This window comes from Peromyscus leucopus, chromosome 3 (genome assembly GCF_004664715.2).
Source record: "Peromyscus leucopus breed LL Stock chromosome 3, UCI_PerLeu_2.1, whole genome shotgun sequence".
In the NCBI taxonomy this organism is placed as follows: Eukaryota; Metazoa; Chordata; class Mammalia; order Rodentia; family Cricetidae; genus Peromyscus; species Peromyscus leucopus.
In genome coordinates this window covers 110,962,624-111,034,712 of record NC_051065.1, presented here as the reverse complement: position 1 = coordinate 111,034,712, position 72,089 = coordinate 110,962,624, and positions in this window count along the sequence as shown.

Sequence of the window (72,089 nt, the reverse complement as noted above, 5' to 3'; positions counted from 1 at the left end):
AGCCCTGCATTTGATCCCCAATACCACACAAAGCCAGATGTGGTGAAACATCCTTATAATCCTAGTTCTGTGGGTAGAGGGACAGGAGGACCAGATGTTCAAAGTCATCCTCAGCTACACAGGAAGGCAGTAGAAGCCATCCTATAGGGTCATTTTGAAAAGCAGATAAGATAAATCATGTGAAGCAACTTTGAGTGCTGAAAGCCCAAGGCAACTTGGGAAGTGTTCATGGGTATTATTACTATTAACCCAGCCAGTGTTTGTTCTGCTCCTACTGTGGCAGACACCAAATTTAGCCCTCAGAACACAGGGGTGACTCAGCTAGACAAGAGACTCACATTCTAGTGAGGGATGATCCATAATAAAATCATCTCAGGAAGTGCTAAGTGAAGTTGGGAGAAGCAGGAAAGAGCTTACCTACACGGGGTGAAAATGACTGGAAGTATTGACAGCGTGTGTATCTGCTGACAGACTTGTACCCAAAGGGTACACAGAACTCTCGAAAGTCAGTTTGAGGGTGTGTGTCGGGGGGGTGTCAAATGAAAAAAAGTGGTCAAGAGATTATAACACCAAGGGGATACGCAGTCAGTTGGGACACCAACTCTGATGGTCAGCTTGACAGGATTTTGAGAGTCTAGGTTACCTGACTGAGCTGGGAAGATCCACTCTAATTGTGGGCAGCACATTCCATGGCCGGGGGGCCTGAGCAGAATAAAAAGACAGTGAGCTGAGCACCAGCCTTCGTCTCTCTCTGCTTCCTGCCTGGAGATGCAGTGGGAGCGGCTGCCTCAGGCTCCTGTTTCCATGCTGTCCCTGGTTCAATTTACCGTACCCTCAAATGGGAACCCAAATAAACCTTGCCTTCCCCAAGGTCCTTTGGTCAGGGTGTCTTACCATAGCAGCAAGAAAAGTAACTAAGACAGTTGAAAAAAGGGGTCCAACCCCACCAGTCATTAGGGAAATGAAAACTAAGACCCTGCTGAGAAGGGCTGGAAAGATGGCGCAGTGGTTAGAAAGCGCTCGCTGCTCTTGTAGAGGACCCGGTTCAATTCCAGACACCTGCATGGTGGTTCACAGCTGTCTGTACCTCCACTTCCAGGGGATCTGATGCCTTCTTCTGACTCCTGAGGAATCCTTCATGTACAAGTGTACTTGCATACATTTGGTCACACACATACACACAGAATGTATGAGTAAAAAAATAATTTTTAACGGAATGAGATGCTACCATACAAGTAGTAAAATATCTTTTTTTAAAAAAACAGCAGTGGGGCTGACATAGTCCTGCAGGCCAAGGCGGTGCTGCCAAGCTTGATGTCCTGAGTTCACGCCCCAGGACCCACAAGGTAGGAGGAGAGAACTGACTCCACATAGGTACCATGGCGCACATGCATGCACATGTACATACACAATAAATAAATGTTTGTTTAAAACAACAGGAATAACAACGAGCCATCTTACTGCTGAGGATAGGGAGTGCCTGGAGTTCCTGTATATTGCTCACAGAAATGCAAAATAGCCCAGCCACACTGACAAATAATTGGGTCATTTCTTACATGGTTAAAATTAGCTACTGAGAAATGCAACAGCATGAACGAATCTTAATTACATATGTGAAGCTGGAATCAAAAGTCTGCCCCCTCAATGACTCTGTCATGGGTACATTCTGGAAAGTACAAAAGCAGAGGGACATGCTTGGGCTCCCTATAGCCCAGGGTTGAAACTGCTGGGGAATGGTTGACTGTGAAGAACCCCAGGGGAAGTTTGTGTGGAGATGAGTAAGTATCCAAGGCCTTGAATGATTTGATGCTTATAAGACGCTGTGCATTTGTAGAAATCCATGCAACTGTCCACTTAAAAAGATGGGTTTTAACTGCACAATACAGACTGAGTTATCAGCTAAGACCTTTCTGAAGAGGTGACATTTGAGGTAAGATATAAAGTGACAGGATACAGCCAGCCAAAGGGCATTCAACAGCAGAGTATTCGGAACAGAAAGAAAAATGACCTGTGCATGAAACTAGAGGGCAGGAGTCGGCAGAGACACAGTGGGCTGGTGCTCCGAGCAGAACTGTCATGGCGGCCACCCTAGACTCCACCCTGCGGCTTCCACCTGACTTTCTCAGGCTGTGGGATCAAGGCTGTTGTCTCCTTTCAGAGGAGACACATACCCAAGGTCTATCAGCTGACCACTGACCCCATCATCAAGCAGGAACACATGTGGGTGATAAAATCAACCATGAATATAATCTCCTTGGGAGATATGTCCCAGAACATAAAGTCCTTCCCCACCCCCACCCCACCCCAGGGATATTATTGATAAGAATGTGCTCAAACTGCATGTTATATCCCATGAAAATATATTTAGGAAACATGGCTGAACCCACTTTAAGAAAACCTTTTAGATACAAACCCATGTTCATAAAAGAGGCATAATTGGGAGATATTTATTTATTGGGGAAGAGGATTTTTTAAAGATTTGTTTGTTTTTACTTACTCTATGTGGATGGGTTTTGCCTGCCTGCATGTCTATGCACCACATGTGTATACTGCCAGCAGAGGCTACAAGGGGGCATCAGATCCTCTGAAACTGAGTTACAGATGGTTGTGAGCCTCTAGGTGGGTGCTGGGTACTGAACTGAAGAGCAGCCAGTGCTCTTAACCATCTCTCCATCCCCTGGCAAAGAATTTTTATGTTTAAATTCAAAGCAAAATTTACTCAGGGATTTAAGATATAACTACTGAAATACAATGAAGGCTCATTTGGTTGGTTGGCTGGTTTTGAGACCCGTCTCATGTAACCCAAGCTGGCTTCAAACTCTATGTAGCTTTGGCTGACCTTGAAGCTTGGATGCTCCATCTTGAGTGCTGAAATGGAGTATGATATTCATACTCAGTTGTATGCAGTGCTAGAGACTGAAACTGGGCTTTGTTCATGCTAGACAAGCACTGTCCCCACTGAGAGCATGCCAGAAGCATGCCAGGAAAGCACTGTCCCCACTGGGTCCATGTCAGACAAGCACTGTCCCCACTGGGTCCATGCTAGACAAGCACTGTCCCCACTGAGAGCATGCCAGGAAAGCACTGTCCCCACTGGGTCCCATGTCAGACAAGCACTGTCCCCACTGGGTCCATGCTAAGCAAGGCACTGTACTGGTCATGCTAGCCAAGATCTAGCAAGCATGTCATTCATTGCAAGACCCTGAAGCACAGTTAAAATGTCATCTGATTCTCCCCCAAACTTCCCCCTTTTACATTTGTCTTTACACTAACTGGGTGAAGCACGTTGTTACCTGGGACCCTGGTCCTGCTTTTACATAGTGAGGCTGTGGAAGGGAAAAACTTCAGGTTGTCCGAGAGCAAAATCCAGTGTGGACAGGACCAGGAGTGGGTTTGTATCTTTTGCTGACCCCATCTATGCCTTCTTCCTTTACAGTCTTCACTTCAGCAGGTAGCAGATTCTTGGCTTCTGAACTCCAGTTTGGCTTTGCAGCAGGGCAGAGAGCAGGGGTAAGCCTGTGCTTTTGAGGGCAGAGCACAAGGGTCAGGGTGGAGACTGGGCTTCGAGCAGCTGGGCAAACAGCTTCAGGAGAGGTCTAGGAGACCAAGGACCAGGGACCGTCATCCTGGTACCCTAATGAGATGGCAGAATCCCAGAGAGGAGCAACAGTGTCCCGGACCATCCCTGGCAGTCCCACAAAGGAGTCCTCTGCATGTGGTGACAGTAGTGAAGTCGTGTGACTGTGACACCTCGAATGAAGCCACTTTCTTTCTCTGAGCCTCCGCTTTTTAGAACAAGTAAAGGAGAAGCAGGAACACATGGCCACAGATACAGTGCATTGTTGGGCAGGTATTTCCTAGAGCATGCCAACCCAGGAGGACAAGGAGGCAGCTAAGTTTACCCTACCCATCTCAACACTCTTGCAACACGAGACACAGTTGAGTCTCCCTTTTCCTCATTCACACAGAGAAGTTATGTGGGCTACTCTGACCCTCACTGCACACAATTGTCCATTTAGCAGTCTCTCTAAAAAAAAAAAAATCTGTCATTCCTTTTAATCCCAAAGTCCTTTGTACACACACACACACACACACACACACACACACACACACACACACACACCACACACACACCCTGACTTCATTACAGTAATGTTAGCCCATACCGTGTACAACTTTCAAGTACCACCTAAAATATCTGCAAAATAAGGTTGTTTCATTTGCCTAACCTAATTAATTGACAGGACGAAGGAGGAAGGAGGTTTATGAAAATGTTAAGAATTTTGACTAACCCTTCCAGGAGCCATTAGCAGGCTTTCGGGGGAAGCTGAGCCTGTGGAGGACTTTCAGGTCTAGACGGTTTCTAGAGGAAAAGGCCTTTTCTGGTTTTTTGAGGAAGCCATGCTGCCTCAAGCTGACTGGGCTAAGGGTGCTGCTGGGTCCTTCAGGAAGCACGTCCCTCAGGGCAGCAATGTGGCTGCAGACCCATCCAGCTGAGCTTTCTCAGGAGTCCTGCAGGACTGAATCCTTGGAGCCCCGTGGGGAAGCTAGGCAACAGATGGATATCCTGGATCATTGTCTTGTCCAGCTTGCAGGGGAGGCGGACAAGAGTTTCAATGACGTCTTTGTCACCCCATCAAGTAGGTACTTCGACCTGCCATTTTAATGAAAATGAGCCACCTGCACAGCATTAGGTAGAAGGAGCTCAGAGACCCCAAGCCCCCAGATCCCTTTACAAAAGGCCGCGGGGTGGTCCACTAGGATCTGCAAAAAAGGACCTTTATGTGCAATGGACCAGGCCCTTCCCCAGGCCACCCTACCTCCAGCTAGTCCTGAGTAAAGGGACGGGCCAAGCCAGCTGGCCTGTTGCCTGAACCTGGCTGCGGCTGCCCAGGTCACCTGCATGTCCACCTGCGTCCCTGTCCTCACCCACCCTTGTGGGGGAAGCTGTCGGAGCACCCTGGGTTATGTTCCCTGTTTTTCTGGCAGAAGCTGCAAGAGGCAGCTGAATTAGAGTCGTTATTGTAATTGAATTTCTTCAAACTCAGAGCTATTTTCTTTCCAAATATATCAGGGGCCAGGAAACATTCAGAGAACTGGAGACACCATTCCAAACTTAGAAAGGTTAGAGAAAGAGAGGACTCACACTAAAACTGCCCGTGAAAGTGCAGTCCGTGACTGCATGGTTTTAATATCCTCTACATGATAAAAAGCATATAGTGTGTGTTATCAGATGGCTGGACAGCAGTCCATGAATCTGTGTTATAGTTACAAAGTTCATGATGTGTGCTGTATGTGTACATATTTAAAATATTCAAAGATGGCATTAATAAAATTAAAAAATTAGAAGGCCATTCTGGAATCAGGAAAATGTTTAAGAGAAAACAGTGTTTAAAAATAATTATTATCGCCAGGTGGTGGCGGCGGCGGCGGCGGCGGCGGCGGCGGTACACGCCTTTAATCCCAGCACTCGGGAGGCAGAGCCAGGAGGATCTCTGTGAGTTCGAGGCCAGCCTGGGCTACCAAGTGAGTCCCAGGAAAGGCACAAAGCTACACAAAGAAACCCTGTCTCAAAAAACCAAAAAAAAAAAAAAAAAATTATTATCATTTTTAAATGACTGCTTTGTCGTAGAACATATTTAACATATAGTTACCTGTTATGTCATATAATTTCTGTTTTATAAACTTAACTGTATATTATTATCACTATTGTTGTTGTTGAAGGTAATTTTTATTAGTTACTTACCAGGCACCATACTAAATACCTCAAAGAATTAAATTAGCTAATTTTAACAATACTCCTATGATGTAGATTCTATAAGGCTATTATTTATTTACTTATTTATAGACAGTGTTCTTGTAGTACAAGCTGTCTCAAATTTACCAAGTAGTCAGAGCTGACCTTCAGCTGACCCTGCCACCCCCACCTCCAGAGTGCTGGAATTGCAGCTCTGTGGCCTCTGAATCCCTTCTTTAAAGAATGACAATCTTATTGAACTGTACTTCACAGGCCATATAGTCCACTCCCCCGCCGGACACAGCCCACCGCCAGTCGTGTATTCACAACATCACAACCACCACCAAATCAATCTGAGAATGTTTTCATCACCATAGAAGGCAGCGCGGTGTCCATCGGTTCTAGACAGTTCTAGAACTCTGTCCATCACTTCTCAACAGTTCTACCCAGTCCGGTCTGTTATCTGTATCTACTGATGCACCTGTTTTGGACATTTCACATTAATATACTTGTATAATATGTGGATCTTGATAGCTGCTGCTGCTTTTGCCAAGCACAACCTTTTCAAATCTATACATGTCAGCACATGTATCCACAGTCACACTTTCATAGTCCATCTTTGGCTCTGTTAACTTTACTTTACCTGTTAATGACTTGATAGACATTTGAGTTTCCCTCGGGAACTGTTGTGAGTGATGTTGCTGTGACTCTTCACGTGTGGTTTTATGTGGATGTATACTTTCTCTTGAAGTACTGTTTTGCCCATTTTGCAAATGAAGAAATGAGATATGGCGAGAGTAAGCAACTCGTCCAAGATCACATGGCCAGTTAATGCTCTGGGACTCAACTCTGTTCTGCCTTGTGCTGGTCGCTCTTACTCACTGCCCTCAAGTTTACCACAGGGAGGGCAACAGCTCCCAGCTTCCCAGGTCTCTCAAGAGCCACTGAGAAGAACCCCAATAGGGAAGGTTTCTGTGGAGCTGAGGATGAACTTTCTCCTATTGTGGGTGGTGACTGGAGCCTGGACACAATTGCTAAGGAGGGGTGGAGTCCTCTTAGGGGATGAAGAACCTCTGTGGGGCCTTTAAGACACGCAGGGCTCTGCCCTCCTGGGAATGGGGTTTGGCTCAAGCCTGTCAAATAGCAGGCCTCCTTCTGCATCTGGTGTCCAAATGGTATGAGAGGGGCCAAGCTGAGATGTGGACCGCCCTCTTCCCATCTCATCCCCGGCCCCACCCCGGCCACTCCATTCTGTTTCTAGGGCCCTGCCTCACCCAGAAGGACCTCCTAGATCCCCCTCCCAGTTCATCCCAGGCTCTGCCCTGCCCTACCTGCCCCGTAGCTCCCGCGGGGGCAGCGGAAGAGGCAGTTTAGCTGGCTAAGGTTGCGTTGAACCAGTGTTGAGTGGAGAGAAAGGGGGTAGAGGTTAGAGAGGCAGGGAGAAGGATCACCAAAGGAGCCTGTTCAGAACACCCAGGGCAGGGCCAAGCTGGGGTCGAGGAGCCCAAATCCTGAGAAGAGATGTTAATTAGAGCATGTGGCGAAAAAGGAGTCCCCTAAGCCAGCCCGGCAAGGCTCACCAGTGAGTGTCATTGGTGTGGCTCTCTTGCAAATCCTAGCAGAGAGTAAACTGAGAGAGCTATGATTAGTATTGTTCCAGAGGCAAATAAGACCGACTGGCTTTGGGAGAAGCAAAACGAGGAAAAAAAATCAACTTGATGTTCACTACTCAGTTTGTCTTTTTAAAAACCTAAAGACTAAGCCAAACCGTGTGTTTCATCTCCACATGGTGACAAGTGGCCAGAGTGGGTGGTCCCTCCAGACATCCAGTTTACAACCTTTGAGGGCCTAATGCTGAGTTAGAGAATTGAGTACTTTGAGTTTTGCCCATAAGCCTCTTCATTTTAAAATTGTTAAGCCATATGTTTACAAATCATGATTGTACATTTCTGAATGGCCTAATAGGTACAATATAAAGCATGTACTAGAAATAGTTTAGCAAAACAGGATTGAAAATCAACACCAGAGCAGGGCGGTGGTGGCACACGCCTTTAATCCTAGCACTTGGGAGGCAGAGGCAGGCGGATCTCTGTGAGTTCGAGGCCAGCCTGGTCTACAGAGTGAGTTCCAGGACAGGCTCCAAAGCTACACAGAGAAACCCTGTCTCGAAAAAACTAAAGAGAGGACAGAGAGAGAGAGAGAGAGAGAGAGAGAGAGAGAGAGAGAGAGAGAGAGAGAGAGAGAGAAGAAAAGAAAATCAGCACCAACCAGTCTGGAAAATGGCTCAGACAGCGAGGCTGTTGCCATGTGAGCCTGAAGGCTGGAGTTCGGTTCCTGATCCGAACCTACATAACACTGGGCAGGCTCCGCTGTGCCCCTGTTATCCCAGCACCTGTGAGGCAGAGACAGGGGATCCCTGGGGCAAGCTGGCTAGCCAGGCTTGCTGGAATGTGAACCCCAAGTTCAGTGAAGGGCCTTGCTTCCTGCTAAAGAGCAACTGAAGAAAGGAAAGGCATCAACTTCAGGCCTCCACATACGTGTGTGAATACACACTGGACACACATAGACACATGCATGCTCAACACACACACACACACACACACACACACACACACACACACACGCAAACAATAGAAACTGAAAATCACTTTCCCTGTACTCCTTGGACCCACTGACAGCCCTCCCCACAGAGCTGACCATTACCTGGGGCCATTAAATGCTCTTTCTCACTGTGTAGCCCAGACTGGTTGTGAACCTGTGATCCTCCTGCCTCTGCCTGCCTAAGAGCTCTGTCTCCATGAAGTCACTGGTGGCCGATTCCAGAAGTCCAGAATTCTTACTAAAGAAAGGCAGCTTGTGTAGCACAGTCCCTGGACCCAGGCTACATGCCTGACTTCTCGGAGTTCATCCATCTTTATGGCAAGGTTAAGGGCTGGTTTCCTTTTAGATTGTCTGTTTCCCCGCCCCCCAACTGTACACAGCAGTGTAAACGCAGTCATCTGAGCCCAGACTCTGCCTGAAATAATAATTGAGGTACATGTATAAAATGAGAGAGAAACTAGTTCACAACTTTTCTCCCCAAGAATAGTAAAATCCTCACCAGAGCCAGAAAGGACAGGGAGAAAATTGTACCATTTGGATGATGGGAGTCTTCAAACCTTGAAGCAGCCGCAGCCACACTCCATTATAGTCCCCCAGGGAACAATGTCATAGCAAATAGTAACTGGTGGTGAAGTGGCCTGAGATTGCTGGCTGAAGGGACACAGGGAGCCTAGAGTGGTAGCTATTTATGCCAGCTTCGGTGTTGAAGTTTGGATGTTTCAACCTCATCAGCTACCAAATTTAGAAGCTGCCAAAAAAAAAGCATCATGACTGACAATACTGGGGTTTCCTCCTCTTAAAATCCAGTAATAAAGCTGAGGGAAGCAATGACTGGGCAGTGGAATCCTCCACACTCACACACATGCACACACACACACACACACACACACACACACACACACACACACACACACTATTACACTCACATATGCATGTACACCTTCACAAGTGCATAAACCATTAGTACACAGTCATACACATGTCCATACACTCCTACACACATTCACACTAGTATGCACACACGTATGCACACTCGCACAAATACAGCCATACATACATACATACACTCATATACACACTCAAATATGCAATTCACATATATACATGCATTCATGCATATACACTAATACAGACACAGATAGTAGCGTATACTCATATACACATACACACATACTCATACATACACACTTACACATGTACACAAACTAACGCACACACATTTAGACATGGGCACATACACAGTAGTATACATATACACACACTTACACTCCTACAACACACATACATTGTAACTAGAGCTTTTCAAATTCAGCCTTATGAGCCCACGGATGGCCAGAAGAGTCATTTCCATTCCCCCATATTCCTGCTGCCGCCTGCCAGCACTAGGACTTCATACACTGTTGATTCTTCCTGCTGTGACAGTTGGTTGGAGGGAGAGCTTATTTTGACTTACAGTCCATCGTGATGGGAACATTACAGTTGTAGGAGCAGGTGGCGGATGGTTCCATGGAAGCCACAGTCAGGGAACAGAGAGAGACGAATGCCACGCTCAACACCTTCATTCAGCCCATGGAACAGTGCCATCCATGTTGTCATGGAGAACGCGCTCACAGATACTCCCTGAGGTACTCTTTCATGGTGATCTGACAGCCAGTCCATTTGACAATGACGCTGGAATGTCACAGGCCCGTTTCTCAGCCCACCACTGTATGAACAGGGCAGGTAGCTCAGGATCGCTGAACCTCAAGTTTTCAGCCTTGCACTGGGGTCGCAACAGTGCTTCTCTCCCAGTTGCTGAGAGAATGCTTGACTCGGTGGTTTTCCCACAGGGAAAATGGGCTGTGACAATCCTACCTAGGATTTACAACTTCACGCTGATGTGAAAACAGCAGACACTCGGTAGAAAAAAAAAAAAGAGCACTTGGGATTTTGACTTTGGGCCTTTTCCTGAGCTAGCTCTGCATGAAATGATGCCCCTCTAACAGTAGACAGCAGCCATGGCCAGTCCTCGACACTGGTCGGCTGTGCTGGGTGACTTTGTCCAATAGGATAGGTGCCGTAAGTGTGGGTTTACCTCCACTTTCGAGTTATCACGACTGTATCAGGACGCGGCCCTATCACACACTCAGGAGCAGGTGGACATGCTCCGGATTTGTGTTACATGTGGATTGCTTCCCCATCTTTCTGTTCTACATCAGACCCACACCTCAGAAACTTTGGATCTGCTCTTCTTTTCAGAGCTTCTCTGACCCATATTTCCTTCATGCAAGCTGGGGTTTGGAAAGCTTTTCTCCAGAAGAAACAGACAAAAAATAGCTTTGGCTTTGCAGGCCGGCCGATCTCTTTTGCAATGATTTACCTCTGCCTCCGTTGCTCAGCGGCAGCCATGGGCAGTAAGCACATGGTGGCTGCGTTCCAAGGAAATTTGTTTTTACAAAAATAGGCAGTGGTGGGATTTGGCCCTCAGGCCAAAGCTTACTGCCCCCCACCTTAGACTCTGTCCCTGCTCCTCCCAAAGTTACAGAAAGGAGGCATGAGGCCATGTGAGGGGACCAAGTGTTTAGCACATGTTCTTCAGAAGGGAAATGAGCCTGGCTCATGTGGGCTTAAAGGAAATGAAAGAAATTGGGCCCTCTCTCCCCACAAAGAGTTGCTCAGACTCTCTCAGCAGAGCAGAACTGTCTCAAAGTGCAAAGAATGGGCTGTCGGGTAGGGGAGAGGGGAAGCGACCTAGTGTTCCCTGTGCATCAGATGCCTGCAAGAAGGCTCTGCTCACGTGGCCCCTCGATCTCACCACATGGTGTTGTATCCCCCACTGTTCCTAATCCTGGGCAGCTGGAGAAGGCTGCACACGTCTGCACCACGAGAGCTTTGAAATCATTCCAGAACCATCCACTCAAAATACTCTTGGTTTTACCATATGGCGAAGGCGCCGAACATTCCCCAGAGGCTGCTGAAGCCTTCAAGAGAGGGACATCTGAGAAAACCATTTCTCGGTATTTTTGTGTCCCCTTCTAAACACTCTATGCATTTGACAACCCTCCAACAACTCCTACTCAGGGCAAATATCCTCTCAAATCCTCAGTTTCCCCTAGTGGTGACCATTTATGCCCGTTCAGTCTCCATTTTTCTCTAGGGGAAAGAAACTCCTTCCTTCCTCTCCTCCAGTAGGTTCTTGAGGAGAGAATGAAATGCAGCCACAGAATGGACGAGACAGCTCCTCTGTAGAGGCTGCACACCCTCGCTGCTCTATTGTGTTCTGTCTACCCTGCCTCTGACGCCAGAAAACTCCTGGAAGCTTATGTGATGATGGTGGCTAGAAGCTTCTCGAAAATGGGGCTTTTTGTGTTTGAGAAAGGGTTACTTACCAAGATGAAAGATGGATTATCACGATGCCATCTACATGCTGCCACATCTGGTCACCTTTGCTTTATCCACAGCCAGCCCCGAATAACTGACCTAAACTTGGGTTTGGTGTATCACCTTTCTCGTGTTCCAACTGTATCTCATGCTGGGAGGCTGGGCGTGGTCCTTCGTGCTCTGCTTACTCGTGTCTGGGAGCTTCTCCGTTCGATGCTTGGAAGGGCCCCTGTGATACCCTCGTGTCAAAGGAGCTGGCATTCTCCTTCCTTGGGTCCAGATGTCTATTTTCCAAATCCTGATGGGAATGGATGTTTCAAGGGAAGACTGCAGGGGCCTTAGCAGCATGGATGTTGGTTCAGATGTAGATTCAGAAAATAACCAAGTTGAGAAATCTCTAAGGCTGTCTGCCTTCTGGGATACCCTGATCTTCCAAATAATAGCAATAGTAATAATGTTTCCTTAATCAAGAACTGCTGGGATTCCAGGATGCACTAGAATTGTACAGAATACATCTGAAGAAAAACAGGAAGGCCCAAAGGCCTCCTCTGCTTCACTAGGGCCAAGGAAGCCCTGGGGACCTCTGCCCTGAGTACAGTGTCCACCCACTTTCTAGCTAGCTCATGCATACAGGGTGAGAATTCAGGTTTCCTATCATGGGTCCATCAGTTGACATAACACTGAGTCTCCCCTGTTTCAACCCTCACATCCTGTAATCCTTTACTCCGAGCAGAAAGCACCGGGAAGTAATATGATGTTAAACAATTCATTATTTTTCCATCATTCTGCATCCCTAGGCCCATTGCCACTTTGAAATGACCAGTCTGCTTTTTGTTTTTCATTCCTGCTTTGTATAGCTTTTCTTTGTCTATGAAACCTTCCTTCTGCTTCTGCCCATCGGAACGTTTCCATTTCATGGAAGAAATCTCGTTGTTCAATTCTAGAGTAAGAAGTAAAGCCAACGTGAGAGCTTCACACTGAACTGTTATCACGTGGTCTTTTGACATCATTAACCTCTTTCAAGGTTGTGGAGGTTTAGGGCACATCAGATGACAAGGCCATGGTGGCAAAGCTACAGAGTCACCGAGCTTAGAGTACAGTGATGCTCAGGGCTCCATACTGAGCATGGTCAGTGCTGTGTAAGTGAACGAAACCCCTCTCAGTAGCCAGTGCACGAATTGTACAGTGGGGAAGGTTAAAACACACACACACACACACACACACACACACACACACACACACACACAACTGATGGATTCTTGCATCTGGGGAACACTTTAGAGCAATCGCCGGAACAGCCAGAGGATGAACAGCAGCAGAGAGCTTGGCCTGTCAGGCGAGGGGAAGGTGATTAATTGGTGAGTGGAATAGAGCCAAGAGCAGAGAAGTCACACCAGGTCTCCATCCATTTGTCCATGCCCTGAGGTCAGAGATGGAACAAATGAATCTTTTCTGGCAGAGGAAAGGATGGAATGCAGCCATGGGGGGAGCTGTGTAAGGAATTCACAGGTGTTTTCTTATTGTGCTTCCTCCTCCCTGGGGACCTCTGGGTGTGCTGTGAGCAGTAGAGAGGGGGAGGGAGTGCGCAGCCGGGCTGGGCTCTGTCTGCAGTCTCTCACCCACCCTCCCCTCAGCCCTGTCTTCTCAAGAGCTACAGCAGGTTTCAACTGAAATGGCAGAAGCTGCGCTCAAGTCACCGAAAAAACCCTGGGTCCTTCACTTAATTTCAACAGGTGACTGTGAAAGCGACCTTAGATTTTGGAATCACTCCAATGTGGGCAGGAGCAGATATCTTAACCACTCTTCAAGGGACCCAATCTTTGTTACTCTGTAGTTTAGGTGAGAGGAAGTCAGTCAACTCTCCCCTCTTCTGAAGAAAAAAGAAGGGGCCGGGGGCAGAGATTGGCTCAGCTGATTCCGTCTCCCTGGTTCTGTAGTTGACACTCAAGGCATTGTGGGAGGAGAAAGACACTGCTGTGCAACAAATCATTTCTCTACTATTTATTCAAATGCTGAAAATGATAAGGTATTTTCTATAAAAATTGTTAGTATGTATGCGTGTGCATGATGGGAGTCGTGCAAGCATCACAGAGACTGTGGGAGAGATCAGAGGACAACTGTGAGGAGTCTGGTCTCTCTACTGATACATGGGTTCTGGGGACCAAACTCAGATCTAGGCTCACGTGGCAGATACATTTACCCACTGGGCCATCCTCTTTGCAGCCATGGAAAGGATTATTTTTAAGTCAGTTTTAAGGGCTGAAAAGACGACCCAGCAGTGGAGTGCACCCTGGGTGGTACTGCAGCACCTATACCAGGCAATTCGCAACAGCCTGTAACTTCAGTTTCAGGGGATCTGATGCCCTCTGGCTTCTTCAGGGACCTGCATGCATATGGTACACATAAACTCACACAAGCACACATATATACAAATAAAATATTAAATACATATTTTTTAAAAAATTTTTATATGCTTGCCACCCACGAAAGCAAGCTTGATTACTTTGGTATATATTTCTCTGAACAGACAATTCTAGCAGACAAGGAAAACTAATGGGATCATTAGGGAAATATATATATATATCCCTTAATAGATCATTACAAAGGCTGTGTACAGTTATGTTGACTACTGGGCCATTCAAAATCAAGTTTAGGAATGTTAGGAGCCAGACATAATGGCACAGACAGGCCTGTAATCATGGTGCATGTCAGCTAGAAGGAGGAGGGTCAGGAGATGAAAGTCATCCTTGGCCATATGGAGAGTTTGAGGCCAGCCTGGGCTATGTGAGACTCCGCTTCAAACAAAATGTCTAGGATCATGCTGACTCCCTCCCTTCCTCCCTTTTGTTTTCCATCTGCTTCATAGGATCCCCACTGCAGCTTCTCTCCTGTGAACTGCCCCTGTCATAGACTGAGTAGGGAGCATGAACGCTAACCTAGGCTCTCTCACCTGCCGCCAATTATACTTCCCCTGGATTCAGCAGTTTTCGCCAGCTTCTAAGGGACCAGGATGAGGCTGAAGGTTTCACGGTCTTAAGAAAAATGATGCCAACAAACAGCATCTTTCCGCTTTCCCAGATCTCAGTCACCACACATATAATCTACCTTGCCTTTAGGTCAGACCCTTCCTTCCCTGTAGAGAATAGACCAAATGGATGGGGTTGACTCAGGACAGAGCATGCCTTCTGCTGCATCAGGTAACGAGAATGAAATGCTCTGTGACCTACTAAGCACCAAGTACTAAACTAATCGTTTAGGAGGTAACTCGCTCACTCTTTGCATCAGTCTTGGAAAGAACCTGAAGTGCAGAGAGGTGACAGACCCTGCTAGCTCACAACTCGGGAGTGTGAGCAGAGTAGGATGAACCCCAGCCTGAGCCAACTAACTCTCAGAGGCCCCATTGTGGTCAATTATTTCTTCCAAAGATGTCTATACCGAAATATATAACTCATTATACACAATTTCTTATGACATAAAGTGACACTCCACCAATGAAGGGCAGGCTGGGGATGGAAATCTATTCCTTCTTCTTGAAATTGTTTGTTTTTGTCTTTTGTTTTTTCAGACAGGGTTTCACTGTATAGCCCTGGCTGGCCTGGAACTCACTCTGTAGACCAGGCTGGCCTCAAACTCACAGAGATCCGCCTACCTCTGCCTTCCAAGTGCTGGGATTAAAAGTGTGCGCCAACACTGCCCGACTCTTCTTGAAATTTAAAACCATCTTAAGCAAGAGAATGCAACAGAAGTGACCCTGTGACGTCCAAGGACAGGTGTGTGTGTGTGTGTGTGTGTGTGTGTGTGTGTGTGTGTGTGCTATCTAGCTTGATTTCTCATTTGGAGCACTCACCCTTAGAATCCAGCCTCCTAGTTGTAAAAAATCCCATGCCACATGGAGATGCCTTATATAGTGTTCATAGGAAAATGAGGAAAAGATGTTCAAGGTGATCCCAGCGCCTAACTTTTGAGCCTTCCCTGTGAGACTCCAGACACAATAACACAGAACAGAGCTGTTTGATTTCTGACCCACAAACATTGTGAGATAATGAATGACTATAACGTTTTGGCATGGCAGCATTTTGAGCTAATCTGTTGTATAGCCAGAGTACTGGGAAGTGCATGTGAGGGGCACAGTGAAGAAATGGCCAACATAACATCTCCCTTAGGGGAAGTTTTCTATTATTGGTAAAAGAAAGAAAATATCCATAGGCACCTGGGAGAGTCCTGAGCAGAAGGAAGAGAAAGACTGGGATATGGTTAGGGTGAGGGAAGTTGGGAGCAGGAGAGAATAGTGGAGATAACAGGAAATAGATAGTGAGGTGGAAAAATCATGTGGATTATAAGGAGGACAAGTAACTGGAGAGATGGACTCCTCTTGAGGACAGAAAACCCATTTCCCACATCCTGAGGAATGCTGACTTTTATCTATAATAAATCCTTCTAGAGTCCAGCTTGAGCCCATTTCTGGATATGTGGACTTCCTGAAACCCAGAGGAACATTGTTCTTACCTGTACAGTGGGCCTAGGAGATTCTCACCACAGCCATCCAGCTCCGCCTTGCTTCTGGATAGCTCTTAGACGTTGTCAAGCTTGAGTTAGCCATGCGGGAGTTTTTGCACAAATTTCTTTTTCCTGCCTAGTGACATTAGGGGAATTATCCCTAGGTTTTCAGTTGTTGAAGAGTTTGCGTTTTCCTCAGTGTTTGTCAGTCTTTTATTGGGGCAGTGAGTAGAGACTGCTTTGGAGCCTGCCAGCCAAACACATTTTAAGCCAGATGTTGAGTTGGCCTCTTCTGGGAAAAACTGCAGCCATTCCCTTAGTCGTTGTTGACTAAGGCGATGCTTGCACCAGTGCAGAGCTTTGTCCAACTGAGCTTATTCACTCAAAAGATCCTCGACAATAATTTTCTTTATAAAAACCATAAAGTAGAAAGTCCTAAAGAAGTGTAAAGGTCCTAACTGCTTGGAATCCTGATTGCTAGACCTTCTCTTTAATGCTTTTCTCTGGAAAAACCAAGAGAGACAGAGGTGATGGGGTGCAGGTCCACAGACAAGGAAACAAATACAAAAGTCCAAGAATCAGATGAAAAAAAAAATCACTGTGAAATTTGATTATAGGAGACAGGCCAGATATTGAAGATTTGCCAAGCTCTAGACTCTATGATTGGCCCCATATTCCAGAGCTTTTTGCTATAGGTTTTAGAGCTGTGTCCTCATACAGAACTGTGATTCAGTTCTTCTAGCTCTCTGCTGAATTTTCGTTGTAAAATTTCAATGGATGATAATAACTTTTAGTGACTTGAGGGGAAAGGATGGGAAATGGTGATGGGAACCAGTTAGGGGTCAATCTTGTCTATTAACGTAAGGGAAACTCATGTGCCAGGCTCACATGGGCTCTGATTTCCAAATGGAACCTGGAGGGAACAAACTGTTTATTTTACAAGTTCCTTGTAAGTTATTTCCTGGAATCATCTACACATCTCTCTGCATTTCCTGTACTTTTATAGGCTACAGTACTGAGGAGGAAGAAAAGAAGTAAATAGAAGATGAGAATAGACCAAAATTAAAAGCATAAATACCCCAGTTTGAATGTTAAAATACACACTGTTGCCATGCCGGCTCTAGACCCCAGTGAGGACAGATGGAGTGTGAATAGTAAACTTCCCTAAGGAACTTTTATCTGCAGTGGGTCTTTTTACAGTGGTATGGGTATAGAGACCCACAGGAGAGAGTTTATGAACTAATAACTAGTTATAGTAAAAATGTCCTTTCCCATAGACCAAACAGGGGGAAAAAGCCACTAGAGTTAAGAGTCATGAAGAACAGGATGCTTGAAACCAAGCTATGACCTCTGTTTTTAGACATAGTTTAAGTACTAGAGGGGTTCACACCAGGGACTGAAAACCTGGATCTCAGCCTTCTCTGTCTTATTTGCTGAAGCTTGCTGTTGGCTGTACCTTTATGGGAGTCAGTGGGGCAAGAGGCCAATAAACTTTCCATAGGAAGTTCCTGGAACAGAGAGCAAAGCAAGAAGAAGTAGAGGATGTGGAGGGTAAAAGACAAGATGCAGTGTAATCGCCACCACACATATTTAAAAGTTTTCCAAAAGCAGAAAATGGAATAGTGCCAAATATTAGTGATATGCATGTATGTGTCATATAAAATATATCGCTAATCTTAGATATTAGAAATACACAAAACTATAACTTCAAATAAATTATAGTTTAGAATAACATTCACAAGACCTCCAGGTTGATCACTCAGACCATTGGCTTAAATATAATTGAGTACCCTGGATGGACATGCCATTCCTATTTTACGTCCATGTGGCTAATCTTCAGGGTGATGATAACTACACCATAAACTCCTTAGGACCGTATCTTAGTGTGTGACCATCTCAAAACTCTTTAAAGTACTATTTTCTCATGGCTCCATGTGAGAACCAGAGCCCACCGTAACCTACAGGTGAAATTGGAGGCTTTTCTCTCTCCTCCCCATTCTATGGTTGCTTCCCAAATTATCACTCAGAGGCTTATATTAATTATAAATGCTTGGCCAATAGCTCAGGATTATTACTAGTTAGTTCTTACATTTAAATTAACCCGATTTCTTATCTATACTTTGCCTTGTGGTTCGTGGCTCATTACCTCATTTTCTACACATCTTGCTTCCGCAGCAGCTGGTGGGCTAGCATCTGCCCCGACTCTGCCCTTCTTCATCTCCCTCCTCAGTTTGATTGTACCTCCTAACCTTATTTTGCCTCACCATTGGCCAAAATTACTTTCTTATCAACCAATGAGAGCAATGCACATTCAGAGCATACAGAAGGACATCCCACAGCATACAGGTCCCTAGATAATACTTCTGGACTTCTCTCACCACCAACCAGCCACACTGCTGCAGATTCACCCATCCTAACCTGCCTCAGGGCCTTTGTTCTTGTTCTCTCTCTACTCTCTCAAATATGAGCATGATTCAGTCCCTCACTTTTATTGGGATATGTTCAGATGTCATCTTTGGAGAGGCTATCAGGTGATCCTATACGAAACATAAACCATACATATGAATTTTTCAAAGATGCTCATGAACCTTCAGAAACTTGCCATGAACAGCTAGATAGTTCTCCTCTCCTCAAGCTGGGATGTGTTACTATGGTAACATATGGGTAACTAGAAATAACACGGTGGTCTCCCAGTGCTGGGTCATAGAAGGTGATACAGCCCGTTTTTGATGTTCTCTCTTCCTTGGGACATTCGCCTTTAGAACTCAGCCAGGACCCTGTAAAGACACAAAGGTATTTAGGAGTTTCCTTCAGCAGCCCCCAGCTCAGCCAATACCCAGCCTTCAGGTGGAAATGAGTGAACCAGCAGACAGTCCTAGCCCACAGGCATCACTCATTCCATCCAAGGCTAAGTAAGTAGACAAAAGTTATTCCCTCCTAAGACCTGCCCGTTGCAGACCATTTATGCACACAAATACATGATTATTTATGTCACTGTTTTTGGAGTAATCTGTATATTTTGGTGTCAGAAGTGAGATCTGAAAAAAAATAAAAACCTAACAAGTGAAAATACCTTTAAAGTAATGGATAAAACCCAAGTAGACTTGGGAACAGTGTTAGGAATAGCCTAACTCGAAGGTGTATCCAGTAGTAGTGACCAAGGGTAGCTATCAATGTGGCCAGATGCAAAAATCATCAACTTACTTAAAACATTATGCAAGGGGGGTTGAGACTTTTTTTTAGCAGCTTGAATTCACCGTTCTCAAGTGTGAACTTCTAGATGACAGTGTCATGCTACGTGTCAAAAGATGGACAGACCTGTTAGAAAGACCTTGAAGAGGCTGTCAGTGGAAGCCTGAGAACCTTCTATAAAGCTGTCAGAGAGGGTGTACTGAGCGGGGGGACTGTTGTTGGAAACCAGGGTAAAAGACATCGTCTTGTGCAGCAGGAGAAACCTTACAATGTTGTCTTGCAATGACCAGGAAGCTGTAGGATGTCTTTACTCAGTCAGGTGGTCTGGCTAAAGAATTTTTGACAAAATACTAAAAATGCTTCCTGGCTTCATCTTACTGTCTGGGCTAAAGGAGAGGGCAGAGACATGGCCTTCTAAAAAAGGAAATATTTATAAATTTGCTTTAGAGGAAATTTAAGGATCTTGAGATTCCTGGGTTCAAAAATAAGACTGTTAACTAATCATAGCCTCACCAAAGCTCAGATGAAGAGAGTGCTTCAAAGCTAAAAGTAAACCCAGGATGAAGTAACGAATGTTTTCTTAAAGCCCCAGAAATGTCTAACGCAATGACTCGGGGATTGTTTCGTTGAGACCAAATCCTTCTGGAGATGGCTCAGAGAGTAAAGTACTTGCCATACAAAGTGAGGACCTGAGTTTGGATCCTTAGAACCCACAGAAAACAGGACCTGGTAGCATGCATCTGTAATCCCAGCACTCACATGGAAAGATGGGAGGCTGAGACTGGAGGATCCCTGGAAGCTCATGGACCAGCTAGCCTGGGGCACATAGTGGCAACCAATAGATCCTGTCTCAAACAAGGTAGACAGCAAGGACTAATACCCGAGGCTGCCTCTGACCTCTACACATGTGCTATAATGTGTGCGCGCTCATACTCACACATTAATACATGCATTCACATACACATTGCATTTTTTTTGTTGTTGTTTGTTTTTTTGTTTTTCGAGACAGGGTTTCTCTGTGTAGCTTTGCACCTTTCCTGGAACTCGCTTTGGAGACCAGGCTGCTCGAACTCACAGGGATCCGCCTGCCTCTGCTTCCCGAGTGCTGGGATTAAAGGCGTGCGCCACCACCGCCCGGCGCATTTTTTTTTCACTAAAAAAAGAAAAATCCCCAGGGAATCAGCACCTGACTACCATACATGAAATCCTGAGTTCAATTTCCAGCAAAAAAAAGTTGGCAGGGTTTGCCTTGTTTTTGTTTGTTTGCTTGTTTTTGTTTTTGTTCAGGAGTTGATGTTTTGTTCTGGTTTTTTGTTTTTGTTTTTGTTTTTTTGGTCTCATGGATTCCTAAGAAAAAAATTCTTAGTTTTTTTTTTTATTTTATTTTTTAAGACAGGATCTCATATAGTCCAGCTTTATTCAAACTCCCATGTAGCCAAGGCTGGTCTTGAACTCCTTACTCTCCTGGCTCCAACTTCTAGTGTGGGGGTTACAGACATTTGCCACTACACCCAGCTAAGACTCATGTTTTGGGGGGAGGTTGTTTGTTTGTTTAACTATACTGACTTGAGTGGAAAGATTATTCAATCAACATTCCCACACAGAAAATAGGCTGAAGAAACTATTCAACTGTGAGACAGACCACCCTTTATAGACAAATGAAGACTTGGAGGGTCCACACAACCAGAGCCACGATGAATTACTGCTGGGCAGTAGGGTGCTTCCTAATTGTTGTGTGTGCCCTGCTGGGTTCAGAATCGTTAGGGATCTCTGTGTTCCTCTTATTTCACTTGTTCTGAAAAAAAAAAGAGGGCACAGAGCAGTGACCCTGAGCCCGTAGCACCATTATGTATCCAAGTGGAAGGGGCGGGTGAATTGGTTCCTTACAACAAATCTTAAATAGGAACTACTTCCAAGAGTTCTGTTTGAGCAACCCAATCCAAGGCACTTCTCTATATGAAAACAGTTTCCAGAGCAAGGTCCCAGAGTGTGAACCTGCTCTGTGCAGACCCAGGTGAGAAAAAGCTTTTCTGCTTGTGTGAGTAGTGTGAACAGTAGTGACAGCCAGATGACAGATCTTAGTGACATGCATTTTCAAAAACTAATCGTAGCAGTAATTATTATTCTATATAATCTTCCACATCCTTGCTGCATTCCATCAAGAGGTAGAATCTGCTTCTCCTCCCTTTGGGAAGAGCTTGAGAAACGTAGAACCATTTAAAATAAAGACAAACTGATGTGGAAACTCTTTTTTTTTTGAGATTTATTTTTATTTATTATGTAAACAGTGTTCTTTCTGCAAGTCTGCTGTATGCCAGAAGAGGGCATCAGATCTCACTACAGATGGTTGTGAGCCACCATGTGGTTGCTGGAAATTGAACTGAGGACCTCTGGAAGAACAGACAGTGCTCTTAACCTCTGAGCCATCTCTCCAGCCCGTGGGAACTCTTGAAAGAACCCAACAGACAGGGACATGGATATTAAAAGAATGTTTCAATGTCGTAAGCATATCAACTATCCCTAAATGAGTAGATTCAAAGTAATTTAGTTAGATGCCTTGTCAACAGGTGGGGCTTATCATAGAACTGACCAAGCTGGTCTAAAATTCATGTAAGAGAGCTAGAGAAGTGGCTCAGTAGTTAAAAGAACTTCTTGCTCTTCAGAGGACCCAGGTTCAGTCCCCAGTACCTACATAATGGCTCATAACCATCAGTTCCTACAGTTCTAGAGGATCTGATCCCCTCTCCTGACCACACCAGGCACACACATGGTGCACATACATACATGCAGACCAAACACTCATATGCATACTTAGGCAGGTTTTAATCCTAACAGAGTAGGTAAAACTATAAAGTAGAAGGATGTCTCAATGGTGTCAGGATAGGGAAGGATTTCCTTTAAAAACATAAAAAATACAATAACTATATGGAAAACAGTTGATAAACTTGTCTAAATTAAAATTCAGAATGTAGAAAATCCAAGGATACTAAATATAATATTAAAAAAACAAAACTCACTGGCTCGGGAAATATTTACCATGAATTTAAACCCACACAGGATTAGCATCCAAAAATGTATAAATAACCCTTCCCAAAACTGTAGCAATGAGAAAAGTACAAATTACAACCAGAAATGAAATGTTTTTCACAGCCCACAGGTTGGCAAAGAACTTTCAGTGTGCCCATACCAAATGTGGGCAAGGATGTGGGAGAAAGAAAAATGTCAAACATGCTGATAGAATTATAAATAGGTCTCCATAGAGCATCTTGATTGAGTCTGCTGAAGCAGAAGGATCACACAGTGTGGATGACACGTCCACTTGAAGGCATTTGTCTTGCAGGGAGTTCCTGCACACACATACAAAGAACCATCCAAGCCTAAGCATAGTCACTGAGACAGTGTTTGTTATGAGAAAACATTGGAAGCAAGACAACTGTTTCTGGGTTGGGAAGATGGGAAAACAAATTGTGATTTACTCATACAATGGGATGTTTTACAGCAGCTGAAATAAATGGACCAAATTACACATGGGTAACCACAAAGTAGGCTATTGAGTAAAGCTGAGCAGTAGAATGATCCACTCGTACAAGTCTTAAAACCATCCAAATAATACTGTGGTATAAGATGCTGTCTGTGTAGTAAAAAGATTAAAACATCCTTGAGAATGATAAAAACAAAATCCAGGATCAAAATAAAACCCATCTGGGGAAGGAGAACAGTGGGACTAGAAAGAGGTGGTAGGAAATTCCAAACATGTTGAGATGTTAGGTTCTTTAAAAAGAAAAAGACTATAGCAGAATGTTAAGATTTCACAAAGTTTTGGTGTGGTGGAGAGAGCAGTTGGTACATCATTTTCCATCCTTTTTGTTGACAAACACGTTCAAAGCTAATGGGAATCATAAGCCACAGTGTCTTACTTGTAGGTCTAGTACTACATTTGTTGCACAGTCTCTGCAAAGAATGTTCTAAACACATGTATGGAATTCCAATCCTATTGTTCTCTGAAGTGAAGTCTGCACATTGTCAACAGAGCTCTTCAGTTTTAGGTAAAGTTAACACTTGTTTGTTCCCACTTCGCAGGCAAAGGGATTTGTTTTACATGTATCTCCAGAAAATGCGCTTCCAACCAGTCTAATCTAGACATTGTTAGGCTGGCTGGTTCATTTTCGGTTGTCAGCTTGATAGGATTTAGAATCATCATGGAAACACACCTATAGATGTGTCCATGGGAAGTTTCTGGCTGGGTTAACTGAGTTAGAAAGACCCACCCTAAACATGTGTGACCATGTTCTGCAAGGCTGGGGTTCTAGACTAAAGAGGAAGGGTGGTATTCCATGGACTGGGGTTCTAGACTGCTTTCTAGGTATATATATAATTCAATTAGGTAGATAATCTTCAAACACTTCAAAGACCTACAGAATATGGCATTTAAAATGTTTTAAAAGTTTAGACTTGAACCACCAGCAAGGATCTGGTCAAGATGGGAGAGCCAGATGATATCCAGGGTTCTTCAGCACATGAACTTACTCCAAGAGGATCATATCCCAGTATGTTTTCATGTCCACCAGTGCACAGGTATCTTTTGGAAGACCCAGCAATTTCTAGAAACTTAAGGCTGCATATTCCCCAAGTTTCTCCCTTGCATCCAGATTTTAAACTGCCTTCATATGCACCTATGAAAACAGCTATCCAGATTCCTCAAGAGCCTACAAGCAACTTAAGTCTGCAAATGTCTCAAAATCCCCTAATGTATCTAGGAATTCCAATGCAATCAAGGCTCCAAAATCATCTATCATCTGTAAGCCAACTGAATTACCAAATGTATCAAAGTCCCCCATTTCCTCCAGGAACACCAATGCAATCAAGTCTCCAATGGCATTCATATCCTGAAAGGAGCCTAGGCCTCCAAGTATCCCCAGGACCATCAATGATACCAAATATCCCAATGCAACCAGATCTTCCAACACTGCAAACTGTATCAGTGTGCCCTAGTGACCAGATGCCCTCAAGTTCCTCTGTGAGTTCTGGTTGTGGGGGTTCCCTAGGTCTTATGGTGCCTTCAGATAACTATGGTGACCAGGAAGTTCATCCTAAGGCTACAAAGATTCAACGGAAGGAACACACTGTGTACTCTGAGGAACAAAAGCTCATCCTCCGAAAGTATTTTCATCAGCACAGGCATCCAAGCGCAGAGCAATGTGAGACACTGGCACAAAAGATTAATGTGACCAAGTGTGAGATCCAGACCTGGTTCAAGAATAAACGTGCTAAGGACAACAGAAGAATCCGAAAAAAAATGGAAAAGGACTGCTAGAGTCAAGTGGAAGGAAGCTCAAAAAAATGCTTCTGGGTCCCCCCCCCATTCCCATTGTCCCTTATCTGTCCTTGCCTCTGACAAGGTAGAGTCCAAGTCTCCAGGCACATCTACTGTGGCCTCCATTCCCAAACTCAACACCAGCCTGGAAGCTTCTCTCCATGATGGCCAAGACATAGAGGATGTTGGGTGTTTTCCCCAAGAGGACTCCTTTGAAGCTGCAGCTCCTGACCCTGGTCAACCCACAGTAGTTGAAGTTCAGCCTGATCCAGCAATGGCTGAAGGGCCAGCCTCAGTGAAAACTCCAGTTCCCACCACAGCTGGAGCTCCTGATCTTGGTCTACCTACATTAGCTGAAGTCCAGACTGACCCATCGGCGGCTGAAGAGCCAGCCTCTGTGGAAGCTCCAGTTCCCACCACAGCTGCAGCCCGAGGACCAGATGATGCTCAGTACATATATCCATCTTCTGATCAGTTCTGGCAATGGATAAGTGAGGATCTGGAGACATGGGAGGACTCATAGTCTCAGTTACATACTGAATCCAAACAATAACTGGCACCCTGGACCAGTCCAGGCTGAGAAATCTTTATAGTAAGGAATAGGTATGGTGGATCATGTCCTTAATTTAAGATTTGTTAGAATGATGCAGGCTAATCTCTATTGTTTTAGACCAGTGTGATTCATATACTCAAAAATTTCTTTTGCAAAGAATGTTAAGAGTCTTTCAACAATTTAAAATATTGATTAAGTATTGTCCTGTTTTATTTACATCTCAGTTAAATAAAAGTAGAAAATATTTTCTGCCAAAAAAAAAAAAAGTTTAGACTTTCTGGACAGTGAGACATGTCTGCTACTGGCAGCACCGGATTTACTTCAGAGAGGAGGGTGGACATCAAAAACACTCTATACAGAGTTTATCTTCACCTTGGCAAAAATAGCCATTTGGGCAAGAAACTGTTCTTGCCTGGACTGCTTGGTCAACTGGACATGCAGGACCCATAGAAAGGTGACCACTGAACTTTGCTTGGCAAAATGGTTCTTCAGGTTCCTGCTTTACAGAGGAAACTGCCAGACATTCTACAGGACACAGAGAGAAGTGACTGAGAGACTCTAGGCCTGTGGACTGAAGACAGATGCCCCAACTTTACAAAGGAGCATTAGGTGACTATCCAGGCGGCCAGCTGTCTCTGTCTACCCTGCAAGACTCCTGAAAGTTGCTTGTGTCCATCTTCCATTTCTCAGGTATTATTATGTCCTTCTGAGGTCTTTGATGTAGTTGAAGACTAGATAGTTATAAATTTCCTTAGTTATGATAAAAGATAAGTTAGATGAGTTAGAAACCTTAGACTTACAAATATAAGATAGATAGGATATCTTCTTTAATTCTGCCAAATACAAATAGACTAGATATTATAAATAGGCTAGATATTAAAACTGTAATTCTTGCTTGATAATTGTTTTGTTATCTGTAATTTTAAAACCTTCCTTTTTGGAAAAAAAAAGAAAAGGGGAAGTGCTGTGGGATGTTCTGTATGTTAAATGTGTTGCTCCGATAATTTAATAAATAAAGCACTTATTGGCCAGTAGCCAGGCAGGAAGTATAGGCGGGACAAGGAGAGAGGAGAATTCTGGGAAGTGAAAAGCTGAGGCAGAGAGACACTGCCAGCTGCCACCATGAGAAGATGTTAAGATACTGGTAAGCCAGGAACGACGTGGCAACTTACAGATAAATAGAAATGGGTTAATTTAAGATACAAGAACAGTTAGCAAGAAGCCTGCCACGGCCATACAGTTTGTAAGCAATATAAGTCTCTGTGTGTTTACTTGGTTGGGTCTGAACGGCTGCAGGACTGGCGGGTGAGAGAGATTTGTCCTGACTGTGGGCCAGGCAGGAAAACTCTAGCTACAGCTGTGTTCCATGGACTAGAGTTCTAGAATGAAGGAGAAGGGCAATGTTCCTTGGGCTGGGCTTCCATGGGCTGGGGTTCTAGACTGATGGAGAAGAGCTGTGTTCCATGGGCTGGGATTCTAGCTTGAAGGAGAAGGGTGGCATTCCACTGGCTGAGGTTCTAGACTGAAGGAGAAGGGTAGTGTTGCATGGGATGGGGTTCTTGACTGAAGGAGAAGGACAGTGATCCATGGAATGGGGTTTCTAGACTGAAAGAGAAGAAAGAGCAGCATTCCACAGGCTGAGGTTCTAGACTGAAAGAGAAGGGTGATGTTCCATGGGCTAGGGTTCTAGATTGAAGGAGAACACAGTTAAGCACTAGAATCCGCATTCCTCTGCTTCTGGCAGTAGATGGAGTATGAGCAGCTGCCTCGAGCACCTGCCACCAGTCTTCCCTGTCACGAAGGACTGCACCCTCAAGCTGTAAGCCAAAATAAACCCCTTTTTTCTTAAGTTGCTCCTGTCAAGTATTTTGTCAAAACAACAGAAAAAGTAACCAATACAGTTGTAATCAAATTGCCAGCCCCCTCTCAACTGTCTAAAGACTAGAAAGAAAAGACAAATGGAAAAAATTCCACCTATGTAGCTTACCAAGACCATATTTGCCTGGTTTCTCAGAAGGAGAAGGGAGCTGGCTCATCACCATTCACAATGAAGGCTCACAGTAAGAGCCTACAATCTCTTGCTTGCGGAAAAGTCACTGAGATATAAATCTATCCCCAAGCCCGCTCCTACATCCGAGTCTACCTTGTGGTTCTAGGAATAGTAGATTAAGCTTCATTGTCAGGAAATGACAATGATCAGATAGCTTTTATGTTGTTTCTATTAAGGCTCTATCTAATGAGCAGGGTACTTAAAGCTGAGCGAGACTGGGCACAATTTTACAGGAGACCCAGAGGTTGCATAGAACGCACCATGGAATAGGTCCTTCAAAGTATAAGAGAGCAGATGTTTTTATCTTCCCAATCTGGTTAATGGTTGTTCTTGAGAGTCTTTGCTCTTTAGGCCCGGCTTCCTGTATATAAGCCAAACAGGTTCCTGTGGGCTACAGAGAGCCCTTTCCATGAGCCCAGAAGCCAGCTGTGTACAAACTTCAGGTGACATTCCTCATGGGCTAGGGGAATTGGCCAACTCCCTCCGCCAAGGATATCTACAATAGCCCTGTGCTGTGTTTTCTGAAGCATGGGCAACTACCGCCAGTGAGTGGTCCAGGGGATACTTGCTGGTGGTTCTGGGTCATGGCATTAGCATGGAATTACAGGGCAAGGGTCCTCCCTTTTGACTTCTCTTTCTTGGTCTCTGATTAGCCCAGGTAAACACCTCACTGTAGTGCTAACTATGGCTTTAATACACCTCCAGTCCCTACAGTCTTCCAGTTTAGCAGAGATAGCCCCAGGCTCAGAACATTCACTCCCAGCTCTACTTGGCTGAAGAGCACTGGCAGTGTGCCATTCTCAGAGTGTTTACTTTTATAATCACCTTCCACATATGGCAAGTGATATTACTGACTGTTTTTTTTTTTTTTGCCCGCAATGTGTGGCGCTGCCTTTTAAAACATATTTACTTCATCTTTTAACTCAGTCAACTTACAGGGTTGAACAAGTAAGAGAACCAGGCAGATGATGTGAAACAGCACTTTCCCGATAAGTTCTTTGCTCAAGTCAGAAAGTTGTGTAGATGGAGAGTGACTTTGGGCAAGTCACCTGACTTCTCTAAGCTTCTGTAACCTTGATAGTGACCTCATGGGAAACTTCAAATGGAGAAATATCGGTGAAGCAAGTACTACAGTAAAAGTAATTTTTTAAAAAATCAGTAAATGTTAACTCACTCTCCTTCAAATATTTATAAAATACTGTGTTTTTTTTTTGGCAATTTATTGATTGGCTATCAGAACTATCCATCAGATAGCAATCAGATTTTATGTAGTTTCATTTAGAAAAGCCCCTTTCCAGTCATTGCATTCCATCCTGGGAAACGCATTTGAAGGGGCAGGAACATACTTGTCCAGGGAATTGATTTGTGCATTTTAATCAGATTCACTAAACTAACCATGGTGGGTGAAGACACACTTCTCCTATGGCTTTCTTCTTCCACAGGCAAAGTGCTAACAGAACTAAGGGCATGGGGGAGCATTTCCTGTTTCCAATCAAAATCCTTCCATCACTAGACCTGTTGACAGACAGCAGTTTGAGTCCATGTTCTTAAACAGTGAAAACATGGATTCGGAATACAATTCAATGCCTCTCTCATGGGGAGCAAAGCCAGCATGGAAATCCCCAAGTCTGAATTATCACAGTATCATTCCTGCTGGGACATTTCAGTTTTTGTTTTTTGGTTTCTAGTTCTGTTTCCTCCAAATAGGGATAGATGAAAGGTTTGGCATCATGTTGGAAACAACAGAAAACAAAACAAAACAAAAAACCCTTACTCCTCAGCCGGGTTCTTTGGAATGTTGTCTCCAAGTCATTTTGAAGGGGTGTGATTCTATTAATGAACCTGCCACCTATGACGAATAAAGGGACAGGTGACCTTCAGGAGAAGTAAGAGGTGAAGCCCTGGTGAAGAGGATATATATATATACATACATACATACATACATACATACATATGCATGCCTATATAGTCACAGGTAATAACTGAAATTCATCATGCCCCCACCAAGTGGTAGATTCTCGTTGAAGAAACGAGCAGCTGAACAAAAGAGAAAAGGCTGTGCCATTGAGGAGCCTGCATTCAGAAGCAGGTTTGACTTTGCAATACTGAGGGCCCATGGTAGCCACATGGTCAGTGGATCTTATCTCAAAATAGTGTTCTCTAACATATACAGTAAGATATGTAGAACTCAAGGAAAACCAATTATATCATAACTCAGAAGCTTGCGACACTGTGTAACTACACATTCACCTGGCAATGTTATTTTAAGTCACACAATTTAGTAATTATGCCAACCATCAAAGGTATTTGAATATGTCCCGTCTTTCTGGACTGTGTGCCTACCCTTGTTACAGAAGGCCATACAGTCTTCTTATAACAGATAAGAATTCTCCTTTGAACAATCTACTCTTGGAAAATTCTAAACAAACATAGAGACAACTTATTCTTTCTATGGATTGACAAAGGAAATACTAGAAGCGTTGAGACTTTCTCTCCCTATTCAGAGATACTGAGTTTCTACAATTGGTGACAGAAGGACAACCAGGCACCCACCTGTCTATTCTTCAAAGAAGGATTCCTTCAGATACCCTCTGAGACAAGCTTAATAGCCACCAGAGTTTCAAAGGTGAGCACAAATGGCATTTTATGATTGTGTCAACAATGGTAATGTTGTAGGGAATACATCTGTCATTGCCTGAAGATAAATCACAGGCCCTGCTCAGTCATGGGAGGTGCAGTCTACATTTTCATAATTGAAGAAGATACTACAATTCAATTAGAGAATTGCCTAAGTAATTACTTTCCTATCCAGTGACACGACCACCATCACCTGCCATAAATCTTCCATTGACACTAGATACAAATTCCTGGTGGGAAAGCAAGCAATAAATACATAAATAAGTAACATCCTGAGTGTTATTATGTATAAGACACATAACACAAAGGGTGATACAGGGTGGGGCAAGCAAAGGGTAGGAGCTACATGCAAATAAAGAAGACTACTCTGAGGTGATGATATTCAACCATGATTTGAAAGAAGAAATGGATGAGAGCATGACTGTCTACAGGATGAACCTCTAGAGACAGGAAATGCCAAGTATGGTCCCATCTCTTTGGATGGAACCTATTTGACACACAGAAAGAAAAGAAAGAGCAGTGTATGGTGGCTGAGACAATACGGGCTCATGAGAAGGCAGTGAGAGGTGATTTCAGAAACCCAGCCATCAAACTCTACCCTGAAAGCAGAAATGCTGTGAGTGTCTTAGAATAAGGACTTGTTACAGGAATTAACCTTCTGCACTTGAGGGGAACAACAGCCTAGATGCTGGTGCTGGATGCCATGGAAGAGTTCCTTGGTCCTGATGTAGGTAAACAGTAGATCTTGCAAGCAGATCAGTCGGTGATGTCAGCTGCTGGAATGGATAATGGAGGAGGGCTGGCAGAACAGTCTAGAGAAAGCTTTGCCTGAGTATCACATGAGTATCCACAGACAACCATCTGCATTCAGAACTCGTCCCTATTCCTTTTTAGTCAACTGTGATCCATTCAGAAGAGAAGACGGGAAAAAAGGCAGTCTTAGCCTAACCAAGTTCACAAGAGAATGAACTATGGCCCATGTCAATGTAAAGAACTTGGTTTTTAATTTTAGTAAGATAGAAAACCACTAGATGGGTTAGTTTGACTTGTTTTAGTTTTCATTAATAAGACATTCATTTAGTCCAGGGGTTATAAAGGAGGGTCCAGAGAAGCTTTATAGAAATACATTGGTCTCAATATCACCCAGACCCTGGTCACCAGGTGGATTTGAATGGAGATGTACATGGTCTGACTTATAAGAATCCTCCACCTCCAGCATCTGCCAGTCAAGATTGTAGGCCCAAGGCAGCTAAAAGAAAGCAATGCCCATCCACTAAGACAAGAAAGACTACAGGAAGAGAAGACCAGACGCATATCGAGTGGGAAGTCAGCTACAACACTCTTGCAAAGCTTATGAGAAACTCAACATGACAGTGTGACCAGTAAGATGGCTGGACGCATGAATCCAGAGTGTAACACTGTTCACTGGGAACTGAGGATGTTAACACAAGGAAGACCGAGCCCTGGCACTTACAAAGGTGAGCACGATGAGAAGCATTCTGCAAAAACAACCTTAAAGAACTGTTACCCAAGAGGTAAGAGGAAAGCAAAGACCTGCCAAGGAAGAAAAGGTTTGGACAAAACAACAATCAGTGTGTGCATCATTTTATAAGGCAGGGATGAGTAAGACCCTGAGGTCTGACCACTGTTTGGCAAAAAGACCAGTGATAATTGTAGAGAAGGTTGTTGGTGGGTCAGACGCTATGAGAACTGTTTTTAGAATGAGACAGAGTGAAAGAGGAATCTTCAGAGTCTAGATCTCCCATGTGAACCTACAGCTCACCAGTTTAGCTAGTCTAGCCACCCAGCTTGCCCCAGAGATGCCGTAGTCTTTACCTCCCAAGTCTGGGATTCCAGGCTGGCTACCACACTCACCTAGCTTTTACATGAGTATTGCGATCTCTAGTCCTCGCTTTGCACAGTTATCACTTCATCTGCTGACCCATCTCGCCAGCCCTTCAGCAACGGTTTTGAATGATGAGTGTAGGCAAATTTAGTTTTAGAATTAGAAATGGTTTGCCCATGGTATCGGGACAGAAGCCAGAGAGCGAGGATGATTGTTTGTGGAGGGCAGCTGAGGAAGAGATCTTCAGCAGACAGTGGCATATACGGAATGCATTCCCAGGGGAGAAAAGTCACTAGTTCTGCAGGTTACTCTTCTTGGAAGAGAGGTGGTCTGGGATGATAGCCTTACCTGCAAGGCCTGGGGCAGAAAAGGATAATGAGAGGCAGGCATCTGGAGCAAGGAGGATGTCTCGCCTCCAGGTCTAACAGCTGTGAACAACAGCCCCCTTAGAGAGAAGCAGTTTACAGTCGGTAGTGGGTGAAAGAATCATTCAGAGAGAGGTTGAAGACATGGGTGATTTGCTTCTTTTAGGATAATGCAACAGTGAACATGTTTTCAGGGAACAGTTAGGAACTAGGTAATTGTTCCCTGGGCATGCTTTATCATGTGTCTAGCAACATGTCCATCCTTCTATCTATTGTAACATCTTTATTCACTGTGCATTTCTGATGCATTTTTCTACTGACAAATGCAGGGGCTGTGTTTGGCTTGATTTAAAACAGGTCAATCCTAATCTGCACTGTGCAGCTGGGTCGTTATAAATCTATGGAGTTCTGGAATTTTTCTAACATTAGAGATATTGGCTTGAGGTTAAAAAAAAGTACAGATTCATGAAATTGAGTCTCCATATTGAGTTATATAGGCAAACACACACACACACATACACAAACACACACACACATACACAAACACACACACACATACACACACACACACACACAGAGTTCCCTTGATACCTTCTCTGTAGCCTGTACTATGACAGTATTCTAGGAATGTACAGTTTAATCAGTATACAAATCAAAAAAATTGCTATCTTATGGAATTTACATTATACTTGGGGAGACAAATAACAAAATAAACATAATTAATCTACCTACGATTTTAAACAAGTGAGGCAGAGCTTGGTAAACAGGATGACCAGGAGGGTTGGTCGGCAGGTTGTAGTATGGTCCAGTAGTCAGAGGAAGCAAGCTGTCAGAGACAGCTCAAAAGTTATGGCACTTGCTGCTCTTACAGCCTGAGTTCGGTTCCCAGTACCTGCACTGTAGTTTACAACCGTCTGGAATTCCAGTTCTGGGAGAGCCAGCACGGACCTGGCACATACATAGCACACCGATATACATGCAAGCAAAACTCTCATGCATAGGAAAAATTTTAAACAAATTAACCCCCCCCCCCCCCCCGCAGCTGAGGACCAAACCCAGGGCCTTGCGCTCTACCACTGAGCTAAATCCCCAACCCCCAAAATTTTCTCTTTTAAAAGAGAGAGAGACTGAACGTGTACAAGCCAGCAAAGCCTCAGAAGAGATGAAGGGGTAGGTGTTGTGGATTTCTGGGGGCAGAGGCAACAGCTAAGCAGAAGTCCCTAGGCACCACCTGGCATATCCAAGAAACAGCAGGGAGCAAGTGACAGGGGAAAGGTTACAGAAGAAGTCATCAGAGCATGCGGTGGGTTCGGGAGCTGATCCTTGACGTCCCAGGCAGTGACTTAGTTCCTGCCCTGAGTGAAGCAGGGAGCCGTGGCAGAGGTCAGAGCGAGAAGACCGCAAAGCATCGAATGAGGACGTGTACCAGGAGTTTTCAAGTGGGAACTCATTCTCACAGATTAGATCTTGGGGCTAACATGAGCGTGCTACCTGGTCTCGTTGTTGTTTGGTAATGTAAGTAAGACATGAATCTGCCTGGGAGGATGACTTGTTGGTGGAGACTTTGCTTGAACTGTGCAAGGCCCCGGGTTTGATCCAGAGCACTGCCCACAAAGGAAGGGACAAAATATGAAGGGGAAAAAGAAAGGAATCATCTCTCCTCAAGTAATGATAATACCAAAAGAAAAACAGGACCAGGAGCCAAGTTAGCAATCTTCTTAATGACTCCACATGCTCAGGTAACAGGGACTGTCCTCAGCTGGGGGCGTTATTCACATCCCTGGGAGGGATGTCTAAAGAACCGAAGCTCCGGGATCCCTGAAGTTTTGGCATTTGCCAAGGCTTGGTGTTTGTGGGCCTACGCACACTCATTGGGACTTCCCAGGGTACATTTGATGTTGATTAATGATAAAACAAAAACAAAAACAAAAACACCTCACTGCTCTAATCCTTAAGCATAGGAAAACCCCTGTCTCAAGGTGCTTCAGTCTGTTGGCTACAGGACTTGTCCTTTCACCCTAGAAAAATGAAAATGATAAATGATCACCTGTCTCAGGCAGACCTGGATTGGATGGCTCCAACCCCAGAGCAGGCCTATGTACCCACTCCGTCAAGACTGGGAAGTTTGATGGCAGCGGATAAAGTGGCTCCTTTTCACATTGACACTGCACCATTACCATCTTTGTGAGGAGCCAACTCAAAGAAGGTCCTAAGACAATAGGAAATGCGCCCCTCCCCCACACACACCCTAGATCACCCTGAGCTCAAACCGCTCTTCTGTAGCACCTTCAGAGGTACAAAACCCAACAAAACTCCTTTTGTGTATAGAGAAGGTAAAACTTGCCATGATAAATAAATGAATGAGTAAATAAATACATGGATAAATAAGCAAGCACCATTTTGTAACGTTAAAGAGAGGTTGCCTAATGCTTGGAATGCGATTGGAGGTTCGGTCCCAAGCATACACAGAAACGGTAATCAGTTCATTCCCAGAGGCACTGTGATGAAATTCCTCCTGGAGTAAACAAACAAGAGAAGAGCATCAAGACCCAACAGGACTGACTGGGCCGGAATCGTGGAGGGACTGGCAAGCTCGCAAGAAAAATCGTAGTACTGGTCTCAAAAGCCTCCCTGGGGCTGCTGGATTTCCAAAGTGCAGCCAGAGCAAAGCAGCACCTGAGAGACCCAAACAAGGAGAGTCTTCGAAAGGCTCCGTGCATGCTACCACTCGAGAGAGGCACCAAGGATGATGAGGAAACACAGACCTCCACAGCCATAAAAATCAGAGGTTTCGAAGCCTAGAGTGACTTAAAGTAACACTCATTGTTCTTTCTTTCTTTCTTTCTTTCTTTCTTTCTTTCTTTCTTTCTTTCTTTCTTTCTTTCTTTCTTTCTTCCTTCCTTCCTTCCTTCCTTCCTTCCTTTCTTTCTTTCTCTCTCTCTCTTTCTCTCTTTCTTTCTCTCTTCCTTCCTTTCTCTCTCTCTCTCTCTCTCTCTCTCTCTCTCTCTCTCTCTCTTTCTCTCTTTCTTTTTTAAGCAACATTGAATTAGGTCCATGTTAGCTTAAGATTTATAAACTCAGGCAAAATTCCAATGTCCTCAACTCCTGTCCAAGTTTTGGGGAAGAAAAGGGACCACCTGAATTCAGGCTCATTTGGTAGCATAGAGTTTACCTTCCCTAGTCTTAAAGGACTGTAGAACAAGAACCTGAACGGAAGGTTACACAGCAGATTGTTTTACCATCCTAAAAAAATAATTTACTACCCTAAAAATTAGATTTGTACACATGTGCGTGCACAAACACACATATACACCACCACCAACAACAACAACAACAAAGAACCTCAGTGTACTTACCCAAGCCTTACAGGTATAGGAATGGTAAGTTTCCTATTGCATTTTTGCTCAGAAGAGTAAATCTCCATTCTTTGTTAATGTATATTGGTTACTTTTCCACTGCTGTGCTCAAACGCCATGACCAAGGCAACTTAGAGAAGAAAGGGCTTACTTGGGCTTACAGTTTCATCACCATTGCAGTGGAGAAACATGGCAGAAAGGTAGGCATGGTGACTGGAGCCAGGCATCTGGAACAAAAAACAGGAAGTTTAGAGAGGGAGCTCAAAAGAGCAAAAGGCATTAAACTCTGAAAAACCACCCCCCAGTGACATACTTCCTCCAGTGAGGCCACACCTCCTAAGCCTTCCCAAACAGCATCACCAACTGGGGACCAAGTATCCAACTGAGAATGACCTCTTTGATGATCTAATCTAGAAGAGATGGATAGAAGCATCATCTTGGGGCTGGAGAAGTGGCTCAGAGGTTAATAGCATTTGCTCTTCTCTCAAAGGACCCAAGTTCTTTACCCATATCTGACAGTTCATAACTGCCTGGAACTCAAGTTCCAAGGGATGTGACACCTGTTTCTGGCCTCCCTGTGCTCCCATACATGTGGCACGCGCCCACGCACACACTGTGTACGTGTGTGTGTGTGTGTGTGTGTGTGTGTGTGTGTGTGTGTGTGTGTGTAGTTGGCTGGGGTTTTTTTTTTAAAGAAACATTTAGTGTCTTGATACACAGCTTTATTCTGCTGACAAGCTATTCTGAGGAATTCCCCATATGAAAATGATAATGGGATATGAAAATCAAGCCATTTCTGGAACAAGACACTCAGGGCTTTGGGTTTCCTAGAATTTACCTTAGTCATTCAAGTTAGGAAGGTGTCAGGATCCCAGAAGTCACTACAGATGAACTCACTGCTCAACACCTAAGGAGCGTCCTGCAAGCACCTCTCCAGGGAACCAAGGACAGCATCTCTCTTCCTGTATTTGATAGTCACCTTTTGGGATCCCCTAGAATTTAGGATGAATTACAGAACTAAATAATTCCATTAAAATCTTGTAGACTGAAAGCCATGCACTAAAGTGTTGGAGGATATTCAATGACACTGTGAACCCCGAGTTTACATCTGCTTTAATTAAAAAAATTTAACCTTGGGTCAGGAGGCTGAGTTAGCAACTAGTTAACAGAAAGTAATCATAGAGCATCAAAGGGCATTTGGAAGAGAAGGAATGATGCATAGGAAGGCACAGAGAGGGACTTGGAGTGGTGAGGCTTTTTTTGTTTGGTGGAGTGGAAGGACACTCTCTTTGGAAGATTCCAGCAAGGAGAGAAGGTTAGTTAGGTACTACTCAGCCTCCCTGAGCTAGCAGATTTTCACCCCAGCCTTTGAATCTCTAGTCTTATTTATAAATAAAGCCATAGAGATTTAATTAAAGCTACCTTTAGTGGCAATGGCAAGGCCAGGACTTGGTACAGAATTCCTGCCAGGTCGCTGCCAGAGAAGCAGGCCAGTAACTACAGAGTTGAAATTTCTGGCTGAAATAGTAGTAGATTAGGGCACAGCCACTGTGCTGAAGATAAAACAACACTAAAACTTTTTGTTTTGATTTGAGACCTGTGCCAAATACACACCTGTCATATCCTCAAGAGATCAACTCAGCCACTGCAAAAACACAAGCATCCCAGGGAAATTTCATACTGCTTATAGCCTGGCAGCGGTAGCTCACACCTTTAATCCCAGCACTTGGGATGCAGAGCCAGGCAAACCTCTGTGAATTCAAGGCCAGCCTGGTCTACAGAAAGAAATCCAGGACAGGCACCAAAACTACACAGAAAACCCCTGTCTCAAAAAAAAGTATTGCTTATGAGAACTGAGCACAAACATACTTCTCTGCCAATTCTTTCACCTTAGAAGAGTTGAAGGAGTAAACAGTCAAGACTTTAGGTGACCCTAGTCTGCTATGGGATGTTAAATGTGTTGCTCTGATTGGCTAATAAATAAAACACTGATTGGCCAGTAGCCAGGCAAGAAGTATAGGTGGGACAAGGAGAGAGGAGAATTTTGGGAAATGGAAAGCTGAGGTAGAGAGACACTGCCAGCCGCCACCATGAGAAGATGTTAAGATACCAGTAAGCCATGAGCCACATGGCAACTTACAGATTAATAGAAATGGGTTGATTTAAGATATAAGAACAGTTAGCAAGAAGCCTGCCACAGCCATACAGTTTATAAGTAATATAAGTCTCTGTGTGTTTACTTGGTTGGGTCTGAGCAGCTGCAGGACTGGCGGATGAGAGAGATTTATCCTCTCTCATCCTGACCATGGGCCAGGCAGGACCAGGAAAACTCTAGCTACACTAGTCACTGCATAAGGTCCTCCAACAATTTTCATAGGTCTCCACCTTGACCATAAACACAGTAAAGTCATATGGGATACCACCTCTGTGGTGGTTTGAATGAAAGTGGTCCCTATAGATTCATAGGAAGTGACATTATTGGAGGTGTGGCCTTGTTGGAGGAAGTGTGTCACTGAAGTGGGCTTTGAGGTCTCAGATGCTCAAACCAGGCCCAGTGTCTCTCTCTCTGCCTGCTGCCTGCTGATCCAGATATAGGACTCTCAGCTACCTCTTCAACACCATGCCTGCCTGTGTGCCACCATGCTTCCCACCATGATGACAGTGGACTAAACCTCTGAACTGTAAGCCAGTCCCAATTAAATGTTTTCCTTTATAGAAGTTGCCATGGTCATGGTATCTCTTTACAACAACAGAAACCCTAACTAAGACAACCTTCAATGTGGGTCTCTGGGCTCCCATATTTCATCTTTATGTAATTTTACTGTTGGTTTGCATATTAGCACTTGGCCCAAAGATAAGAAGAGGTCATGCCATTTGCTGCTAATTTTATTCAACTTGGTTCTTTAAAATCAGCATATGAAAGAGACGGAGAGAGAGGTGGGTCTCTGGAACACTTCTTAATTACAATGGGCTGTAATTTATTCTGTCAACATATGATTCATAGGATTTCATGAGTCATCTGACCCACCCTTCTTGTTTTACATATGAGGAAATTGAGGGTCAAGGGGGGAAATAATTTGTCAATGATCACACATGTCTCATGTTTATGCATGCAAACTTTTTTCATACTAATTCCCACAGGCCAGGTAGCTGATTTGTTATTTAACTCCATGCCTGTTCTTTCTGTGAGAGTGATTTCTTCTTTAAGGAAAACAGCAGCATTTTATAGCCAATAAGACAGGAAACTCAACTGGACCTGCCATTCCTTCTCTTTTTTCGGGGTGTCGTGGGTAGAACCCAGAGCTGCAGACAAGCTGAACAAGGGCTCTGCCGGTCAGCTAGCCCCTAGCCAAGGCTACCCATTTCTCATCTACCATGGTCAAAGAAAGCTGTAACAGTGAGTTTTGTAAATACTTCTATCTTGAGTTGGGGGGCGGGAAGCCCTGTGGTTAGGGTGTCAGAGTTACAAGGACAAGATCAGTAGCCTCATTTCTACTAGGCTTATGCTTAGAAAAAGAAAAGTCTAGAATCTGGCGCTCTACTGTCTTACCTTCAAGAGTTAAGGATTCTGTCTTATTTTATTATTTAACTAGAAGGATTCCTGGCTTTTACAGCAACTGAAACTTTTGGGTTTAGACAAGTTCTCATACTCCATTCAGGTTGGTTTTGATCTCACCATCCTCCTGCCTCAGCTGCCTTCCAAATGCTAGAATTAAAGATGCATGCTATCATGCCACACTGGAAATTAGATGTTAGATCAAAAAGTCAGTTCCTGTAAGATGCTGTGGTGGTGTCCCACTTCCGCTGGTTTCCCAGCCTGACTCTGTGGTTTCTATCTTCCTTGACTGGATCGCTGAGAAATTCATATGTGCAATAACATGAAAGGAGCATTCACGTGTAGCAATTCTGACACCAGAGCATTTTGTCATTGCTTATTTCTACAGCAGTTTACCTGAGTCTGGGTAATTTATAGAAGAGAGAAAAAGTTTTTTTAGCTCATGGTTCTTAAAACTGAAAAATCTCAAGATCAGGAGGCCACACTTGGTGAGGGTCTCATTATTTAGGCATGATGGCACAAGTCTATAAACCAACACTGAAGAGGCTAAGGCAGGAGGATTGCCATGAGTGGAGGCTGGCCTGGACTATAGTGTGAGACTCTGTGTCAAAAATATTTATACAAAAAAGATAAGATGGCATTAAAGAGGAAAGGCAAGTAGCAAGTAGATAGAGCAGGGGAGGCCAGTCTTGCTTTCTACTACTCATTCTTAGGCTTACTTATCCAGTACCACAAAATTTACCCATTCCCACCGGAGCAGCCAAATGCCTCTTCAAGGCTCTATACCAGTGGTTCTCAACCTGTGGGTCATGAGTCCTTTGGCAACCCTCTAGTTCCCAAAATATTTACATTATGATTCATAACGGTAGCAAAATTAAAGTTATGAAGAAGCAAAGAAAACAATGTTATGGTTGGGGTCACCACAACCTGAGGAACTTTGTTAAAGGGTCACAGCGTTACGAAGTTTGAGAAGCTCTGCTCTACACTCTCAACAGCCAGTCTTGGGATCACATTTCAGCTTGGGGTGTGTGTGAGACAGTCATCATGCCTTAACAGTCAATGCTGTGTGTGGCTGAAGAAATCTTCCCTCACATTGCCTGAATTAGTGAGTGTGTCGAGCTCTTTCAGTTCAAGAAAATGTCTTCTACTTCCTACTCCAGTTTTTCATAAAGATGTATATTTAAACTGAATTCTAAATTATTCACCCAAAGAGAAAGTATTTTATCTACATGAAGGGTCCTCAACCCTCAGCCTTGGTTACATTTGAGGTTGGATAAAACTTGTGTGTGTGTGTGTGTGTGTGTGTGTGTGTGTGTGTGTGTGTGTGTGTGTGTGTTTGCCACAGGATTTCTCTGTGTAACAGCTCTGGCTGTCCAAGAACTTGCTTTGTAGGCCATGAACTCACAGAGATCTGCCTGCCTCTGCCTCCTAAGTACTGGGATTAATGGTGTGTGCCACCACCGCCCAACTTTGGAGTTGGATAATTCTTTGTTGAAGGGACTATCATGTGGATTGTAGAATGTTGACTGGAATCCTTGAGTTCCAAATGTTGTGTGCTAAGTGGCATCACACCCCCACCCCCAGTGTGACAACCCTAAGTAAGGGCTGAGATGATCTTGGTGGAGGAACACTGAGGAAACAATAGAACGAATAGGATGTGATTATGTCTGTGCCTATGGGTGCATACATGTAATATACACATGCATATATATATATACACATATACATATATATATGTAAAAAGAAAGAAAGTGATCCAAAGGAAGTGGTTTATACGACTGTGGGGACTCTGTGAAGCCCAGAAATCTCAGCAGCAGTTGAGAGGGTTGTGCACTGTTTGAACACAGTCCAGAGACAAAAATCACTTCTTCCTGGATGAAATGGTCTTTTCAAGGTCTTAAGCTGATTGATTGAGGCCCACCACTCATAGAGTGTTATCTTTTTTTGCTGAACTTCCTGGATTTAAGTGTTCATCACATCTACAATATGCATGGACAGCAATACCTAGACCGGCATTGAGCCAAACAACTGGCACCATAGCCTTGCCAAGCTGCTACATAGAATGAACCAGTGCACTGGTAGAAATAATTGTGTTTGCCTGTAGAAGCTCTGTTTCCAGTTCACGGTGTTTTTTAGTTTACTAGAATAGTAATGCTGATAGTATAAAGTCAAGTGACAGTGAAATATTTAATGTCTTCTTATTACCTTTATGATTAAAGATACCCACGGTTATAATAAGTATTTAATAATAACTTAATGATCACCATTTACTGGATCCTTCCTGCATTACCATTACACTAAATGGCTACTGTAGAGTGTCTCATTCAGTCCTCAAAACACTTCCATGGGTTAAAAATTACTATCCTCATTTTAGAGGCAAGAAAGCTGAGCCTTGGGAAGATTAATTAAGTGGCTCATCCATTTGGTGGCATAACTGGAATTCAGCTCCACACAGCAATGACCTTGCCCCTCAATTCTCAGCTGCTGTAATTTCCATCCCCTAGGCCTAATTTTTATAACTTATCTTTTTAAATGTTTCTGTACAAACATGTAATTATGCTAACTTTAATTTTTTTCTAACATTAGGAACTGAACATCCCACCTACTTGCCCTCTGAAGGTAACAATACTAAAAAGTGTGATGTGTATATATCCAATTTTATTTCCACATTTATTTTACAATAAACATGAAGCACATGAGTCACTGTCCAGTTGTGGGCTGGCAGATGTAGTATGTAGAGTAAGGTTTACACAGGAGTCGGGACAAAGGCAGGTTTGTGCTGTGGGATCTACAGGCCAACCCCAGGCAGCAACATGGCTGTGCGCATGTCTGTGTTGTCAGAACTTGCTATTGACTTCTGGCTTTGTCTCTCCACATCTTCTTCTACCCTAGTAGAGAAGACCATCACATTATTTATTAGCCAAGCTTTCCAAGGAAAACAAAAGTCTTCTACCTAAGCCCTTGCTTTCCAAGTTGAACTTCTAATATCCCTAATGTGCGTGTGCGCGCGCACACACACGAACATTGTATTCTTTTATACTGTATCATCTTCCTCTGGATTTTTATCTTGAGCTAAATTCAGAAGTACATATATTTCTACCACTTCTGCCACTAATAATGGTTTGTATAATAGCAATCTTCTTGTGTGATCAGCAGAAACAGCCAGCTTAAGTTATGAAGGACCAGTTTGTAAAGAAACAGAAAGATGGCCTACCACGACATTTTTATCTTTCTTATCTCTCAATGTTTCCTAAACTTTGGTCATTAATCTATCACTTTCATTATTGTAGCCATGTTTTCATGATTTTATTATGCTGCCGTTACACACTAGCATTTTAGAAATACATTCACTGTTATAATTTGTTTTTGAATTTTTGTCTCTGTCATGTGGAAAGCCAGTATCATTTGCTATGAGTGGGAGGTAGCTGTAAAATAAATAGCAATTACTAGTTACCTAACATAATCATATAACATCATTAGTTTGGTAAATATTTCTTTAATTGTCTGGATATAGATTCTAGTGTCCTATCATTGATGGAAGTTCTAGATGCTAGAAGAATCCCCAAGAACAATAAGCTTTCTAGAAAAAGGTCCAAAAATGCAGGCTTCACAAGACTCCCTGAACGAAAGTATGATGAACCAGAGAAAGTTACCTATGTACTTAGGGGCATTACAGAGCCATAGACTTAGAGTAGAACATAATCCAGGCTCAGCCTCAGTACTAGGGGCCTGGGGGCAGAGCAGCCATCCCTGCAGGTGGACAGTGATGGGACAAAGGAGCCTCTCCTGACCTTGGTCATCTCCCAATGCCTGGACCTGCAAGGTTTGCTGCAGTCAAGCAGACATTTGGCTCTGCTCAGCTGTCTCTTGTGTCCTCATACGCTTTCTGTTGTAATGATGAGCACCATGACCCAAAGCAAACTGGGAAGGGAAGAGTTTATTTCATCTTATGCCTTATGGTCTATCATTGAGGGAAACCAAGGCAGGAACCTGGAGGCAGAAACTGAAGCAGAGACCATGGAGGAATGCTGCTCTCTGGCTTGCTCTCCATAGCTTGTTCAGCTGCCTTTCTGATCTAACCCAGGAACCCTGCCGAGGGATGTTACAGCCCATAGTGAGCTGAGCCCTACTCCATCAATTAGCAGTTAGGAAAAACACTCCCGGAGTTAGGCTCGCAGGCCAACTTGATGGAGGCAGTCCCTCACCAAGGTTCCCTCTTCCCGGTGTGTGACACAACTTGACAAAAACTAACTGTGACACACTGTGTAACAAACTACCCCAGAGTTTAGTGGCTTAAGACAGCAACCAATTTGCTCCTTTATCAGTCTGGAGTGGGCAGGGTTTGTAGAATGATGCCATGGGATCAGCTAGAACGGTTGATTGAGCCCTCCTCTGCTAGAAGTTGAGTTGGATTGAAAACTCTGAGAAGGTTTCTTCCATCTTTCAGGAAAGTTTGTGATTATCCACACTCTCGTTTACTTTATCTTCATTGCCCCCCTTTCTGTCTCTTCTTCTGAGGCTTCTTCATGGTGTAGAAACCTAACAGCCTCCATTTCTAATATGCTATCCTCCTACCTGCGTGTGAGGGGAAATGCCCCCACAAGCAGGCATGGGGATTTGCAGCTCTTAATGACCTGCTTCATTCTCTTAGCCTCGCAAGAAAAATCAGCCTGCTTCTCAAAGCAGGGAGTGGCACAGAACCCGCAAGCCTCTTTCATCTGCCACGCTTGGGTTCACTCGCCAGCACCACCGTTGCTATCTATTTTTCCATAGGCAAACCATTTCATTCCCACTCTGCCCTCAACAAGAGGCAATTAACCGTATTTACCCCACTGGGTAGATGGTTGCGAGGATTTAGTGGGAAAGCATATGAAGTGATCCAGAGTGCCAGGAAGAGCGTTGGCATTCTGCAGATTCTCAATTTCCTTCCCTTTCTGCCAAGAGCTGATCTTCCTGCGATGCTGGGAGGCTCTATAACCTCGGTCTTGAGAACCGTGGTCCTGGGATGGAATATCCAAGCACAATAGAAACATTAGCTACCAAAACCCTAAGCCAAAGGGAAATGCCTTCAGATAATAGACTCCAACCATCCCAGACTAAACCTGTGTCCATGCCAAGATGGAGGCTCTCGCTTGAAAGGTTTATCTTCAACAGCTAACCTTTAAGCATTCTCAGGGTCTGTGTTAGAAATCAAAGAAAGGAGCCAGGATGTAGCTGTTAGGAGTCTGGTCTTCAAATGATAATTTTACCGATGGGCTGTTTATTCAAGATTCTCAACCTGCCTGGTCTCTTGAATACGGATACCAAGGAAGTTCTTTCTGCTGGCAGTCTCCAATCCCTCATTTAATTGAATGGACTACTTATTAATAAAATACTGAAAGTTTTGGTGTGGCATAAATTATGTATTGTAGACTAATAGCTCTCAACTGGGAATAATTTTGGTGTCCCTCTCCTATGTACATCTTAAGGCATTTGGGGTTGTTTCCACTGGGGAGTGGGAATGGTACTCCCCAGTTTAGGGAGTACAGGCCAGAGAGAGATGCTGCAATACAGCCTAGGATGCTCAGAGTGCTCCACCACAGAGAATTAATTCAGTGGCCCCGAATGTTAATAGTGGCCAATAGTTGAGGAGTTCTGGCCTAAGACATCTATCTTAGACACATGATACTATTTTCTTTAGGAACAGATACCAAATTTGGATGATGCCGGGCTAACCCAGAGCCCCTGGAGCTATTTAGTTTGCTTTGCTAAGGACCACGACCAAGGGCAACTTTGGAGGAGGAGGCTTATTTGGTTCAGACATCCCAGGTCATGGTTCATGATGAAGGGAAGTCAGGGGAGGAACATGGAAACCAGAACTGAAGCAGAGGCCATGGAGGAGAGCTGCTTACATGGCTTGCTCGGCTTGCTTTGTTATAGAATCCAGAACCGTCTGCCCAGCGATAGCCCTGACCCCAGTGGGCTGGGCCCTCCAACATCAATCATTATTAAGAAAATGTCCCACAGACTTGTCTTCAAGCCAATCTCATGGAGGCGTTTTCTCAACTGAGATTCCTTCTTCCCAGACGACCCTACTTTGTGTTAACTTGACAAGAAATGAACCAGCATAGTAGCTGAAGGACGAAGGATATTTTTGTTTTACCCATCAGGTAACGTTCCTGGTAAGGAACCAAGAACCCAGAGCATAGGACGTATATTTGGGGAGCAGTTACTTCCCTCAAGCATGGACTCCAAAAGTGCTGCCTTTTCAACAGTTTTAAGGTCAGATGATGAAGATACGTATTCAGAGTGGGAATGAACCTAGACAACACATTGAAAACAGGACCACTGACATCATCCCTCGACGCAGTCCCTGCTGGTCCCCAGCCAACCCCACCAGAACTGGGTTTACTGCTCTATGAAACCAAAGGAGAGCAGCAGAGCCTGGCTCCTGGGGCGTCCCTGCATCTCTGCGTGCTGCAGTACTTACTGTAAGAGAAGGAAGAAAACTGGGTGTCTGTGACTATTGAAATTCTGGGGTTGAAAATGGCTCTTGAAAAGTAACTTGAGGGGCTGGGGTGATACCTCCATGGGTAACATGTTTGCCTTCCAAGCATGAGGATCTGAATCGGATGCCCCAGAACCCATCTACAAACAGCCATACATGATAGCAAGTGCTTGCTATATTAGCACTGTGGCTTGCTGGCCGGCCAAGCCTACTTGATGAAGCTCTAAGCCAATGAGGGACTCTGTCTCAATAAAAGGTGGACGGTGGCCAAAGAATGGCAGGCAAAGTTGCCATTCTCCCTCCGCATGCGTGCACACACACCTGCACACAGGAACACACACACACCAAAACAAAAGTGCTTCGAGGGGAAACCTCGCGGCATGGAGAGCCAATGCCCTCCCGATGCATGTAACAACAAGATGGCGAGGTTCCGTAGAGCAAATGGCACCGGACCTGAAAGAAAACATACTGAGTGGTGCCTTTTCTGCAAAGCAAGCCCTCTCAGCCCTGGCATTATTAGTGACACTGTTTAGGGGCTGGTGCTGTGTATTGTGGGATAGTCTCCTGCATACCCAGGGGAGGGAAAAGAGGGAAGCGGCACCGGGGAGGGGACAGGGGAGGGGGTCCGGGGTGCTAGTCATGTTTCCTTATTTTGCTGAGACCACATTTTGTGTATTCACTGTTAGATGTTCGCTGAGTCAAACCCTATGTTTTTCACAGATTCCCCATTTATAGCTAGGCTTTCAACTTCTTGTTTTCCTCACTGTGGAATAACCGAACTCCTCTCAAACAAAGCGTGGCATGTTTCCCTCTCAAGGACTACGGCTATGATCAAATGTATGAAAACAATTTTATGGAGCCTGAAAGCGAACAGTCATTAGGGTGAGAAGGAAGTGGTACATGAGGGCTCGGGGTGGGTGTTCTGTGAAAAGCACCAAGTTCGCGGGCTTGAAAGTCGCCTGAAAAAGCTCAGATTTCACAGCCACCCTAGGCCTTGATCTTCGGCCATCTTTGTGCCTCGTTCTTCTCACCGTGTACAGCTGCAGCTGTTTCTTTGTGTTCCAACTCACTGGTGTCGTTGAGGGGGTGGGGTGGGGTTGAAACTTGTGACCCTCCTGCCCCATAACCACACCCAGGCCTGCGCATAAAATTTAGGAAGACATGAACAGAGAAAAGAAACTTAAAAAGAGTTGGGGGGGGGCAGGCAATGTACACCACGGCCCAGCATTTTCCAGAACTCTCAATTTCTCAGCATTTGTTGCTATTTTAGAAGATTAGGTAAGAGTCCACAAAAATATAGTGCAGATAACTATGTAGTTCCTAGCTCGATTTCAGAGACTGAAAGCTAATGGAAAATGAAAATGTGTCCTACAGAGTCCTAGGCCACCGCGTCCTGTAGCCACCTCTATACTTGGCACGTCGCCTGTAAGGTGGGGTTCCACACAGCTTTACAGATTGCATTGTTGAGATTATCATGAAAGGGTTCCGCTGGCCACATTTCCCTTCCTTGTTATGATAACTGTCAAGTTCTCTGCTGATACTGACCTACTGGTTTCCACAATGAGCCGCTGCTGTGGGAGGAAAAAGGATCTTTGAAATGTCTGCATCCTTTAACTTTGTCACGGTCCCAAGCCCCATTGGAATGACCTCTGAGGGCCTTGTCAGGTCCTTTCCTTGTGCAAGAATTTTGTTTTTAATCTCATATTGTTTTAAATAAATAGGCTTGTGGCGGGAGCTTGGAGCTATTTTTGCCCTTTCAGTATTATATTAATAACTTGGCCATTCTGTCTCAAGCTACCTGACACCTAAGTCATTCTGTTATCACAGCTCTGCTAGCATATGGTTCTTGCTTCTTATTTTTTAATTCTGTCATTTGCTCCACTTTCTCACACTTGATTTTATCCATGTGCACACTCAGCTCTGCCACTCGGTGCCTGATTCAAGATGTCACTCAAATCAAGGATACCCCGTATATTAATTTCCTTTCTCATTCCTGAGACCAAATACCTGACCAGAAGCAAATGAAGAGAGGAGGGATTCATTTCCACTCACAGGTCAAGGGTTCCAGTCCATGACAGAGGGTAAAACATGGCAGCAGGGGATGAGCGGTACAGATAGGAACTACATCCTGAGTCCTCTGAGCTCTTCACTTGTGATTTTCCCTTAGACGTTTGCTGTGTTTCTGGAAAACAGCCATCACAGGGCCACAGTGTCCTTGCTCTGAGTTTACTCTGGTCTTTTGTTCTCTTCGGGCACAGAGCTTTAGAGTTACAAGAGCTACAAAATTATGGAACTAGTTAGAATGTGGAGGCAGAATCGTGTCCCAGAGTTTCTATCTTAAAGACAAAAGGTGGCATTTCTTGACTCGGCACAAAACTGTAACCTGTGAATATTAGAAGGGTGATCCAGAATGTGTCCCTAGATACCTCCCTTCTTCAGATCAAAGAATGTATTGAAGGGCTTGGGTTGTAGCTCACTTTTAGACTTTGCCTAGTGTGCACCGGACTCTAGGTTCTGTCCTTGTACCAAAAAGTAAAAGAAAGATAGAAAGGAAGGGAGCAAGGGAGGGAGGGAAGAAGGAAGGGAAAAGAAAGAAAGAAGTTATAGTAAAGTAATAACAATTATTTTATCTTCTTATATGAATGTGCAGGCTACAGCCAGAGGGCCAAATCTACCCACATTCATTTATGTAGTCGTCTGTGATTGCTTTTAAGATTCTGTATTGAGTAGGTATGACAGAGAATGTAGGGCCACACAATACATTTACTATGTAATCATCACACACACATGCAACACCCACAGAGGAGAGAGAGAGAGAGAGAGAGAGAGAGAGAGAGAGAGAGAGAGAGAGAGAGAGAAATCTTGCTAACCCTTTTCAATGATGAAAATATTTCACTGTGCCTAGAAACTGTATAAAGTTGTAATTGCATGAACCATATTGTCCTCATATTTAGTGTTTACTTATACAGGAGAACCCCACCCCCTGAGATAGTCCTCCTCATACAGCTATGTCGGATGTAAGGGACTCAATCACTAAAATACTTCCCATGCAACTAGGAGGACTTGGATTCAGAGCCCCAGTACCCACATAAAGCTGGGTGCTATAGTGCATCCCTGTCATTCCAGCACTGAGAAGGTACTGGCAGTATCCCAGGGGTCCTTTGGATACCCAGTCTAGCTAAATCAATGCGCTCCAGATTCAGGAAAGAGAAAAACCTGTCTCTAAAGAAACAAGCAAACAAGGAGGAAAGTGATAGATAGACCTATCCTAAGTATGAATAACGCTGTTCCATGGGCTGGGTCCTGGAAACCGAGCTGAGGAAAGGGACTGACATGGGCCTCGGGGCTCCACACACATGCACACACACCCACAAATACACACGTGCACACACAAAAGTCTTCATGTCATAGATCTTTGGTAACATGGAGGTTTTATTCCCTCTTACCTCATCTTTTGGTCTTTGGTTTTCCCTACCGGCTTCTCCCTCTTCTCTCTGTTTTTCTCATCTCTTCCTACACTCTTCTCCAATGCCCTATCCCTCCTCCCTCACTTTTCTATATTCCCAGTAAAGAGAAGCTTCAAAAATTTAAAAAGACCCACAAGGTAACAACATGGTAACATATTACATATCAGCATGTTTCTGCAGAAGACCAGCTGGGTTTGTCAGGACTGTATGGACACACCTTAGCTACTGGCAGGTTTACATCCCAGCATCCCAGTATCAGCTGAAAATGTTATAGACAAAAATGCACTTCATACCCCTACACTATCAAACACCAGGGTGTGCTCAAAACACCTAATGTTACTCTACGGCTACTCAATAACATAGAACACAATGCTGATTTCATAATGGAGGTTCACTTAAGAAATTCATTGCAATTTTAAAACTTTTAAATCTGAAGTCAAATTTCAACTGAGTGCTTATTCATGTTGCATCATCATAAAATTAAAACCTCATGATCGGAATCATTGTAAGCTATAGTCTCCATTTATCTTACAAAATGCCTTTGTCCAAGACCCTGAGAGATTCAGGCATCTACTAAGTCAGAATGGACTGATGGACACACGAATCTGTAATCTCCACTAGCCCATTATAGCTAGATACTGCCTATGGCTTAGACAAGATCATCCAACTATCTGTCTCTGCACCACAGCCTGGGCTTCCCTTTCCCCATGTGATGCTGGCTGGGTATGAACTGAGAGTTCAAAACAACTCCCTCTTCCTGTAGATAGTCTTGAATTTCCTGCACCCTAGCCACCAGCTTCTAAAGAGCCAGAAACACCTTCAGAGAATGAGAACACAGGGCTTCCAAAGTGCAGGTGAACAGTGTATCAACTCTCCATGTCCTTTACGCCTACTTATAAAGGAACAAAGGGCTAGTGTACATGACTATCACACAGAAAAAGGGTCTAGATGATGGGTTCTCAACCTGTGGGTCAAGACACCTCTCACAAACTTCTATCTCCAAAACTATTTACATTACAATTCATAACAGTAGCAAAATTACAGTTACAAAGTTGCAACAAAAATAATTTTATGGTTGAGGGTCACCACAACATGAGGAACTGTATTAAAGGACCACAGCAGTAGGGAGGTTGAGAACCACTGTTCTAGATAATTGGCATGGGATGTGTAAAGATTTCAGACCTGGGTGCAGGTTAAGACCATGATGGTTCTTTACAAACACCTTTAAAATCCTGCCAACCTCTTCTTCCCTTAAGGGGTTCACACATACACACACACACACACACACACACACACACACACACACACACACACACACACGCCACTTCTCCAAGTGCCATCTTAGCATGATAGCACTGTGGCGGTTCTGCAATCCACTCTGGCACCAGGTACCTTTTCTAGAGCTCCCTCCAGGTTGGCAAAAGACCCTCATCTTACTAATTTACCAGGAGAGTTAAAGACAAATATCTTGACATTCTTCTCCATTATTTGAGCAGCTTTGTCTCTGAGGACTCATCACTACTATATTGTAAAGGCGCGTTATAATCGGTCACCAGAAGTGCTGGGAATGCCTGGGGGATGAGCATGTCCTCAGCCCTGTGCCTCCTCATCTTACACATGCCTAGTGTACCCTGGTTGATGCTGAGTGGGTGTACCAATTAGTTCACTAATCAGAGAAGGGACAAGAGGGGCCCTTTATTTTGTGGCCTGGTCATGAGACCCATGGTAAAGTAGACACTTCCTCCACGCTAGGCAGGATGGATGGAGATCATTTTCTCCACCCTGGGGACAGTGGAGGGGGGCAGCGCACACAGCTGCTTGAAATTTTGCATGTGTGGCAGTGGCTTTGGGCCAGGCTGCTGCACTTTCTGCAGACTCAGCCCCATCCACGGACCTTTTCTGGCCCAAAGCTCCGTGCTCAGATGTTTCCCGCCACACTGACTACATTTGTCCCAAACATGTCTCTCTGTGAATTGAAGAAAATACAAGATCTTTGGGAAGAAAAAAAAGGGCTTTCTTGGGCAAAGTGGTTCACATTTCTGCATCATGAGGGCTCTGCGTGCATCTTCTGGAACTATTGTTTTTGCCCGTGAAGACTGAAACACATCAGGTTAGGTGGGCAAAGTGGTGTTGGGCTTTAAATGAGACACACTCTGACCTCCAGAGCCTGGCTGGCCCTTTCCCCCAGCGCCGTGGCAGTGACTGAGCCTCCACTTGTCCCCATCTGTTCTGCAGCTGCCGAGCCACAGAAAGGGGCAGGGTCTTTTGGAGCATCGGGGTTGCACCAGGCCTGGCTTGCTCCTACACTGCATTTGGCCCTCGTTTCTGTAAGCACTCAAGCTATTTTCAAGTAAGCCCCTGAGATTTTTTTTTTCTTCCAAAGAAAAACATTCTCTACATTCCCATCTTCATTTGGCATAAAGATGGGAGCGTTCGCTTTGTCTCTAAGCCTGGTGTTTTTGTTCAACTTAACAAATGTCTGTTGAGTTTCCACCACATGACAGGCGCTGCACGGTGGACTGTAGGAGAAAGGATGTCAGAGCTGCCGCGATCCTCCCCTTCAAGGAGGCTATGTCCTTCCAAAGGGGATCCGTTATAGGACAATAAAGTAGGCGCATGTAAAATCTAAGGGCTGAAGTGCTGTAGAAGACAGAATAATAATTCTGGGGTGGTGGCAAGCAAAGTTTCTTTTTCAGTATGGATGGAAATTAAGGTTTTAGGAGATAAAAGGTTGCCAAAAGATTCAATAATAGAGATGTTATAACTTATATACCTATATTAAGTACCATTTGTTGATATTACATATATATTATGTAGCAGGCATTCTGTTGAAAGATTTGTAAAATACCTCATTTATTTCTTACAATCATATACATATGTGTGCATATATACATATATATTTATATGAATGAAGTATTTATATGTTCATGTGGGATGTGTGTACATGCATGTGAAAGCCAGAGGTCCGAACTGGGTGTCTTCCTTATTTCTTTGAGATGAGGTCTCTCCCTGGGCCTGGAGCTCATCCATTCTACTAGGCTAGCTGGCCAGCAAGCTCCAGGAATCCTTTGTCCCCCTTCCCCAGTGCTGAGATGACTGGTGTGTGCCACCATCCCTGATTCTACATGGCTCCAAACTTAGGCTCTCATACTTAGCACAGTACAGTGAAGCCATCCCCCAAGCCTCCAAAAAAATACATTTTAAATTTGTGCTACACAAAGCTTTTTTTTTTTTTTTTTTTTTTTTTTGGTTTTTCGAGACAGGGTTTCTCTGTGTAGCTTTGCGCCTTTCCTGGAACTCGCTTTGGAGACCAGACTGGCCTCGAACTCACAGAGATCCGCCTGCCTCTGCCTCCCTAGTGCTGGGATTAAAGGCGTGCGCCACCACCGCCCGGCTACACAAAGCTTTTGATTATTAGCTTAGAAGTATTTTTTATTTAGGAAAAAAATCTCATTATGATTAAAATGTTAATACCACTCAGAGGGTATATGCCAGAAATGTAATGTAAGTCAGCATGGCAGAGAGATGGCAGATATCCGTGTTTATCACTACCATGTTCATAACAGCCAAGATTAGAAGGGAGCCTAGGTACCCAATAATAGATAAATGGGTAAATAAAACATAGCATCTGTACACAATGAAGATTTATTCAGCTTTAAAGAAGAATGTAATTGAGTCCTTTTAAGAAAAATATATGGAAACAGACATCATCATGTTAAGAGAAATAAACAGACTAAAAAACTAGATATGTGTTTTCTTCTCTCATATTCAGAATTGATATTTCTACTACACAACAGATGCATACGTCTACATATGACAACAGACAGAAGGGAGGCTGTGGGGAGGAAGAAGAGGAAGGCAACTATGAGGCAAGAACAATTATATAATGAAAAATAATGAGATCTAAGAGCCAAGGTCATGGAGCTCAGTGGCCCGGTGTTTACTTCCTATGCGCGAGACCCCGAATTCAATGCCCGGAGATGCCAAAATTTAAAAAAGAGAAAAAATCCATACTTGTGCGCCAATTTAAAAAACAATAACAAAAACACTACAAAAATAAAATAAATAAAAATATGCTGAAGTATCACTCAAAGAGCCAGTGTTGGGAAGAAGGGATTTTGAAGAGGCAGAGCAAACTTCACCTTCAGAAGCATTTCCGGCTTCCGTCCCTTGTCTTTATTATGGTTTCGTTTCTTTTTCCTGTGCGCATGTGAACGTTCCCACGTGTGTGCACCTGTGTGTGGAGGCCAGAAGACAACCTCAGCTGTCATTCCCTAGGCACTGCCTACCTCGTTATTTTGAGACAAGGTCCCTCACTGACTGGAACTCATCACGTAGGCCAGGCCAACTAGCCATCGAGCCACAGGAATCTGCCCGTCTCTGCCTTCCAAACATTGGATCATAACAAATTTCACCACATCCAGCTTTTTAAACATGGGCTCTGGAGTTCTAGTTCCGGTCCTCCTTGCAAAGGCAAGCTTTTACCAAGTAAGCTACCTCATAGCACTACACGTCATGGTTATCTCTCTGCTCTGCAAGATTATTAGTGGACAACTTGTCAACTTGACACATGCTAGGGTCATCTGGGAAGGGAGAATTTTCATTGAGAAAATGTCCCCAAAGGGCTGACCTGTAGGCAAGTCTATAGGGCATTTTCTTGATTGACATAGGAGGGCCTAGTCTAGTGTGGGTAGTGCCACCCCTGGGCATATGGTCCTGGGTGCTATAAGAAGCCAGACTGAACATCCATGATAAGCAAGCCAGTAAGCAGCACTCCTCCATGGCTTCTGCACCAGCTTCTGCCACACGATTTCTGCCCTGTTTGAGTTCCTGCCCTGACTCCCCTCAGTGATGGACTGTGATGCAGAACTAGAATAAACCCTTTCCTCCCCAAGTTGTGCTTGGTCATGGCATTTTGTCACCGCTGTAGGAACATTAAAGCAACATCTAAACCTCAGATTAATTTAATAGTTCCAAGGGATTTGAAGACATGTGAGCATGCCCTAAGTACAACCTTGGTGACTCCTTGCCCTCCACGTGACTCATGCTGCTGTGTTCCCTGAGGAAGTGTGTCACGGAGGCAGAAAATCAGTCCCTCTGGAAGGAAGCCTGTGGTCTAAGCATTAGTGGAGGTTTTTAATGGGCGCTCTCATGGTAGGCTCCAGACTCCTCCTGCAATGAAATTACCTGAACAGTTAACATTTTTCAGGGTTCACCTTCTGCTTTAAAGGAGAAGAAGAGAGCATTGTTTTGGCAATACAGTTGTCTATTAGTGTACACATCGAGGTAATAACCCCAGAGGAGGCGGGGAGAGGGAGCAGGAACCTTTCAAATCAAAGGACGAAGAAAACAGCTCCCAGAGAAGTAATTTTTCAGTTTTCCTGATTTGCTTAGTGAGAAATCGCCCTCCAATTTATTATGATTTGAAAGGGCAATGAATTCCTTATTTAGAATTAATATAAAAATGACAGAAAGGCATTTTGCTTGTCTCTAAGCTTAGAGCCTGCTTGTATAGTGCACTTGTTAAGACCCATGAGTTAGTAAAGCTGGTAATGCATGCCGTATGGTTTTCTCTAAATGATAATTATAGGTCATTCACAACTACAAATTACATACACTAAAAATGTTAACTTAATTTAGGATTACTGGCTGGATGAGGGTTTTTTCCCCCTAAAAGCAGGTGTATTGGGAACGGCATTGTCTGAATATGGTCAGTATGCCAGACATGATGAATTGTCATAACCACATTATCTTTAAATTTGACATCATTTTGCGGATTCTCCTTGCAAATGCTCAGCCTGTTGTGCATTTTCTGTGATTTATCCTGAGCAGATAAAACATTAATGGGGGAAATCTAAACAAATGCCTTCCCTGGATCCTCCAGCATGGCTGTTGGCATTGGCCTACCTAGAGTATCAGGGCTGCAAGCCGGGCTCCAGCAGACTCCTGCATTCTGAGATCAATCAGCATTAAATCAGAAACATTCATCATGATTGAACTTGAAATTAACTGCACCCTCTGACTGAAAAGTACTTACTTATAACCTTTCAGTTACTTTCTGTAATGAAAGATGGCAATGAATTAGCCATGATAGCCTGGAGAAAGGCGCTTAATAAAGACAGGGCAGCTGGGAGTCAGGAGCCGGGCTCCTCTCATACTGATTTCATTGAGGGCCTCTCTCCCCCAGAACCAAGACCAGAAGAATTCCTTTCCTCAAAGCCATAGCTGCTTGTACTTAGAGGCAAATAGTTTGGAAAATCTTTAATTAGTCTTAAAATTTGCAAAGTGTCAGGAGTCAGAAACCCCTGGAGGCCAGCTGCTCTCCGAAATCAGTATTCAAAACAGAAGCAGAGGAAGCAGAGTAACGTCTGAGGTTCTCCGGTCAGGCTGCTTGGGTTGGAACCCAGAGTCCAAAGCTTCCTGGGCCTGAGACCTTGAGAAAGTGCCACAGTCTCGTGAGTCTCATTTCTTCATCTACCTGGTGGCTGTAATAGTCACAGGTCAAATTGGAAAGCTGATCAGCAGGTAAAGATATTGCCATCCAGCCTGACGATCCTTGTCCTATTCACAGACCCACATGGTAGAAGGACAGAAGCAGTTCCACAAATGCTCTTCTGACCTCCACATGTGCACTGTAACACACGTGTGCACGCTCTCACGCAAAAACAGGGTGTGATTTTAAAGCAATTGTCCATTATGCGTGTGAGTACAAAGTTTTCACCAAGTCTCCTATCTAGAAAGAATCTGTCTACGGGGGCATTTTGGCAACATCTGTAGACATTTCTGCTCACCACAACTGGGAGGCAGGGCTGCTGGCCTTTAGTGAATGGAAGCCAGGGATCCATAGGACAGCCCCACAGCAAAGATATAGACGGTCCCAAATGTTCCTTACACCAAGGAGAGAAGAAACCGTAAAATAAACAGTGGGAGGAGGGCCTTGGGAGCAGGGGACTCATTAAAGGGGAACCGAGAGGCCCTTCTAGAGGGAGGCATACACATGAGGAAGGAGGGCGTGAGTGCTCCCAGGCAGGACCAGGAAACCATCTCCATGGTCAACCCAAGAAACAAGGAGAAGTAAGAAATCGCAGCTCTTGGTGGATGTGGCCTCTTGCCTATGGTCAGCACTTGAATTCTTCAAGCCTCTGAGGTAAAATTGCTTTCCCCGGGAGCGGTTTACCTGGGAGGCCACAGGAGCTGCATTTTCTCCTGGGGGCTGGAGGTCAATCCGGAGCCCAGGCTGTGTGGGATTGTGGCATCAGGGAAGTGTGTCTTTGGCCTATCTCTATTTTTGTTCATCTTTGCTGTTCCCGGAGATTCTGTCCTCCTCACAGGCACTCTGAAGCTGCTAGCTCTCCTGTGAGGCTAGTTAGTCTTCTGTCAGGAGGCTCCCTGCTTCGAGAACACCCCTTCCTCCGTACACCCTACAAGAATCTTCTTTCCTTCCGTGCCCACCCCCACGTGGGCATCAGAGCAGAAATGGTGAAGACCTCCTGATGTGCCAATGCTCAGTGGCTGGCAGCATGTTCCCGTGAGGTTAGCAGTGTTATGTTTTGACCCCTGTGTGCCTGAGGCTGGTCCCACTGCTACCTTCAGGCACATTGAGTGTGTTAGTTTCTGCTGCTGTATCAATCCTGAAATGATCTTATAAAAATAAAAGGTTGCTTTGGGCTTATAGACTTGGAGATTTCTGTCCATGGCTGTTGACCCCATTGCTTTGGTTCTGTGGTTTTACATGTCAAACACAAGCACATGACAGAACCGTCCATCTCATGACTGGAAACGAAAAGGAGAAGACGTGAAGGGCCTGGGACACCACAGTCCCCTCAAGGGCACAACTGTAATGGCCTAGGGTCCTCTTACTTGGCCACCTCTTAAAAGGTTTCTACCGGCTCCCCGTAGTACCAGGCTGGGACCCAATCTTTTAATGCATGGGTCTAGAGGACAGTGAAGATCCAAACTGTGGCACTAGAACAGGGAGGCAAAGAAAAAGAAGAAACAAAGGGACAAAGTGGACTGCCTGAGGTTACGGAGCTGAGGAAAAGCAGAAATGGAGACTGGGGAGATGGTCCGGTCCAGAACGTGCTTGCCAGACAAGCGCAGAGACCTGAGTTTGACTCCCAGACCATGCATTTTAAAAAGTCAACCATGGCAGTACATGCTCGCAATCCCAGTTCTGAGGAAGCCGAGGCAGACAGATTCCTGGGACTCTCTGACCTGCCTGCTAGCTCCTAAGATCCTGCAGGTGAGAAACCCTGACCCAAAACAAACAAACAAACAAACAAACAAACAGGTGGACAGTACCTAAAGAATGACCCCCAGGGCTGATCTCTGCTTACCACACACAGGTCTGTGCATATGTTCCTGTGTGTGCATGTTTGTGTGTGCAGTTGTGTGTGCATGGCTAGGGGCCATGAGTGTGCAGGTCAGAAGTTGGATGTCAGCACTTTTCTCAGTTGCACTCTACTTTATTATTCTGAAACAGGATTGTGCTGAACCTGCATCTCACTGATTCCACGGGGCAGGGTGGGCAGCAAGCCCCAGCATCCACCTGACTCAACCTCCCCAGTGTTTGAATTATGCACATGCACTGACACGTTTCGTGTTTTCTGTGGGAATCTGAATTCCGGTCCTCACTGGTACATTACGGCTATGAGTATTCTGACTTGTAGGCGGTCTACTTACTAGTTTGACTATTATTTTAAGATGTCTCACTGAGAATCCAGTGTTACCCTAACTGTATGACTCACATTTGGACTTAAGGATCTTAATCATCTGAAAAACTAAGAACATCTCAGATTCTAGAAATTTGTCGTAAACCTGCTCCCTGAGGAAGGTAGCGGGCATATTCCCTCCTGCTGCAAACACCCCTGGAATATTAAAGTTTTGCTCCATGTTTGCGCTGAGTCATGTGTTAAGAAAAACACATTGCATTCCTTTGACATAAGACAAATGCCGTGTGTTGTGTTTACATTTAAATGGTGGATAAGAACAGGGAGACCATGCTCCAGTCTGAGAAAATACTGATGCTGCCATGTCAGAGAGGCAGGTTATGGTTTAATTCATACCTGTGGATTAAAGAATGAAAAATGAGCCCACGTCCATGCCTGACGTCTGTGTAAATGGTGCATATGTACTGAGGCCTGTCTGCCTTCCTTAATGTACTTGGGATAAAGTAAATACTGGAGGGCTTGATGTCTTGCCTAAGCCTAACAAAGCTGGTGCAGCTGCAGCCCAGATGGTCTGGGGTGGTGGAAGGTCCTAGGGGCTGGAGAGAAGGGGTGAAAGCCAGAAGATGTCCTGGAGGTGTGGCATGGAGAGTGGAAGATACCCTTTAAATGCCCTTGCTCTGGGATTATCTTTATGCATAATGGAGAAGTGGATGGTGTACAATTTGGAAAGATGCCTCCACCCATCCCCTCTCTGGCAACCCTGCCACCCCACCTCCCTCTCCATCCTTCTCAGGGTTCACAGTGTCTCTTTTTATCCATTCACTCTTATTTTATTTATTAGTTTTGTGTGTATATGCTTATGTGTGTGGTGTATGTATGTGTATAATTATGGGGGGCACAGGTATGCCACAGCTTACATGTGAGGGTCAGAGGACAACTTTGTGGAGCCAGTGCTCACCTCCCATCTTTATTCAGATTACAGGGATTAAACTCAAATTGTCAGAATTAAGCAGCAAGAACTTTTACCAGCGGACCCATCTTAATGGCCCCTACCCAGCCACTTTTTACTAACATCTGTTAATTGTACAACATAATGGCTTCTTTGTCACAGGGTCTGCTGGTAAGATGGTCCATGGAAGTGTGGCAGTGTATACACCCTATGCCATAGCTCTCCCCATCTCTCCCCATCCCACCTGCATCTAGGCTGAAAGATTCAGTTGCATCTTTTTCCTAGCAAGTGACTGGAAACAATCCTGCTGCCAGGCAACAGGTGAAATAAGACATTGGATTCTGTATAAGCTCTGTGACTTCTCATTCGTAAAATAGGACCTATATTGACTGCTTCTTTCTTGGAGTTCCATGATGATGAAATAAGAGGACTTGGCAAGCAGCAGTCTGTACCTCACAGCTGTTCCTATAACCACTCTTATCGGCATTACTATTTCAGAGATGCTACCCAGCTGTTAAAAGGCAAGGTCTATGGTCTTTAGTAACTGAGGCTATCGGGGAATCACAAGTGCAAAACAGGAAGTAAAATGTGAATCCCTATTTTGATTTACATAGTAGTGCTAGTTACCGCTGAAGAACACACTCCCCCACCTTGTTTGAACAAGCCTTGCAGGTACCTGAGTGGAGTTGCAAAACGCAAACGTGCAGAAATGATGTCTGTAGTTTTCAAAGTATTCAAAACATTATATAATACCTGGGTATACATTTGCGTGTATAAAACGTGCATACGTCAGCAGGACCACAGAGCAAGCACCAAAGAAGGGGATGAAAGTTGCTTTGGGGTATGTGTTTGTTAATGTCTTCTAACACAGACAAAGTCTGGGTTAGGGCTGAAGGAGGAAATGCTTCAGGGGCTGGGGGCGTGGCATGCTCAGTGAAGTGCTGGCTATACGCGCTTGAGGATGTAAGTTTGTTTCCCCAGGCATAGCAGCCTGTGCCTGTAGGCTAGCACTGGCGAAGCAGAGACAGGGGGATCCCTGAGGTTTGCTGGTCAGTCAGATTCAATCAGCAAGCTCCAGGTTTGCCGTGAGACCCTGTCTCAGAAAAACCAAGTGTAGGTGATTAAGGAAGGCATGCAGTGTTGAGCTCTAGCCTTCACAAGTACACATTGCACACTCAATTTCATGTGTGCATGCATGCATGTGAATGTGTATAGACACAGAAGGAATTATTTCATCTGTTATGAAAACTTCAGAAAAGAGGACTTCTAGGGGAACCTTCCAGAACAGATGCCTCATCTATGGAAGACAGACTCAAGGCTCTCTGAAGACAGGCCAAGGTCACACAACAGAGGCTTTGGGGAAGGAGTCCTGGGACTCAGATGAGCGCTGAGGAGAACCAACATTGCAGGTCAGCTCGGATAAAGGATCCTGGGGATGAGTGAAAAGGATGTAAAAAGGTTTCTAGCGGGTCTCATCAACATTAAAATTCAACCTGCAAGTATCCCAGGCTTTCCCTCATCCATTGTCTCTCAGGGGTTTCTGGGTTGGCTTCCTCACCATCCAGGGCCCTCAGTTGTATTAATGCTCACAAGAGTGAGAGGAGCCCTGAGAGACAGCATGAAAGCTCTAGGTCTCTGCGTTAGAAAAGACTAGGACCTTCGAGAGAAAGCACAGCAGATCTAGATTGTTACCAGTCAGGAAGGAGCCAAGCCTGAGGGAGTATATTAGAAGACCAGATCTTAGAGAAGCAGCTGGATAAGGTTGTCCTGCAGAGGCAGGGGCACATCCAGACAAGAGGGCTGAATAAGGTTGCTCTGGGTTACAGATGTCACCCCCTTTGAGCAGCCTTGAGGCTTCCAGCAAAATGGAAGCCGCTCTTCAGGATTTCCTGCATGTCAGATTTGGCATTGTGCTGACTGGGACAGTTGCCCGAGTTTATACACCCCTGAGGGTGGACAGAGAGACACAGGCCACTCTGAAATGCTGAGTTAGAGTTAGCGACAGAGCCTGGGTGGAACCTTCTCCACCTTGGACTCTTGGCCTGCTTCCTTCCTTAACATCCTCCCCTTGGGTCTCAAGCAAAGATGAAATTTAGGGCCTGTCCTGTGAACCCCATTCCCAAAACTACTCCCTCTTACCAGCGTGACAGAAGGGTTCCACCACAGCTCCAGCTACCTGCCAAGAACATAATTGTTAGGTTTTGTCTCTCACCTCAAGGCTCTTCTCTGCCTGGCAATAGAACTAAAAAGTAGATATGAATGGAAACAGCATGTGTGTCAAATCTTGATAGCTCAGAAAATTAAACACATCCATAAACATGTGGATATGCACAGGTTTACATACACGCATACACACACACATGAGGACCACACAATGTAGGTCTTTTACCTTTGCTGGCTGCATAAGGACCAACTACATCTCATGACTGACTGAAAGAAAGTGTGAGGGTTTCTCTTGCTGGAATCATCCACAGTGGACCTTGGCTTTACCTGCCCTGCATTCCCTCAACCTGTCGAATGGGCTTTATCAGCTGAATTTTTCAGACAGATGAGCATAGCGGTTGACACTCACTTGCCAAAATGTACCTAGGTGTCACTTCACAGAAGAAAGGAAATGGTTCTCTTGACTGCCACACACGTTGACGAGAATAAACAGCCTTGTTGAAACTGGCAGAGCACGTGACTTGCAACAATGAAAGCCTTTGGTTTGCTTGCTGTAGCGCAAAACTATGAGAAATATTTAATCTTTAAAAATACACAATGGTGTCATGAGTTAGCTGCAGGTTCAAAGACAGTACAGTTTAACTTGCTGTATTTAAAATCTGGTGCTTTTGTATATTTCCCAAATGCAAACAGCAGAATATGAGGAATAACTGAGGAGCACTAGACCATATCTTATCCTTATAAAAGTGTCTCCTGTGAATGTTAACCACATCTCTCAGTATTCCCGATAGCAGAAGACATAGACAACGAGGTCATAGAAATGTGTGGGCCTACCTGGTGTGCGGTCTCTGTCAATTCCATATGAGGGTTTTATAAACTTTAGGTACCAGTCTTCTGCTTTTTAGCAAGGAAATAAATCTAAATGTTTATAATTTTCCCGATCTGTTATATACTCACGGTTTTAAAAAAAAATTCTATTTTTTGACACAATAGTTCTCTCTCTTTAAAAAAAAAAAATAACCAAACGAGATTATTTATAGGGTATCCTTTTGTCTGTTTTAATCCATGTTTGATGTCCAATTGTGTGTATATAAAACTGTTAGTTTTATATTGTAAAATTGATATGTGTTCACTTTAAAAGAATTTTATGGTGTGTGTTTGATTCGGCTATAAGCAGTAGAGTCTTAAACATGTGGGAATTTATTCTTTCTTGACAAGTCAAGAGGCAAGCTGTAGGGACAGTATTACCTACTAGAACTTTCCATGATGGTGGATAGTCATGTTGTCCAATTCAGGAGCCACTAACCACAGGAAGCTGTTAAGCACTTTTGAGATGAGGCTGGTAGTGGGGCTGAGAAGTTGGATTTTTTTACTTGGTATAATTTTAATTAAAATACCTGTGTGTGATCTGTGGCACTAAGATTACAGACAGTAAAATGAAAACCAGCAGGTGGGCATGAAGGAAGCTCATGCCTCTTCTTCCTTGGGCAATTTTGAGGAAAATGAGGAAACAAAGTAGCTGAAAAAAAATGATACCACCTGGCAGATAATAATCAGAAAACAGCTTCCAGATCAGACAATTTTAACTGTGTCTTGCTCCCTGACTCAGCTCCTCCTTAACTATGTGACCCCAGTGAGTTATAAAAGGTCTAGCTCCCTCTAGCTCAGCATTCTAGGTACCACAAAATGTTTCTAGACCAGAGTTTCCTCTTCCATTTTTAAGATTGTTTTTCTAAGTAGCACACAAAGTAAAGGGTTTGATTATGACATTTTCCTACATTTTGTATCTGATCTGCCCTCCCCAACTCTCCTGTTCCTCTACTCCCCTCCTGCTCCCCCTCCCTGCAGGAGCCGGAAGTTTCTATTAGAATTCTCTTAGTGTTCCTTGTCAAAATTGAAATTGGGCCCAACTAAACATTGAATCAGAACCTGTGGGGAGAGACATCCCACAGACTTCTGGGCTAACAAGCTCACTGTGCAAAGAAGTATTTAAAGACCATTGGCCAAGAAAGACTTTCGCTGAGTAATTATAACAACTGGGTCGCCCTGGGTTTTCTAGAACGTCTTGTTGAGGGACACCGACTGACAGGAAGTACAAGGAGGAGATCTATGTGCACGATTGGTAACAGACTGCCAGCAACATAAAAGTTCCAGGGGAAGGAAGAAAGGAGTGCGTGAGCAAGTGTCTGGGCATTGCTGAACCAAGGTCTGATGGATGAATAGGTTTCACCAAGTTGCCAAGATGGTACAAGATACTCAAGGGCAGTGTCCCTCGGGATTTAATGCACCCCAGGGTTCCTGTTAAGAATGCAGGCTCTGGCTCCACTGTGCCTCCTGTTTACCTGGACAGCATGGACAGGGGAGGGTCCTGGCTTTGAGCAGCAAAGCCTGGCAGGTGGAAAAGGCATCAGTCCTACTGGTGAGAGCACGTAGGTTGCCATCTGAGTTCTCTTTATGAGTTTTCCTTAATGAGAAGCCACTCCAGCTTGGGAAGATAATTACCCATTGTTAAAGACGCCAACCAGGCCCTGCTTGTGTCAAAAGCCGCTACAGTCACAAGCAACCATCAACTATTCTAAGCATTCAGTAAACTCGTTAGAACAGTTTAGTGGTTGCCGTTTTTTGACTCTTTCTTCCTGGCTCTTTCCTCTACTTCCCGGCATCTTTGCCACAAGCTCATGTTTTTTATTGTTTGCTCAAATGAAAAAGCAAAAGAACATATTTTCTCTGGAGCTCTGAGAGTTCTTCCTTATTGTACACCTTGGGGCAGCTGTAGAGAGGGCTGTCTCCTTGTTCCTTTATACCTGGGAACTGTCAGAGATGAGCTATCTCATTGCTGTATGTCAACCTATAAGAAAGTGTCCCTGCAGGTGCTGGGGACAGAGCTCAGTTGATAGAGTGTTTGCCTAGCACACACAAATCCCTCTGTTAAGACCCATCGGCACCCCCAAAACCCAACGTGATAGGGTATATCCATAGCCCTGGCACTCAGGAGGTTAAGGCTGAATGATGAGAAATTTACAATCTTCCTCATCTGGACTGTAAGTCTGAGGCCAGGCTAGGCTGCCTTAGACCCTGTCTCAAAAGTAAACAAAACCAAGATGCCTCGCTATAATCCCATCTCCAGACTAACCCTTTCTCTTTGTCATGTCCCCTAGAAGCTGGGGAGGACATAACATTGGTTATGAACACAAAGTTTCCCAGTAAACAGAGCTAGGTTACAACCCAGACTGTAAGCCAGGCTTACCCTGCAATTTTGGCACTGAGGCAGCTGAGACAGTGGGATCACTGTGAGCTCAGAGCCTGCCTGGGTCACACATTGCAAGTACCAGGGCAACCAGGGCTACACACCGAGACCCTGTCTTGAACAAACATAAATACAATAAAATTCTAGCTATAATTTTAGGTGTATCACTAACTTCTCTGGGGGGTCGATGTCTTCACAGGTGGAATGCAGATCACAAGGGACCCTATCTTGTACTATTTCTGGACGGATCATGTAAACCAGTGTAAGGAAGGGCACAGACTTGCACACTCCAGCCATGCCTGGTTGACCCAATGTGATGCTCACCTATCTCCACACATGACCTTCACCATTGCTTCTCCAGGTGCCATGACCCTGGCCGGGGTCCAAGGCAGCCCCGCTTGTATATCTCCTCTAAAGGACTCAGTTTTGTTGATACAGAGCAGCAGAAACACCCACATTGCTCATATGTTCTCTTCATGTTTCATTGTGAGCGTGGAAGACAAGGCTGCCCAGGGGAAAAAGGACAGAGCACACTTGCCAGGGGAAGCACAGGCATATGACTCATGCACACAAGCAAGACTGATTCTTCTCTCCAGGGCTTGGCTTCCTTAACTCTAGATTATATCTAATTTACCTCACGGAATTAAAATAACTACTGCTCTGTGTCCTGCAATACAGCGTCATGCTGTCACAGGGATAGGCTTTCCCGTGTTCTCAAAGTCTTGCGATTTGTCCTATAATGGACTGAGGACTCCTGGGTTATGTCTTGAAAAGCTTAAGCAGTTCACCCATTTATTCTAGAATCAGTTTTCCTCCAACAACCACGCTCCCTGTGCAAGTCTCTGCTCTGAGTATGAAGGCTGCATGCCGCACTCTGTTGAAGACAAAGCGTCGCTTGCCGTGTAGGGAACATATCTTGAGGAAAGAGGAAGTAACTAAGCTTTAGCTGATTTCTTCTTCCTGTTTCATGTGTATGTTTGTGCCAGTGCACATGGAAGACAGCACTCAACCTAGACTGTGGGCGCCATCCTCCTTTGCCTTTTGAGCCAAAGTCTCTTCGTGGGCTCTGGGACCAGTCAGTGGAGCATTTGTCTATGCCTCTCCAGCCCTGTCGTTGAAGGGAACTGGTATTTGGCACAAGATACCCCAAGATCAAGTTCTCAGCACAAAGGAGATTTTCTTTGCCCTAGAGGGACAAAGGGCAGGGAGAAGGAGACAGAGACAGGAGATAGAGCATGAGGGGGAAGGAAAAAGGAACACGGGAGAGGAAGGATATTTGCTCCAGAGGGACAAAGGACTGCCTCTGGATGGAGAATAGACTGGGGTGCCTGCTCCCACCTTTTGAAGGGTTCTTATGAGGAGGAGAGAGGGATAAGAAAATATTAGATAAAAATATATCGAAGAGGAGGAAGACAGAAACACAGGGTAGCTTCGGGAGGACCTGGATCAAAACCCAACAGTCCCTTCTGTGACCCCCTTCTGCTTCTTCAAAAGGGCTTTTTATAACAATGTCAGGGGAAGAGGCAAAAGACCTCCCCCTTGTTAGATCAAAGCACACCACACTGCCAAGTGTAGACTCTTCCAAACACCTGGTAACCACACCCGTGGTCAAATCATCCCATTATGCAGCCCTGCTAGGTAAAGCAAGCTCAGATTCTCTAACTCTGAGTAATTTGGGCCTCCATAGGAGACATGCATGGCTCAAAGATAAACGATAGTTTATAAAGGTAAAATGGGAAAGCCTGTGTTAGAATGAGGTGTTTAATTTTAATTGGGCATGTTAATTAGGGCAGCCAAAAGGGGGCTTTTGATTGAAGACTTAAATATTTTGATAGCTGGGCCTTGTTAGTCAGCCTCAGGAGAAGGAAATGGCCAAATAAGGAAATAAACCTTGGTGGCTAGCTTTAGGAATATAATCTAATAGTTTTTAGCAAGGCAGAGGAAAGTGGGAAGAAGGGCAAGGCCTGCCAGAGCTGTGTTTGCCATGATCAGGCTGGCTAGAGTCCCTTCAAATAACTACAGGAACACATCGCCACACCAGCTTTTTATGTAGGTGCTGGGGCTCGAACACAGGCCGTCTCCCCAGCCTTCATGCTGACTTAGATACTGGGAATTTTATTTCCTAAGGTTATGCTTTTCAAGCTTGCAAAGACATGTTGACTCTTTCAACTACTATTTCCCAATTGCTTTTCTGTGCATATGGAACAAATATACCGAGGGTACATGGACCCAGGGCAGCATGAGAACTGCTGTGAGGCAATTCCTAGGAGGCAAGGCCCAGGGGCAGCATCTGGCTCTAAGGGTGACCCTTCATCAAAACCCCAGATGTGCAAAAGGTGTGCTATTTCTCCTTCTGCACTGGGTGATCTTGGGGATAGGGAGGCCCTCCTCTGAGACTGCAACAGGAGTCAAGAGCATGCCTCTGCCCTGCTAGTCTGTGTTAAACAGAATAAGTATGATGCCTCCCTTCAAGGGGGCCCCAGTCCACTGGTGGGAGAAATGGCTTCTAAGTCAGGTCATAACAATTTCCATCAAGATGTCAGAATGCTGCGGAGGAGGAGGAGATGACAAGGAGGACCAGGCTGGCTGATAAGATATTTGAAAATGAGCAGGCAAGCACACAAAGAACAAAGGAGCAGGAATATGCTCAGGTGGACGATGTGTGGGCCTGGGGGCAGGCTCAGAAATTCAATGGGGGAGACAATGTGAGAATCCAATTGGGTAGCACAGGATGAGGTGGGAGGAAACAGAGCTTTGTGTGGTGATATTTTATCTGTGTCCCCCAATAAAATTTATCTGAGGATCAGAGGAAAAAGGCAGCCACTATAGTAAACACAGAAGTCAGGCAATGGTAGCACAGGCCTTTAATCCTACCACTTGGGAGGCAGGGATCTGTCTGGATCTCTGTGAGTTCAAGGCCACACTGGAAACAGAACCAGGTGTGGTGGCACATGCCTTAAATTCCAACACTAGTTAACCATGGAGGTCTAGAGGTCTATACAGACAGACAGGAAGTGACAGAGCTGGGCAGGAAGAGGAAGTGATGATGTAGCTGGGCTGAGAGAGCAAATGAGAGAACAGAACAGAAAGGCATATAGGCGTGGGTAGATAGGAAGTAGGTCTCTTTGGAAGCTGCGGAGTTGGTGAGGTGAGGTTAGCTGTGGCTTTTCCTATTCCTCTGATCTCTTGGGTTTTAACCCCGATATCTGGTTCCAGGTTTTTTTTTTTTTTTTATTTAATAAGACCTTTTAAGATTCGTGTTACAGCTTTGCCCCACAACCCCCATGGTAAGGATTTTAAAGAGTAGAACCTCCACCCACACTCTGTAATGCTTTGAGTGAGGTTTGTTCCCATTACAATTCATGAGGAGGCTTAATTCTCTAATATAACAGTGCTAAGGTAGGGGCATCTTCAAGGGAGCTCTTTGGGTCGTGGGGCAACACTCTTGGGAAGAATTAACATCAGTCTCACCAGTAGTGGATTAGATCTCTTGGGTTTGGATTAACATCAGGTCCCAGAGCCCAGCTGCTATGGAAGTTATGGATTTGAGCTGCTGGGGCAAGGACTGTGCCACAGTTTTCTAGTAGCACCATTCAGGCTGGGCCAGGATTAGAGGGGACGATGTGTGGGGTTAGGCAAGACAGATGCCACCAAGGCTCCAAGATATTGATTGTGGATCCAAGTTAGCCAAGAAAGAAGAAAATAACTCAGGTTAAGGTTGTAAAAATAAAATGGTTTAAAGTCACAGAGCCCATGGGAAGTCAGGCAAGGGCCTGTGGGAAATCATGAAGGGGCCTGTGGGAAGTCATGAAGGGGCCTGTGGGAGGTCATGAAGGGTGTAACATGAATCTTAAATGGTCTTATTAATAAAAACCTCAGGAGCCAGATATTGGAGTGAATTCTGAAAGATCAGAGAGACAGAACAAACCACAACCAACCTCACCTCGACAACTCATCTGATCCTGTTTCCATGAATCCCCAGAGTGAAAGCCTCTGAGTCCTCATCCGAATACATCTTAGCTGAACTGCTGCTAAAAGCTTAAAAAGCCTCTAGTTCCTGGTCCTCACGCCTTATATACCTTCTGCTTCCTACCATCACTTCCTGGGATTAAAGGCGTGTGTCTTTCCCAAGCAAGACATAAGATCTCAAGTGCTGAGATTAAAGGTGTGAGCCACCATGCCTGGCTGTTTCCAGTGAGACTTTGAACTCACAAAGATCCAGATGGATCTCTGCTTTCGGAATGCTAGGATTAAAGGCGTGTGCTACCATTGCCTGACCTCTATGTTTAATATAGTGGCTGTTCTGTTCTCTGACCCCCAGATAAGTTTATTGGGGTGCACAATATATCAACCACAGAAGGGCCCTGTGGGAAGGATGGATGGGGAAGTGCAGACCGTGTATGAGAGAGTTCATCTCTATTTGATGTTGAAAGCATAGGACGAAGGGGGAGCTAGGACGGAGCCAGGTGGTCTTGAAGGGGAAAATCCTTTCCTTTAACTTGATCAGTATTTTGGACACCTAAGTGAGCACTAAGAAAGCATGCTGATGCCTTTTTACCAATGAGCTTAAGCTTCCTACAGTACTGTTGCTGCTTTCTTTACAAATCCACACAGCCCATTCCCTCCCTACCCCTTCTTGGACAGCCTTCGCTGTCCCAATTCGAGGTCTGTCACTGCTAAGCCTAATTCTGTTTTTGCTCTTTGTACCTCAGTGCTTAGATGTTGTGTGCCACGTTTCTAAATGTCATATATGTGGTTCTCCGCTTACTTCACCATATTATGCCTTTATTGTTGAACTTGACTGTTAAATGTTAAACTTGACTAAGCTAGGTGAGTGTGCATAGCTGTAGGCCAACATATGTCTTTTGAGCCTGTTTCCGACAGGCTAGGCTAAGCTATGATATTTGGCAGTTTGAGTATATTTTGACTTAGAATTTTTGAACTTAAAATGAGTTCACTGGGGCATAATTGTATTGTGAGTCAAGAAGCATGCATGCATGCATGTGTGTGCATACGTGTCTATGCCCGTATGTCTGGTGGTTCATATGTTCACATGTGTGTTTGTGTGTGTATACTTACATGTGTGTGACCATGTATATGTTTGTGTACTTTCATGTGTTTGTGTGTGTTTGCATGTGTGCCTGCCTCTGGATACACATATAAATGTGTTTGCATATGTGCCTGTATGTTGCGTATGCTTGAATATGTGTAGTGTTCACGTGACTTTGCCACATAGTTTTCAATATACAAATATACATTGTATCATTTTGCCCCTTGGAGAATATTCAGTTATTTCTGATTTCTCTCAATTCCAAGCATTGCTTCAGTGAACATTCTTGCACCTGCGTAAGAGTTGCTCTGGACTAACCTACCACTGAAACCCTTGGGTCTTAATGCACAGGTCTCTTTACCATGGATAGATACTGCCAAGCCATGCCTCTACAAAGTCATATACATGTGTGTTCACGCCAAGTCTGTTTCCATTATGTCATAGTATTTATCATCACTACTGACAGCACCTCACAATTGTGTGTGAAATGATATTTGCTATATCGGCATATATTTCTATGATTACTACTCTGGTTAATCATTATTTTGTATTTCAGTGGGATTTATGTCTGCTCTTGACCCTCATACCTATGAGTTCTGCATCTAGGATTTCGACCAACCCCAGTAGAATATCAACTTGAAAAGGCGGGTGCATGCAAGGGGATCGAGGGAAGGCATCTGGAGGGGAGGGGATAATGGGAGGAAAGGGAATAGAGAAAGTGATGAAATCTTATTTCAATTCAAAACAATTTTTAAAAGAACAGAAAACAATATCTGGAAAAATTGTGTCTGGGGCAGGGGACTGCCCGGTAGAGTACTTGTCTTGTGAGCATGAAGACGTGAGTTTGATTCCCCAGAACTCTCCTAAAAAAGAAACCAGGCTGTAGTGGCACATACTCACAGTCCCAGCGACAGGGAAGCAGAGAACAGGGAGTCACTGAGGTTCACTGGCGAGCCAAGCTAGCCTTCTTGGCAAGCTCTGGGTCAGTGAGTGAAGGGTCGATGGATGGGCTGATCCAAGGCTTCCAAGCACATAGGCACATGAACCTCCATCTGTACATGTGCATCCACTCACAGGCCCCAACACACAGATAAATACACATACACACACACACACACACACACACACACACACACACACACACACACACACACAACTGTGTCTCTATTTCATGTGTACAATTTTTTATTATTATTTTTCTCTAAAAATGCAATATAATAATAGATACTTACATGGCATTTGGTATTACAGATTATCTGAAGATGATTTAAAGATGGTAGGAGGATATATATAGGCTATTACAAACACTGCCATTTCATGAAAGATACTTAATCACCAGTGGACTGCCATCTGCAGAGGTGCTGAAACGAACCCCTATGATACTGAGGGACAACTCGTGTATGTGTATGTAGGGGGTACATTTCAGAAATGTAAATATGAGTCTACTTTATTTCTAGATTATCATAGACCTTGAAACTTAGTATATTGAATCCTCAAGACAGAACAGTGTCTAGAGGAGCTAGACATTCTAGATTGGCCCTGAATTTTGCACCAGGGCATTAAAGAAATGAAGCATTTATCACTTACAAACTTTGTAACCTGGGAGGGAAACCATCTGGCTCTCTGTTTCATTGTTCCCCTGAATGAAAGAAATGATGATGTTAATAGTTCCAAAGATAGAGCCCACCACTTTCCTTTCATTCGACTATTTTTAGCTCACTTCAGTGGAAGTTTCTATGGAGGTTATAAGCACCCATGTGCACAGCAAATGTTGAGGTCTTTTGGTCTGACAGTCTGAGAAACCAGAAAAATAAATGAACCATCCTCAGAAGGAACCATGGAAATATTCAGCTTCACTGAAAGTTCGAGAGGGCTGTTGCCTTGTGACACAGTCCATGGCAGTTCTAATTTATCTCAAGAGACACAGTGTCACCAAACCAAGACTCTTAGACCCTGCTGGAGCATCACTGACAATTGTAGGAAGTTTTTCTTTTCTCTCCAATTCTCCAATTAGTTCTCTGAATTAACTCAGCAGATACGTTTGTTTGCTCTGTGAACCCTTTCTATTTGTGGAAAATATATTGTTTTAGGCCTGAATTCTTTCCCCCTGGATATGTCCCATGTTGCTACTTATTGGGTATGACCCCCAAATTCCTCTTTTAGTAATCTTTGATGGTTTTATTCAGGTTAGTAGAAAATATCAATCAAAAGATTTGTGCTTTGCCCTGAAATTCAGTTACTAGGTCGTGTGTGTGTGTGTGTGTGTGTGTGTGTGTGTGTGTGTGTGTGTGTGTGTTTAGCACCAGTTCTTAGTGTCAGGGTGTCTGAGTCTCCACTCTGTTGTCAAGACACCGAACTTACAGCAAGGAAAAGTTGTTTGTCTCCCAGGATCCTTCAGGGGCTTTAGAAACCTGACATGAGGATCGGAATTTGAGTGGCCACAAAAATATTCCCCTTACGGGACACTAGGATTCAACTAAGCAAAAGACTAAATAAGCTTTAACAACCCTAGCAAAACGCGCCAACACCACCCCACCACCCCCCACCCCTCCCCCTGCCCCAGCTACTGGTGAGATTTCACCAAATGGTCCCTGCCATGGGGGAGGGAAACTATTCCTTCAACAATAGCCACCAATGTGAAAATACTGAGCTGCAATTACAGCTCAAGGAGATGCCCAGCTGGAAATATTTGAAAGAATTTTGATACCCAGCGGAAAACTCTGGAAAGGTTCTGGGGTTAAAGGTCACGTGTGTGGCCTTAAAAATCTATGCGTAACAGGGGTTGTTTTTCTATCAGCACATGGCAGGTGAGTCGTGGACATCACATCTGCCTCCTTGGGGAGCTGACAAAATGTCAGGACTCTATGCCCGGCTTAGCCTAGCCATCACTCACTTCAGACCTTGTACAAACAGTTCCAAGTCCCCCAGCCCTTCCTTTCCATTCTGGCTGTTTTTGAAGTTAAACGAAGTCATTGACCATCACAAAGAAAATA